Source organism: Bufo gargarizans, chromosome 6 (genome assembly GCF_014858855.1).
Source record: "Bufo gargarizans isolate SCDJY-AF-19 chromosome 6, ASM1485885v1, whole genome shotgun sequence".
NCBI lineage: Eukaryota > Metazoa > Chordata > Amphibia > Anura > Bufonidae > Bufo > Bufo gargarizans.
In genome coordinates, this window is record NC_058085.1 from 70220702 (window position 1) to 70292790 (window position 72089).

The 72089-nt window shown below is 46.4% G+C and overlaps 2 protein-coding genes across 4 annotated transcripts; one reads left to right on the plus strand and one right to left on the minus strand.

The window, feature by feature from the left end:
- Window positions 1-1490: 1490 nt before the first annotated feature.
- Window positions 1491-43715, plus strand: SRC (SRC proto-oncogene, non-receptor tyrosine kinase). Of its 2 annotated transcripts, XM_044297131.1 has the most exons (12): window positions 1491-1787; window positions 21236-21473; window positions 25837-25936; window positions 27606-27704; window positions 30586-30689; window positions 34147-34296; window positions 39486-39641; window positions 40043-40222; window positions 40311-40387; window positions 40498-40651; window positions 41580-41711; window positions 41788-43715. In XM_044297131.1, exons 2-12 carry the CDS (start codon window positions 21236-21238, stop codon window positions 41994-41996), a joined length of 1599 nt encoding a protein of 532 aa, XP_044153066.1. In that variant the 5' UTR covers window positions 1491-1787; the 3' UTR covers window positions 41997-43715. The 2 variants fall into 2 exon arrangements, with proteins under 2 accessions (XP_044153066.1, XP_044153067.1); XM_044297132.1 differs by lacking the exons at window positions 1491-1787; window positions 21236-21473; window positions 25837-25936 and adding an exon at window positions 27459-27502.
- A 10334-nt stretch (window positions 43716-54049) lies between these two features.
- On the minus strand, window positions 54050-58733 carry LOC122940588 (BLCAP apoptosis inducing factor). Of its 2 annotated transcripts, none has more exons than XM_044297225.1 (2): window positions 58624-58733; window positions 54050-54993 (listed from the first exon to the last, which is right to left on the minus strand). In XM_044297225.1, exon 2 carries the CDS (start codon window positions 54964-54966, stop codon window positions 54703-54705), a length of 264 nt encoding a protein of 87 aa, XP_044153160.1. In that variant the 5' UTR covers window positions 54967-54993; window positions 58624-58733; the 3' UTR covers window positions 54050-54702. The 2 variants fall into 2 exon arrangements, with proteins under 2 accessions (XP_044153160.1, XP_044153161.1); XM_044297226.1 differs by lacking the exon at window positions 58624-58733 and adding an exon at window positions 56867-57148.
- Between the last annotated feature and the right edge of the window lie 13356 nt (window positions 58734-72089).

Sequence of the window (72089 nt, forward strand, 5' to 3'; positions counted from 1 at the left end):
AGCCCCGCACCGGACAGCAGAACCACGGAGCAGTAAGGCTACTTTCACACTAGAGTTCGATCGGATCCGTTCTGAACGGATCCGATCATAATAATGCAGACGGAGGCTCCGTTCAGAACGGATCCGTCTGCATTATTTTAGCATATAAAAGCTAAGTGTGAAAATAGCCTTGGACGGATCCGTCCAGACTTTCAATGTAAAGTCAATGGGGGACGGATCCGCTTGAAGATTGAGCCATATTGTGGCATCTTCAAACGGATCCGTCCCCATTGACTTACATTGTAAGTCTGGACGGATCCGCACGCCTCCGCACGGCCAGGCGGACACCCGAACGCTGCAAGCAGCGTTCAGCTGTCCGCCTGTCCGTGCAGAGGCGAGCGGAGCGGAGGCTGAACGCCGCCAGACTGATGCAGTCTGAGCGGATCCGCATCCATTCAGACTGCATCAGGGATGGACGGCTGCGTTCGGGTCCGCTCGTGAGCCCCTTCAAACGGAGCTCACGAGCGGACAGCCGAACGCTAGTGTGAAAGTAGCCTAACATGACTGATAATGCTCTGTGCCTCTCTGTGACCTTTTTACTACAAAATCACAGTGACAATTTTATCATTTTGTAGTAAAAAGATCACAGAGAGGCACGGAGCATTATCAGTCATGTTACATGACAGACAGCGTGTGTATATATATTATATAGGAAAAGGATGGCGTGGCAGCCTGGTCTGGTCTAGATCGTCACTAGCCAAAGGAGTGGGGTTTACACAGGAGGAAGGGGGGGGGGGGCATACAAAAATGTGCTGTGGGGCCCAGTCACTTCTAGCTACGCCCCTGCGTTCTGTAATAACGTTCTACACACTGAGGCCATAGGCGTAGCACCTGCTATGGGGCCTGGAGGTTCGAGGGGCAGTCAGGTGTAAGAACATTGTACATTTTTTGCAGGGAATAACAACATGGCGGCGTTCTGCTGTAATGTGGGTTTTGTGTTATATGGCGTTATTGCTATTTATGCCACTAGGTGGTGGGGGCCCGGTTATATTTTGCTATGGGGCCCTATGACTTCTAGTTCGGCTCCTGATCCAGGATATTTGTGACATATTGTTAAATTAACACCAGTATCTACCAAGGCGGCGCCCCCCTGTGCCTGACACCACTGCCCCCACGGCCTCCTGAGGTGGCACCGGCTCATCCACATGACCTCACTTCCTTCTCCTAGAAGCCATGTGTCAGCCATACATGTATCTGTATGAATGCTCCATGCCTGGCGGATGTGTCACACTCCTATTCACTAGGAAAGAATGAGGGAAGCAGGAAAAAGGGGCTCGGGCTGGGGAGGAGGAGGGAGATAAGGCAAGTGCAGGAATGGAGGAGGAGGAGGAGCGGCGCCACATAAAGGAAGACACAGAATACAAGGAAAGGGATGCGCCGAGAAGGGACGGGCAGGGCCAGCTGGGAGAAGCCGCCCGTAGGGTGTAGCGCACAGACACAACCGCTAGGGGGAGCACGAGAGACTGACTCATACAGACACATGGAGGGAAGGACTGGCTCATCTCCGCCTCCCGGGGGTGGGCTGCACGCAGTCGGTCTGGAGGAGGGAGCCGCTGCCGGCCGGGCGTGAACCTCAATCCAAGGAGAGGCGCAAACTTCTCGGCCCGGAGCATCAGGGGATCAATGGGAAAGTGATAGGCGCGCAGGCTGAGGCTGACCCCGCGGGAGCGCGCCTTGCCCCCCTCTAACTGAGGGGGGTCCCCGGAGACCGGTACACCCACCGACACCCCCCTGTGGGTCACAACAAGGTGAGCATTGGGTCGGGGGCGGCAGGAGTAGTCTCCCCCTCTAAGCCTCCTTGTGTCTGTATTGTGGTCCAGTCCATGAGGGGCAGCTCTAGGGCAGGGGGGATGCATATTACTGTGAGCACCTCACTGGGGGCTTGTGTGTCACCGTGTATCACACCTATGTCACCGTGTATCACACCCCTGTCACCGTGTGTCACACATGTATGTGCCGTTCACTTGTCTGTGTCCCTGTAAATCACACGTAGTCCCCTGACCTATGTATATATGTGCTGCTCGCGTGTCTGTCCAGTCCGTGTCACCGTATATCACACATGTCACGTATGTGCCGCTCGCATGTCTGTCCAGTCTGTGTCACCGTATATCACACATGTCACGTATGTGCCGCTCGCGTGTCTGTCCAGTCTGTGTCACCGTATATCACACATGTCACGTATGTGCCGCTCGCATGTCTGTCCAGTCTGTGTCACCGTATATCACACATGTCACGTATGTGCCGCTCGCATGTCTGTCCAGTCTGTGTCACCGTATATCACACATGTCACGTATGTGCCGCTCGCATGTCTGTCCAGTCTGTGTCACCGTATATCACACATGTCACGTATGTGCCGCTCGCATGTCTGTCCAGTCTGTGTCACCGTATATCACACATGTCACGTATGTGCCGCTCGCATGTCTGTCCAGTCTGTGTCACCGTATATCACACATGTCACGTATGTGCCGCTCGCATGTCTGTCCAGTCCGTGTCATTGTATATCACACATGTCACGTATGTGCCGCTCGCGTGTCTGTCCATGTCATTGTATATCACACATGTCACGTATGTGTCGCTCGCGTGTCTGTCCAGTCTGTGATCCTGTCAATCGCACGTCGTCCCCTGACCTATGTGTATATAGGTGCCGCTCACGTGTCCAGTCTGTGTCACTGTATATCAGACATGTATGTCCCGCTCACGTGTCTGTCCGTGTCACTGTATATCACATGTCACCGTATATCACACATGTATGTGCCGCTCACGTGTCTGTCCAGTTTGTGTCCCTGTATATCGCACGTTGTCCCCTGACCTATGTATATAGGTGCCGCTCACGTGTCCAGTCCGTGTCACTGTATATCACACATGTATGTGCTGCTCATGTGTCTGTCCAGTCTGTGTCACCACAGACTACACATATAGTCCTTATGTATATATGTGCTACTCTCCGCTCAGTCCGTGATACGTAGTTACGAGCGTCAGATGTGAAAACTTTATAATGTACGAAATCTCAGGCCGGACATGCTGAGGTGCCGCATGAGTATGTTGATGAACGAGGGGCGTGCAAACGTGCAGAACGCCTACATACATCTTGTACTTACCTTTTGTAAAGCGCCCCTTTAAGGCTATCTGGCCTATTGTAGTCGTGTGACATAAGGTCACCTATCCTGCTACGACAATTGTACCCAGTGATGGCGAGTTCACAAATCGCCAATTACTGTGACATGACATTCGCTGTCATTAGGGGCGACACTTGCGATCTTAATGTTGTGCCGTTAGGAGTCACTGTATAGACCGAGCCTCAGGGGCCCTTCTCTTCAGTGTGCCATCTGTAGTTCTTGTGGGTAGCTCACTGACTCATTTCTACAGGGCCACATCTGCAGCTTTTGTGGCTGTTCCGAAAATATTAGAGCATGTCCTCCGGTCTGTTTTGCGGCCGAGAATAATAATTTCATTGAAGAGATCTGTGGTTTGCCAACAGAAACGTGGACGCGGTTGTGTGCACGAGGTTGTGTGCACCCTTTTGTGGTGCAGCCACTTGCCTGGCTAACGGTTGTAAGATTCGGGTCAACTATTCCCTCAACAAAACCACCTGGCCTTCTTCAGGTGGATGTCGTCCTAAGGGTAAAGTTAAAGGGGTTGTGCCACCTCACATGTTGGTGGCATGGATACTGCTCCTTTCACTTCAGTGGGACTGCTGGGAATAGCTGAGCCAGAACTTGGCTATTTTTTATTTTATTTTTGGAACTCCCATAGAAATGAATGGAGGGTGGCTGCGCATGCGCGGTGCTTGCTCCTTCACTTCGGAAAGAAGTGTGACCAGCACCTATCTGACATTGGTAGTGAATCCTAGCAGAAGACTGTGTCTGAGGTGAGACGGCATCATTTGACTGGGAGCCTTTTCCGGTGCATGTGTAAAAGGTAGTACTCCGGCGCAGCGTGCGCAGGGCTGAAGTGTTGCACGTGAAGCCGTTGTCCACCAGTTTCGTGATTGTCGCACTGTGTGTGACTGCGTTCTGTGTAGTCCCAGCCTCGGAATCTGATTACCCTGTGACTTGGGTCATACCACTATAGCTTCCATCCCCGAAGCTTGGTCCAAGACATCGCCCTTGGCTGAGCCAGAACCCTACTCCGTGCTTATGAGGGTCAAACGCCCCAAAACAGGTGTCTGCGGGTGGATGTTTGGCTTGACTATTTCCCCTTATGATCTCATTCTTTAAAAAAACAAACAAAAAAAAAAACGTCATAGACTCAGGGAGCCACGTCCAGAAGGTGGTGCTAGTGGGATGATGGTTCTCTTTCTCTAGGAAAGTTGTTGTGAAACTACAATTCCCAGCATGCTCCATTAACTTCTATGAGACTTCTGAGAAGAGCAGATCAAGGAGATACTCTGCATATTTTCCCATACAGCATAGCCAATAAGTCTCCATACGGGGCTGGTCTCCTTAAGGAGAGCCGTGACCTCTGATGGCACCAAAATTGCAATTAGCAGCTTTGGCGCAAGTGTCTGTCACGTCGCGTGCGCAGTGCAAAAGAGATGGCACTGCATCACATTCACCAGGGCGCCAGGGCTTCAAGTTCGCTGTGTGAGCGACTGAGCGCCATATTGGTCGAGGCATGGCCCGGCTCTATGTAGTGGAGTGATTGATTGTGCCAGGAAATCACTGGTTAATCTGTTGTCGGCATTTTCTCTTCAGAGCTTGTTCGCAATCACTTCCCATCTCGGTAGAAGAGCTGACTATCAGTTTGTAGTATATTTTCCTCTGCTTCCCCGTCCTAACCCCCTGTTCATCTTTCTGGCTTTTTTTTTTTTTTTTTTTTTTTTTTACTGTTTAGGTCTGTGGGTATTATCTAGGCCAAAATATTCAGCGTTCCACCTCCTCCTCACCGACGTGTTACTGGCAGGTTGCGGCTTGTCTCCTCTCTGGAAGAATTGCACATACCTCTCCTCCCAGCTGCAGGCCCCGAGGTGGGGGTTCTGTAAGGCTACCCGGAAATCTCTGAGATATGTGTGCGCTGTCCATACGGACAAGTGATGTGCAGCAAAGTATATGACGCGTACATCTCTGGAGTACATACTAACTAGAGTCCGGCTTCACGTGCAGTGCTAACGTGTAATGTCCGCCACGCTGCTATAGGAGAAGCAGAATAAGAAGTCCTTTGTCTTACTTTTAGTAGCTCTTTTTTAAAAGTTTTTATTACTACATGTTCCATTTATTATTATTGTGATTTATTATACTCCAGGGTATACAAAAAGACAATGGGGGGGGGGGGGGGGGCGGGGCTTGGAATTTACTTACAATTATGCCTGTTTCCAGATGCACGGCTGTTGTAGAAGCGCATAATTTATGATAAAGTGCAATCCTTGTCATAAATTAGCTGAATCTTAGGGAGGCACAGGGGGGAATCTAAGGGCTGTATTAGACCTGCAGATCAGCATTTCGATTCTTGGGAAGGAAGCCTTCCTTCTCAACGGTCACCTGCTTGTCAATGAAGGAGACCTCTGCTATTACATGCAGCGATCTCCTCCACAGTATGGGGAGGAGTGATTGCTAATGCCAATCGCTAATGTAATCTGCTGCACTTTTACACTAACAGATTGCTGCTGGCCATCCCTCTGCAGGTCTAATACAGCCCTAGGACGGGCGTAAAAAGCTTTGCTTAGTAAATGACCCCGTTTGGTACGGACAATTGAGTCCACCTTTGTTTACATTTTTCATCTCCATTCAGCCAGCTAATGGAACAGGAAAAACCTCTCTGCAGGTGTCTAGGCCATTCCCCAGTTCAATAAAATTTAGCAGACAGCATGGAACATACCGCATCATAGGCACAAACCGGATACATATTTGTGGCCACGATGAACAGGCCCGTGGTCATAGTCTGGCGGTGGGATGCCAGGGAGGGGAGATATACAGATCTCCCCACAGAAACCACATAACGGTACCAGGTTAGGACTCTACTTGTAGCCGGAACCCAGGTGGGTCCGTTGGTCCCAGAACCATCTCCCTGTGATCTTCTGGTCTGGAGCTATGAACCCTAAATGGTTTTGTGGGTCATTTGCTGCCAGACCAGGAGAGGGGGAGTGGACCCTTTCCGGAGGCGGGAAGAGGAGAGGCCGGCTACAGTTTAAAAGGCTTGTGCCAACAAGCGGGCGTGTCTTTTCTTTGAAGGAGGGTCACATCGTGCCATGTGTTTAGAGGGACATGCAACCTGCTGACATCACTGCCCTCCATGTGACTACAGCAAATGACTCCTCACAACCCAAAAGGACTCATTCATCTGGTAAACTGACTTTTGCTCTATTTAATCCTGTTTGTACCATACCACCTGTATTTGTAACCTCAGACCATTGTATATATCCTTGTGTGTATAGTGTATTGTCTAGTGAGCCCCTAAGGGGATTAAATATTTTAATCTTGTGCTGTCTTGTATCTTGATCATGAATTCCCACGTCCATGTTTCGGCATAGTTATACTCTACCGCGAGTTGGTTTCTTAACCTATATAATCCCGTTAGCGGGCCAGTCTTATATCAAACAAGAAACTGGTGACAGTCTTCCCGGGCTGAGAACGTGCTGTTTCACTGGGGCAGTGAAAAGGCTCTCTTAGCTTGTTGCCTCTCTATGCCTATGTGAACAGGAGAAGTCTGTGAAAACTGTACCAAGGCTGACCAGTGACCAAACAGTATCTCGTGAGCTCAACGTAGTTGACGTCAAGTGGGCACGAGGGCTGGAATCCCTCATATTGGTGGCAGCAAAGTGGGATCGAGATACTAGTGTGTGTGTGTGTGTGTGTGACACCCATACTCTCAGACACTAAAGACTATCAGCAGTAGCTTTTGCCGCTGGATAGTCTGAGTGCAAATACAATAAGGTGTGTGTGTGTGTGTCATCAGGTTGCAGTCTGTCAGTGATCATCTGTGGCAATGATGGCCAGTATCGCAAGGAGCAAAGCTAAGGAGATGGCCGATGCTATGAATGGTGGCGGGGAGGACGCAGTTCAGATGAGGGGCCCAGAGGAGGTGGAAGGCAACTTTATTCAAGGTGAGAGGGAGCACAGCCAAAGCTCCCCAAGGAGCCAGTTGCCAGCGGTGGGCCGCACTCCACCTGCCCATTCCCCCCCCCCTTCCTCAGGCAGGCAGGCTCTGCTTCTCTCCTAAAAGTTGTCGTGGAGGCCGGAGACCAGGCGGCTTATGAGATCCTCATGGCAGCTGCTGAACATCGCAAACGAACAGAGGCTGCAGAACGAGAACGTCGCGAGCAAGCACAGGTCGAGCGCGAGCATCACCTGCGAGTGCTCAAACTCCAGCAGCCTTAGCCTGATGTGAGTCTCCAGAGATCCGGATTCCTAAACTGCAGGCGGAGGACGTCTCCCTGCTGGACAAAGATGGGGACTCGGACGCTTTCTTGTTGGCGTTTGAGATGGCCTGCCATCGGTACCAGCTGCTGGAGGAGCAGTGGGTCCAGCAGTACAACTTAACCCCTGAGTTGTACCAGAAAAAGCTCTGACGTTTGCAGCGGGGTCCTACCCAGAGCTGGGCCGATCACATGCAGGACTTGCGGAGAGCGGTCGACCAATGGACCACGGGATTGGAGCTTACCACTGTCCAGCAGCTGAAGGAGCTCATTGCCACAGAGCAATTCTTGTGGAACAGCCAGGAGGACCTCCAGCAGTACCTCCATGATTAGAAGCCAAAGGGGGCCTTGGCAACAGCAGCCCTGGCCGACGAGTACACCAACAACCGGACTTCAGAGCCCCGGAAACCTGTCGGCTGGAGAAGGGGGTAAGGCACACTACCCCTGTCCCTAGGCCCAGGTGGGCACCGGCCCTGGCTTCACTTTCCACATCTATGGGGGAACACAGACTTTGCCACCTCTGGAAACAGCCAGGACACTTCAAGGCAATGTGTCCCCAGCGCCCAAGGGACCCGTCCCAGTCATCGACCCAGAAACCGTCCACTGTGGTGTGTGTGTGAGTGTATGAGGAGGCCCCTTGACAATTTTCAACTGGTCACCGTGTGGCAGGCCATGGGACTTAGAGACAGCGGCGCTGCGATGACTTTGGTACGGGCTGAACTAGTGGCACCCGATGATTTATTGCCTGGAAGATCCCTTACTGTCTCTGGGATTGGAGGAGTAGAACCGTCGCTGCCCGTCGCCAAGGTCTATTTGGACTGAGGCGTAAGGGAGGTATCCTCAAATATCCCTGCCAGTGTTTTGCTGGGGACAGACCCGGGGAGGCTTGTGTCGAAGTACGGGGCTGCTGACACAAGGGGGGCGGGGGGATGTAATGTGTGCCTCTCCCCTCAGTGGGGAGAGGGTCATTCACGCCATCTGTGCTGAGGCCCCAGGGAGTGGCTAGCAAGCCTGCTGGAATCTGTTGTCCTCAGGTGTGGCAACTAAGGGGACAAGTAGGGGTCAGACAGCTGCGGGGGAGGAGGATGCAAATGAGGTCAGGGCTGTCCCAGAAGAAGTAGGCCTCTTAGGTAAAACATCAGTGCAGGGTTCCTCCCCAACCGGGATGTTGGAGGGCCAGGTTAGTCCGTCTGGAATGGTGACTTGGTCGGAAGCTGAGGGGAAGCAGGCACTACCAGCTGTGGCAGCGGCTATAGCTGCTGTCGCGCGCAGTGGGAGTGCTGGGGCCCCTCAGTGGTCTGATTGCTTTCCCCCTTCCAACCAAGTGGCTGCCAATTCAGATGGAGGCCAGAAGACGGGTTCCAGGGACCTGTCGTGACATGGGAGTCTCGTCTATTTTGTCCACGTCCAGTCAGGAGTTTCAGGCAGCGTTAGTGGCTGACGCCAGCCTGACCGCTCTCAAAGAGCAGGCGGCGCAGCCCACCTCTGATTTGGACCTCGGGCTGATTGTCTGAGACCAAGGACTGCTATACCGGGTCAAAGTCCAGCAGGGCTCACCGGAGGAGTGGCCTAGGGATTGACAGCTAGTGGTACCCTATCAGTTCAGAACGAAGGAGTTGTGGGTTGCTCATGAAATTTCCATGGCTGGACACCTAGGGGTCGCTAAGACAAAAGCCAGATTAGCCCAGCATTTCTACTGGCCAAAGATGGGGGACGATGTGGTTGCCTACTGCCGTTCATGTGACCCACAGCCACCCGCTGGCAGGTGTCGGGTATCTAATTGGACCACTGTCCATTCCCAGCAGCGCCAGGAAACGCTTCATATTGATGGTAGTAGATTATGGTATCCGGAAGCGGTAGCCTTGTCCTCCATTCGGGCTGACAAGGTGGCTACTGCCTTGCTGTAGACTTTCTCCAGAGTGGGCTTTCCCCAGGAAATGCTCACTGGCTGGAGGACCCAGTTCATGTCGTAATTCATGGAGTTTCTCTGTAGGCAAATACAGGTGCAACATCTGGTGATCAGCCCATACCACCCACAGACCAACGGCCTATGCGAACGGTTTAATGGCACCTTAAAGCAGATGCTTAAGATGTTGGTTGATTCCCACAGGTGTGACTGGGAGCGGTACCTCCCACATCTGCAGTTTGCCTACCAAAAGGTCCCATAGGCCTCCCACGGGGTTCTCCTCCTCTGAGCTCCTATACTGGCAACGTGTGCAGGGGCTCGGGCTGTGGTGAAAGAGACCTTGGAGGGAGTTGTAGCCACCCCTGGAGTGTTGGTCATCGAGTGTGTCATGCGCTTCCAAAGCAAGATGCAGGCCTTGTCGCAGCTGGTGCACGATAATATTGAGCGGGCCCAGGCCGACCAGAAGCGATGGTACGACCAGAACAATTGTGAGAGGGCCTACTAGGTGGGTCAAAAGGTATGGGTACTGGTCCCCGTGCCTCAGGACAAGCTTCAGGCGGCCTGAGAAGGCCTGTACCTCGTGCATCAGCGCCTCAACGCCGTGCTGTACCTGGTCACCCTGGACCACGCCCGGGGAAGGCGGAAGGCCTATCGGTAGAGGGAGGCATATGCCCTCCCTGTCTGCAACCTCCCAGAAGAGGGGGAGGAGGAAACCCTCCTAGACCTGCTTGCCCAGGCTCTTGAAGGACCTTCCAGGAGTTGTTCAGCAACATGGACACCAGGGATCACCCCCCCCCCCCCCCCCTGGAAATCCGACGTTCAGCATATCGTGTTTCCTTGGAGGTACAGCAGCACATGCGCCAGGAGGTTGATGAGATTCTGAAGCTGGTGGTCATCCAGGCATCCAACAGCGCTTGGCATCACCTGTGGTCCCAAAGAAGGACCAGACCACCCGGTTCTGTGTGGATTACAGGGGACTCAACTCTGTCACCGATGTGTACCCAATACCACGCATCAATGACCTACTTGCTCAGTTTGCTGGGGCATAGTACCTGACCATCATGGATCTGAGCTGGGGGTATTGGCATATTCCCCTGACCCGTGAGGCACGGGAACGCTGTGTCTTTATTACCCCCTTTGGATTGTACGAGTCCACTGTGATGCCATCCAGCATGAAGAATGCCCCTGCCACTTTTCAGTGTATGGTCAACACAATGCTTAAGGGACTTAGAGTACGCAGCCGCGTACCTGGATGACATTGCCATCTTCAGTCCCACATGGGAGGATCACCTAGAGCACTTGATGCAGGTGCTCGGGCGGATCCGCCAGGCAGGCTTGACCATAAACCTAAAAGTGACAGCTGGGCATGAGCGAGGTCCACTACCTGGGGCACTGGGTAGACTGGGGGGCCTTAAAACCAGAGTCTGGAAAACTGGATGCCATCACATCCTGGCCCACCCCCAGGACCAAGAAACAGGTGATGTCCTTCCTGGGCACTATAGGAGGTATGTCCCCCACTATAGTAGCGCCCTCTTGAGCTTCCTTGTACTACAAGCAGCCGATTTCACGTGGCCGTTTATAGTACAGACCGACGCCAGGGATTTTGGCCTTTGTGCCGTACTCAGCCAGGTCGACACTACAGGCCAGGAACACCCCATTTGTACCTGAGCTGGAAGCTTCTGCCGAGGGAGGTGGCGTACTCCACAATGGAGGAGTACCTGGCCATGGTCTTGGCACTGTAACGGTTTCAGCCATACTTATACGGGCACCGCTTCACTGTGGAGACAGACCACAACCCCCTCAGCTGGTTAAACACCGTCTCAGGGATGAATAGAAGGCTGCTACACTGGAGCCTCGCGCTCCAGCAGTATCACTTGACCATTTGCCACAAGAAGGGCCGTGACCTTGGGAATGCCAACAGGCTATCCCGGCAAGGATGTGGGGACAGGGGAACACAGGAAAGTGCTGCCCCCTGGCACCCTCTAAAAGGAGGAGGTGTGAGGAATATGGATTATTATTATTTATGGCCAGCCATGTTCCCAGATCAACCATCTACTGAAAGGTAGCAGAGGTAGTGAGCTCCACAGGGGGGGCCCTGCCTCACAGCACAGCCTTATGGCAGAGAGCATCTAGCAGTCCAACTTTGTTTATATTTCTCGCCTCCATTCAGCCAGCCAGGAACCCAGCTAATGGAACAGGAAAAAACTCTCTGCAGGGGTCTAGGCCATTCCACAGTTCAATCAAATTTAGTAGTCAGCATGGAACCGGCGGTTCGTAAGGAATTGTGAATCGCCCGGCCATCACAGGCACAAACCGGATACATATTTGTGTCCCTGTGGCCACGATGAACAGGCCCGTGGTCATAGTCTGGCGGTGGGATGCAGGGAGGGGAGATATACATATCTTCCCACAGAAACCACATAATGGTACCAAGTTTGGACTCTACTTGTAGCCGTAACCCAGGCGGATATGTTGGTCCCAGAACCATCTCCCTGTGACATTCTGTTCTGGAGCTATGAACCCTAAAGCGTTTTGTGGGTCATTTGCTGTCAGCCCAGAAGAGGGGGGGGTGGACCCTTCCCAGAGGAGGGGCCGGCTACAGTTTAAAAGGCTTGTGCCAGCAAGTGGGTGTGTCTTTTTGCTGAAGGAGGGTCACTTCGTGCCATGTGTTTAGAGGGACCTGCAACCTGCTGACATCACTGCCCTCCATGTGACTACAGCAAAGGACTCATCCCAACCCAAAAGGACTTGTCCATCTGGTAAATTGACTTTTGCTCTATTTAATCCTGTTTGTACCATACCACCTGTATTTGTAACCTCAGACCACTGTATATATCCTTGTGTGTATTGTCTAGTGAGCCCTTAAGGCGATTAAATATTTAATTTAATCTTGTGCTGTTTTGTATCTTGATCACGAATCCCCACGTCTGTGTTTCGGCATAGTTATAAGCTACCGCGGGTTGGTTTCTTAACCTATATAACCCTGTTAGCAGACCGGGCTTATATCAAACAAAAAACTGGTGGCAGTCTTCCCGGGCTCAGCTTGATGCCTCTCTGTGCCCGTGTGGACAGGAGGAGTCTGTGAAAACTGTACCAAAACTGACCTTACCCGCTCCTCCAGGAGGGCATAACGTCATCCCTTGGTGACCATACCGTATCTCATGAGCTCGACTTAGTTGACGTCAAGTGGGCATGAGGGGTGGTATCCCTCACACCAGTCTATAAATCCATCCTGTCTTATCATCTTCTTACCTCATTGACTTCAATCTGGAAAAGGACAAACCAGGAAAACCACAAAATGTAGTTATGAAGTGTTTTATTTAATTGTTTTTTTTTATGCTTAGTTTTTTTGGGACTGCTACAGTGTATGTGGCACAGTTTAGGATCATTGGGTTTATTTGGCTTCTTGGCTGGACAATCCCTTTAAGACTATGTCCACAGGTGACTGATAAGCTGCAGCAGGTCCGCAGCATTGTAAAGTACCAGCAAAGTGGGTGAGATTGTGACAGGTGCTGCGTATAAAAACCTCAGTGTAAATTCACCAGGGGTGCGGGTTTGACGTCTGCAGCTCGTCAGTATATGCTGCAAATCTCCCCAGCAGATTTTACCCTTTGCAGTGGCGAGGGTGACGCCTGATGCAAAACATGTGGGTTTTACTGCTGAGCTGCGGTAAAAACTGCTGTGGACATTTCCGCTGTATTTTCCAGCAGTCTGAACATAGACTAAAGGTAGGCACAAAAGTGGTGGGAACGCTGCAAATGTTCAACATGGAAAATTCACAGCATGTTACAGTACCAGCAAAGTGGATGGGATTTTAGCAAATAGGTGAGAAATGTCTGATCCCTGAGAGTCCCAGCACTGGACTCATCTTTGACGAGCACAGAGGTAATGTGAATGGAAAGGTGGCCACACACGTGCGCCGTTTTATGATTCAGTGTCTATGGGGCTGATGGACAGCGGCAGATTTTTTGCAGAAGTTTCTGTAACCTTCCAATTCATCTGAATGGGGGGTTCTAGAAAAACCGTGCGCTTACCACCAAAACAGCCATTCTCAAATATGGGACTGTATCCTTGGCGGAGGTTCTGGTGTCGCAGATTTTTGGTTATAATTCTGGACTGAATCTACAGCCATTTATACATGAGTAGTGAAAACCCCCATCCACGTGTAGCTGAAAAATCCTGCATGTGCAGCAGGTATGGCCGTTCTATTATATCCTGTGGATGTAGCCGCAGAAAAATCTGTGACGGAAAAGGGGAGATCTTTCAAAACTGGTGCAACCAATCAGACTGACCCTTCCGTTTTTCTAAAGGAGCTCTGAAAAATATAAGGTGGAATCTGGTTGCTACCAAGCCAGTTTTCCTTTGCTTCAGTTTTGATTAATCTCCCCCAAAGTATTTATCAAATGAAGAAAAAAAAAAAATATATTCCCCCCCCCCCCCCTCCTTCTTGCACTCACTGCAAACAAGGCCAGGCTCTTTAGTTAATGGGTCGTCCTGCTTTGGAGGCGACAACCCCTGGGGTCCTCCTGGATGTTAAAAAACCCCCACTCGCCTGTCCGCATTCCCAGCTGCTTCCGCTGCCGGGACCAAGTCGAAAGCAGCCGAGAACAGAGCCGCAGCGGGAATGTGGACAGGTGAGTGGGGCTATTCACACTTTTTGTGGGTCAGATGCTGACCCAGTCACTTCTATGGGGCCATAAAAGATGCAGACAGCACACCGTGTGCTGTCTTCACCCGTATGTCCCTTCTGTGGCATCCGCAAAAAAATAGAACATGTCCTATTCTTGTCTGTTTTGTGGATAAGGATATGACTATTCAACAGAGGGCGGGACGTTCCTTTCGACAAATTGCGCAACGCAGACAGTATGTGTTTTGCGGACTGCGAAAATGGCTACGGCCGTGTGCATGAGCCATAAGACTGTGTGTTTTTGCATAGTATTGGTGTTTCTTGTGTAAACCTCCTAACCCTAAGTTCAGACCTGAGCGTTTTACAGCGCATTCCTACGCGCTGTAAAACGCTCAACACTGAGAAACCAATGATTCCCTATGGGAATGGTTCTCAGCTGGGCGTTTTACAGCGCGTACGACCGCGCTGTAAAACGCCCGACGCTAAAACAAGTTCTTTAGCTTTTTTTGGGGCGTTTGTTGCGCGTTCCCGCACATAGATATTCGGGAACGCGCGACAATGTGTGCACGCCTGTCTCTGTACGGGCGTTTACAATCGCGCATACAATCGCGCATACAGAGTGCTCGTTTCAGAACGCTCAGGTCTGAACTACCTGTAAAGGTTTTGTATGTGGCCTGTTCACCTCCTGTTTGACCCTGTGCTCCGGAAAACACCTGGTGAATACTGAACATATCCAAAGGCCTATGGACCCAGTGTATCGCAAGAGCGTGTCAGCATATCTTTTTTTGTGGTTTGGTATAGCATAGTAGACTACATTATTCCATACACCGCTATAAAGGGAAAAAAACATTGGGCGGTATACATTGTTACTGACATAGTATATGCCTGTGCAGCTTTCTGTTGACATTATCTCTCGAACAAGGGCTCAAAGAGCTCAGTGGGGTCCGTTTATAGACGGATGCAGCATAAACGTTTCACGTCCTGCACAGGCGTTCTGCTGAGCCACCGCCATACCAATATTCCCTAGACCTGTCGTGAATAACGTAAACCATTGCCCTGCTCTGATTTAGAAGCGGGATTACAGGCCATAGCCACTCTCCATGGGCCACAGTGGAAGCGGTCATCTGAAACCACCTCCAAAAACTGTGCTGAGGCCTACTTCTAGGGTGTGGCCACATGGGGTGGAATCTCCGCTATGGATTTGGAGTGGAAATTGCCCTGTGAATTTTATTGTCAAGCAGCGTATTTAAAATCCAATCCCTATGTCGTTTTCCGCAAAGATTATGGATGAGTTTTTTTTTTTTTTTTATAATCTCATCCACTTTGCTGCTGTAGTAATACACGGCTTATTTTGCGCCTTCAAATGGCACAACTCCTTTTATGCTAAGTTCTGAAATGACCACCTATCCACAGTGCAGTGCTTGGCTACCTACAGCGCTCCCATAGAGGTGAATACAGCAGCCGCCATACACAACCTGCTGTTCCATTCATTCAGTGGAACTGGACCCCGGTTCTCGTGATCGTGTGTGTGTGGGGGGTCCCATTAGTCTGACCCCCACCGATCAGATGGCTGCCAGTCTTACCTACCTGATCCTAGTTTTTCTTTAGAACTAAGCAGCACACAAAGCATCTGGCAGCCGCTCATCCCCTGACTTTATTCTGGCTACGGATACAACCGTATCCGTTTTGCGGCCCGCAAATCGTGAATCCACAAAATGCAGACGCCATCCACATGTTTGCGGATCTGTTGTTTTCAGTGGGTCTGTGGTCTGCATTTTGAGGACATTTTCTATCTTTCTGTGGAATAGATATAAGGATGTGAAAAGCACATGGATGATCCGCGTGCTTTTCAGTCAGTTTATCAAAAAGCTAGACTATGTCCTATACTTTTCCCCTAGATGTGGACCACGGACGGGCTGTCTAGTCTCTAGTCCATCTTTTTGTGCAGAGCAAATCGCAGCATGCACCATTCTGCTCCGAGCGATTGGGTCTGGTAGAAGAACGGGCCACAAGGACGCCATCTGTGCACGGTCCTTTCAAAAACTCATCCATGTTCACTGTCCGAAACTCAGATGAGTTTCCTGTCGTCCGTATAAAAGGGGCCTAAAGGGTTAAAAAATGGAGACCTACCTCTGACTGTAGAGGGTGTGATGCTTTGATAGTTCCTCTATCGGTGCTAAATAAAGCGTGAATTCTTCGTAGAATAAATTGTGGTGTTTTGGAGCTTATGGAGAGTGGAGTCCGGAAGGCATTGACAATGTGCTGATGAGTATTGATCCATCATATGTAAGTGGTCAGGTGATTGCAGCTTCCTCATATGATCGGACAGAAGATCTCAGGAAGCTCTAAAATCACCATTTGTAACTCATGACGATGATTCCATACAAGAGCCCAAAGAGAGAAGGGACCTCAAGGCTTGACGGCATTTGGTCTGCTGGGCAGAATTCTAATCCACGATGGGAACCTGGTCCGAGACCATGAAGAAGGGAAAAAAAAATAACGGAGAATCTCATCACAAATGTGAACAGAGCTTTTTAGAAGAGCATGGAGATGTTGCCATGCACAACTTTTTGTTTAGAAATCCCATATTACTTGACGTGTGAACACTTTCTAATCTGTGTTCGATATAATTGTAAAGAACTGCCATACAGTTTGTACCAAAGTGTATGGTGGCAGTTTTGGCTGTACAGGTCCCAATGTTCTTCCCCTGTTGGCAATGATGACTGTATTTTAAGGAGAAGATACAATGAAACTATTGGAAACATAAGCTCCAAACGCTTGTACCTTGTGGAACTTAAAGTTTGGGTGTCCACATACAGTGCCAAATTTAGTAATTATTTTTGATATGGTTGTGTGCATGATGCCAAACTGCACCAAAAATATCTACTGGCCTGCCCCAATGTCTCAGAAATTGGCATGCATTTTTTTGGGGTAGCCCTTAGGCCTCATGCGGCCGTTGAGTGCATTGGGGGCCGCAACTTGCGGTCTCCAATGCACGGGCAACGTCTGTGCGGCGGCTGGGATGGATCAAGATTCATTCAACTTGAATGGGTCCGTGATCCATCTGCACTGCAAAAAATTATTTTTTATTTTTTGCGGTGCGGAGGCACGGACAGAAATGCCACGGAAGCACTCTGTAGTGCCTCTGTGGGGTTCTGTGCCTCTGTTCCACACTGCAGCTCCGGATTGCAACAGCCGTGTGCATGAGGCTGGAGGCAGAGATGGACAGAGGAGACGTTTGCAGGTAGCCAGTGTTGCTGGAGGTGCATATGTTTTTGGGTGGTTTTTCGTTGTCTATGGAAGTTCTTATTGGTAATGATGTACACATGCTGTATACAGCCTGTGATTAACTTGATGGACTTCATCTAGGGCAGTGATGGCGAACTTTTTAGAGACAGAGTACCCTAATAAAAAAATAATAAAAAAATAAATAAAATTGGAAGGGAGAAGGCAGCAGCGCTTCTGTAGCGCCGCCGCCCTATCACTGTTTACTGCAGGCCCAGTGACATCACGACTAGTATCACTGACCTGGGATGATCTGGCGGATTTTCTGGAATGAAGCGGACGCTCCCAATCACGGTCAGATCATCAGTGGAGATGAGGGCTGCATTTACAAGCAGCAATCGCCTGCCACATCAGTGTTCGGTCAGTGATTTCCATCAGTGATTTTGAGCCAAAACCAGGTGCAGCTCTAAACACAGAACAGGTGCAGATCTTTCCCTTATACCTTGTGTCTATGTAGCTCTACTCCTGGTTTGGAAATCGCCGAGGTGTGAATGAGGCATAACGTGTAGATTTTGGGAGTGGACCGCAAAGGGCAAGAAAATGACAGAATTGACTGCTGCGGGTTAGAAAATCCTGCATGCAAGGGTCCGAGTTCTCAAATGTAATTTGTTTTATATATTTTTTTCCTGCCACATGTGGTTGAAAATTGCTGAAAGCTCTTTCACTTTGCTGGTATTGTACAACGCTGCAGATTTGCAGCTCCTGATCAGTCACTTGTGAACCCAAGGCAGATGTGAACGCTCACTTAAAAAAAATCCTTGTGGCTCTTTTTTTTTTTTTTTTTTTTTTTAATCAGATAACTTTTTATTATCAATTTTTCTTTTTCATCATCAAATGACAGTCAAATCAAATATCCAATCATCAAAAAGACATCAGGTACAAAGGGTAAAAGTACAAAATATTACACATGCACATTGTACATAATATACATCCTATGACCGTAAGACATCGTAGGAATTTACACAATAGATCTAGACCTTTTATTTATCTATTTGTTTTCTCCCTCAACAAACATCCCTATAAACAGCCCCCCCCCCCCCCTCCCCTCCCAAACTTTCCAAGAGCAGGACATCATTGCAATAAGAGCATAACTACCTCCAAATTCCTTTTCTCCTCATCATATCGGCACCTGTCCTTGTGGCTCTTTTTAATAGATTAAGGGTGCTGGGTCACTGGTTCCGCCTGTATTTTTTCATCATATTGCAAGGAGTGAAATCCACTGCAGCAATCTGTGCCGACCATCCCATTTGAATAGGGCATTTCAGACACCATAACGCTGGGTTCACACCTAGGCGTTTCTCAAACGCGCGTTTCTATGCGCGTTTTTTTTTAATAGTGAACGCGCGTTTGGGTGATTGACAGCAGTGTTGTCCAAAGAGTCTATGGCCCAAACGCGCGTCAAACGCGCCAAAAAAAGCTCCTGTACTTGTTTGAGCGTCGGGCGTTTTACAGCGCGATCGTACGCGCTGTAAAACGCCCAGGTGTGAACCCTTCCCATAGGGAATCATTGGTTCTTGCCTGTTGTGCATTTTACAGCGCGTAGGAACGCGCTGTAAAACACTCAGGTGTGAACCCAGCGTAAGGGTACATTCACACGACCGTATAAATTTATCCGCATTTTGCGGAATAGATGCAAATTATTCGTTTCTATGGGTGAATAAAATGTGCGGACAATATGTTGTCCGCCTCTGTGTTTCCGCATTTCTAGTCCGCAAAGATATGAAGCTTGTACTACTATTGTCCGCACAGATCGGTCCGCAGCCCCATCAAAGTCAATGGATCTGCAAATTGCTGGTTTCCATATGTCATATTGTTCCATATTGACATACGGAACACAAACGGAAGTTTGGAACACAAACTTTTGTCTGGAAAATGTGGACACATGGTTCCGTTATTTGCGGACCGCAGAACGGAAAGAATTACACACGGTCGTGTTAATGTACCCTAATTCTGCGCCCTAGTATGGAATCCATTGACCAAAGCTTTCCTGCCATCTCTCACAGCAGAGGTCTCAGCATTAGGGCTCATTCAGATGGTCGTATGCTAGCCGCAAAAATGCGGATCCGTTTTTTTTGCGGATTAGATGCTGACCTATTCACTTCTATGGGGCCCTTTTCTATTCCAAGGTTCCGCAAAATAAATGAAACATGTCCTATACTTGTCCGTGAAAATCAGGACATGGCCCTATTGAAGTCTATGGGTCAGCAAAAATAATGAATGCTATCCGTTTTTTTTGCGGATCCGCAAAAAAACAGATAGCATTCAGTATTTTTGCGGACAGCATACGGCTGTCTGAATGAGCCCTTAAAGTGCCAGTGTGCTAATTCTTGGACGGGGACGTCTGCTTCCTCACTGCAGTTATCACACGTGCCAGGCTTTCCGATTGCTTCCAAATTTAGCAGGACGGCTCTTGAACCAGCGGCATATTGAAAGTCAGCCATACTGGTATCGATGGCGTTTTAGATTGACTACCTCTTTTCGTGACTGGTGGTAACCTCCACACAATAACCTGTACATATGTGTAGGTGTTCTCTGCACCCCACAGCGTTTCCTGGAGTCACAGATGCAGCAGCGAGACTGTACCTGTCTGGAATGTTGTTCATGTTCCCTATGAACAGGATGTGTAATTCCTAGGAACCATATACTGTACCGTGTGTACAGATGTCCATGCATCTTGTACACAGCAGCCTATACCGTCATATCGTTCCCAGACGTCTGTCTCCGATAGCTTCTGTTAATGGTCAACTTCTCCATTTCTGTGGCTTTTGTGGTAATCTTTTGTGAGCGACTTGTAAGATGTGATAAATAAATAAACTCGACTCTGCTGGGTCTTGTAGTTCTGCAGCATAAGGGTAGGTCCACACACTGCAAATTTTTCCATGCCCCTTCCCCCTCCAAACGGTATAACATGCAGATTTTGCTGCGGACTCTCACTGCCACATTGATGGCGTGTCGTAAATGCTGCAGCGTGTCTGCAGCGGAATCTTTGTGCAGAAAATCTGCAGCACTTACAGTGCAATAAAAGTGGATGAGATTTCAACGCTCATTCACGCTCTTCAGGTTTTCTGTTTTTCAGCATGTCCATTTATGCTGCGGGTTTTACTTGCAATGTAAAAGTAACTGCAGCAGAGGAACCGCTGCAGTCCCGAACGAGCCCGTTTTGGAAAGCTTTTTTTCAGCAGAGGTTTTCCTCCCGGTCAGCTGCGGAAAATCTACAGCAGGCTTGCCATGTGTGAACCCTTCTTGATCCGCAGTGAAAATCTGCAGCAGAAATGGGCACGCTGCGGATTTTTAAAAATCTGCTCAGCAGGTAAAATTACCTGCGGAAATGTGCAGCGATTTTGTTAGGATTTTACCTGCGCAGATCTGCGGTGGTGCAGATGGCGTGGTTGATGGGTGGTACAGTTGTCACATTAGACGTTTAGTGTCTGGGAGAAGTGAGACTGTACGCTCCGCGGGGACAGGAACTGATGCGAATGAATAAATCAATTCTCTCATGCTGTATAGTGGATTTCTTTATGTCCTCAGCGCTGTTCCCCTTGATCCCTCGCGGACGTCTTCTCCTTTCCCCCTTGCGTTCACCACGGATCAATAACTCACTGTTCATCTCCATTCTGCTCGCTAATCACGTCTATTTTACCACCTGTTGTTCCTTCATTCCTCCTCTCGCCCTTCTCCTTCCCATGCCAACCTCCCCCCTTTTCTTTCTCTTTCTTCCTCTGCTTTTGCCGTCACAGCACATTCCAAGACTTTCAATTAACTCTTCCCCCCCCACCTCCACATTTCTCCTTTTATGAGGGGTGGGAGGGAGTGGATCCCATTTAGCATGTCCACCAGGCGGGTCATGACCTCATTTAGGGGATCCAGAGACGCCCCCACTACTTTAAGTCACATTAGTTAAGTGTTTTTTTTTTTGTTTTTTTTTTCCAGACTGGTTGATGTTATCATTCGCAGTCATGTGATGCATTCTTCAGTAGGTTGTAGTACCTTGTCCTAATACTCACCCACTTCTTTGTCCCTTTCACAGATGGGCGTTACGAAAAGCAAGCCTCGAGAAGGTGGGCAACGGAGCCGCAGTCTGGATATCGCCGAAGGGTCGCACACACCTTTTCCTTCTCTCTCTGCTTCTCAGACTCCAAGCAAGAGCCTCGACTCCCACCGTCCTACTAACCAACCTTTCGGAGGCAACTGTGATCTTACGCCATTTGGAGGGGTCAATTTTTCTGACACTGTCACGTCACCCCAAAGAACCGGACCTTTATCAGGTGTGTACAAGGGACTGAGGATGGGCTAGTTTTCAGGAGCGGCTCCAGGAGGTCTAGTGTTTCTATACGTCACCCTTTTCCTCCTTTTAGGGTAGGGTCACACATGGTGTGTACCAGTAGCAGCAAGGTGAATGTAAATCTCATCCGGATGCTGTGGGCAAAGTGGGCGCCCGCGGGGAATTTGTGTTCTCCAGTCACCGTGGGCCTCCATCAGTAGCCGCAATCTGTGCTGTAAAAGCCCACCGACCACAGCTACTTCATGTGTTGGATATGCAACGTGTAGATCCAACATGGGTCTTCCTACAAGATTCTAGGCTTGCACTTGGATTTCTGTTGGAGGTATGCAGCAGATCCGCATGAGGTTTAGCCCCAGTGTTCCCGCTCAAAATAAGTGTCAAGCTTCTTATTTTTCTTCTCCACACTACTCCACCTGGTGTACGGGGCTGCAAAAAACTCATTTACATGCATTAGGTGCAGATTGTTTGCAATATTATCAGTACTCCTCCCTAGATCTGTACATACCTGTTTTACAGCCACATTGTAGAATCCGTGATGCTCCCTATTGGTGCAGTAAAAGTAATTTTGGTAGGGTCTGTCTATTACAGGAATCGGCAAACTCCGGCACTCCAGCTGTTCTGAAACTACAACTTCCAGCATGCTTCCTTCACTTCTATAGGAGTTAGAAGAGCAGCCGAGCTTGTTTGCATGCTGGTAGTTGTAGTTTCACAGCAGCTGGAGTGCCGAAGGTTGCTGATCCCTGGTCTATTAGATTACCACCTCATGTAGTGTACCCAACGCTAGCTTTATAGTTGGTCTTGGGAACATGGACAATACAGGATGGATGTGGAGGTGATGGGCTCGATAGGATGTGCATTGAAAGGTAGCGCTGTCAGTCACACTGTCTACTCTACAGCCCTGCACCGCACACCAGCGGAGGAGGGGGGAAAGAAACAGACAGCCGATTATGTTGATTTCTTTGCAAACGGGTACAAAGCACCTATTAATGATACGCTGCAATTCATTATGTCCTCAGATAATCCCTCCAAAACTCCCCTGGCCGCAGTACTGTGCTTTAGGATCATTCCCACTCCTAACAAGAGCGATTTTGTTAATAAGAATTTCAGTTCCCCAATATGTTATATAAAGAACCGCCATACAAGAGCCGCCCTCTGTGCTGTCATCATTTCTTACAGGACTACATGACATGGTTACTAAAATATGTGCACGGTCTCCCTCTTGCCCCTTATGTAACAGCAGCATGGGCGGACTGGCTATAGACCCTACAGGGAGATTTCCCGGTGGGTCCCGACCTTATTCATGGTCGCCGGCTGAGTACATGATAATCCGATGCTCCTCAGCGTTAATTAACGCTGAGGAGCATCAGGTACTTATGCACCTGGCCAGTGGCTGCAGACTCCTTCCTGACCTCAACAGTATCAGTCTTCAGGACGGTGCTACAGTTGAATACTGTGGTGAGGGCGGCAGTATTTTGTGCTGCATTACAGTATTGCAGGCAACATCTAGTTGTGTTGCCTTGCTTTGTCAGTTTTGACCCACCTACAACATGGGGCCACTTTAAGTTCCCAGTCCACCCATGGACACCGGTCCTTAAGAAGCTGAGATCTATGTTGCCGTTTGTAGGTTTCTTGCAGTAAAAAGCTGCATTGCCTATCTATGCCTGCAGCACTGACATTCATGAATGACTTTTCTAGTTCAAAATAGTGAAAAATGCACTTATTAAATTTATTATATTTTTTTAGCTACAGATCATCACTATTGGAACGCTGTCTTCTTTCCTACAGGTTGCTGCTGGATGCGCTGAGGTAGCTCATTTAGTAGGAAAACTGCAAATGGCAGCATAGATCTCTGCTTCCTGTAGTGTCCTGTTGGGAGATTAAGGAACACTAAATATAGAAAATGCTCAAAAAAATATCCCAGCTCTTCTTCCTCCCTTAATCTCTTCTTCCCCATGATCGTATTTTGTATCAAACTGCAATTAGTAACATAGTAACATAGTAACATAGTACATAAGGCCGAAAAAAGACATTTGTCCATCCAGTTCGGCCTGTTATCCCGCAAGTTGATCCAGAGGAAGACCCCTCTCTAGTAGCTATAGCCTGTAATATTATTAAGCTCCAGAAATACGTCCAGGCCCCTCTTGAATTCCTTTATTGTACTCGCCATCACCACCTCCTCAGGCAGAGAGTTCCATATTCTCACTGCTCTTACCGTAAAGAATCCTTTTCTATGTTTGTGTACAAACCTTCTTTCCTCCAGGCGCAGAGGATGTCCCCTCGTCACAGTCACAGTCCTGGGGATAAATAGCTGATGGGATAGATCTCTGTACTGACCCCTGATATATTTATACATATTAATTAGATCTCCCCTCAGTCGTCTTTTTTCTAAAGTGAATAACTCTAATTTTGATAATCTTTCAGGGTACTGTAGTTGCCCCATTCCAGTTATTACTTTAGTTGCCCTCCTCTGGACCTTCTCCAGCTCTGCTATGTCTGCCTTGTTTACAGGAGCCCAGAACTGTACACAGTACTCCATGTGTGGTCTGACTAGCGATTTGTAAAGTGGTAGGACTATGTTCTTATCACGGGAATCTATGCCCCTTCTGATGCAACCCATTATCTTGTTGGCCTTGGCAGCAGCTGCCTGACACTGGTTTTTGCAGCTTAGTTTGCTGTTTATTAAAATTCCTAGATCCTTTTCCATGTCAGTGTTACCGAGTGTTTTACCATTTAGTATGTACGGTTGACTTGCATTTTTCCTTCCCATGTGCATAACTTTACATTTATCAGTGTTAAACCCCATCTGCCACTTATCTGCCCGAGCCTCTAATCTATCCAGATCCCTCTGTAGTAGTATACTGTCCTCATCAGTGTAAATTACTTTACACAGTTTAGTGTCATCTGCGAAAATTGATACTTTACTATGCAAGCCTTCTACAAGATCATTAATAAATATATTGAAGAGAATAGGGCCCAATACTGACCCCTGAGGTACCCCACTAGTGACAGTGACCCAATCTGAGTGTGTACCGTTAATAACCACCCTCTGTTTTCTATCACTGAGCCAGTTACTTACCCACTTACAGATGTTTTCTCCCAGTCCGAGCATTCTCATTTTATATACTAACCTTTTATGTGGTACAGTGTCAAATGCTTTGGAGAAGTCCAGATATACGACATCCATTGATTCGCCGCTGTCAAGTCTAGAACTTACCTCCTCATAGAAACTGATTACATTAGTCTGACATGACCGATCCCTCACGAAGCCATGCTGATATGGCGTTATTTGCTTATTTCTGTTGAGATGCTCTAATATAGCATCTCTCAGAAAACCTTCAAACAGTTTACCCACAACAGATGTTAAACTTACCGGCCTATAGTTTCCAGGGTCTGTTTTTGGCCCCTTTTTGAATATTGGCACCACATATGCCATGCGCCAATCCTGTGGGACATTCCCTGTCAGTATAGAGTCTGCAAATATCAGAAATAAGGGTCTGGCTATGACATTACTTAATTCCTTTAGGATACGGGGGTGTATGTCATCAGGTCCTGGCGATTTGTCTATTTTAATCTTTTTAAGTCGCTGATGTACTTCTTCCTGGGTCAGACAGGACACTTTTAATGGGGAATTTATTTTTGCATTCTGCATGTCATCTGACAATTTATTTTCCTCAGTGAATACATTGGAGAAAAAAAATATTTAACAGCTTTGCTTTCTCCTCATCGCTCTCTGCGACTTCCCCCTCATTACTCTTTAAAGGGCCGACACCTTCAGCTTTATACTTTTTAACATTTATATAATTGAAGAACATTTTAGGGTTAGTTTTACTCTCTTTGGCAATTAAAACTGAGAAATGTGACGTTATATTGGCTGTCTGACCCAGGAGATCAGCCATGTCCTCCTCACTATCCTGAGTCTGGCTGCAGCAGACTCCATATCTGCAGTGGGACACAGCTAATGAAATCAGTGGGGGTCATTTATCAAAGACGTGGCACTGTGGTCAATCAGCTGCTCGGGGAGGCCATGGTTCTCTGCAATCCCTTCCATGCAGGGAATTACAGCTTCGTCTCACTCATTGAATGTTATGGGGACAAAACTGCTGTGAAACCTGAATTTCCAGGTTTTGAGTGGACTTGACAATAAAAGTTAATGATTTAAAAGGCAAAACTGCCTGCTCTGACCGTCTGCAAATGTGTTCCATCTGTTGTAACCGGTTTAGGCCTTGTTCTAAGGGTGTCTTGCAAAATGGACACGACATATTGGATAAGCCACATACTGGATTTACAGTGGGGTGGTCTGACATCAATCACCATGCCGTCCATTCACTCTCCTTTTATCTCTGTAGGGGGCGTCACCACCTTCGTAGCTCTTTATGATTACGAGTCTCGTACGGAAACGGACCTATCCTTCAAAAAGGGGGACAGGCTGCAGATCGTCAACAACACGTGAGTGGGACATGTATGACTTCATTATTACTGACACGTAGACGGACCGGCTGGTTAGGACGCAGAGTGGCAGCACCGACATTTCTGTGGCTACTTAGTGTTTGTCTAATCCTCTTTAGTCATGGCTTTCCATCCAGGTTCTCGGGGTCAACTCTAACCTCTCTTTACAGCAATTCCTCATCAGGGAGTCCTGCACTAATAATTGCTTGACCGGCAATTCCCCAATACAATATCATCGTGTTCATTACCAGTAGGCCCTCATATGTTATCAGACAAGAGCTCTTATGTGACCCTACAACCTATAGTGTAGGGGTCAGCAAACTCTGGCACTTCAGCTGCTGTGAAACTGCAATTTCCAGCATGCATGCTCCTGTACAAGTGAATGGAGCATGCTGGGAGTTGTAGTTTCACAACAGACGGATTGTTGAAAGTTATTGACCTCTGCTGTATCTTGAGAATGCCATACAAATTTTAGGCACTGGCAAAAATATGATGCCCCCTGCTGCATTATGTGAGTGCTGCCGCTAAAATATAGGGGAACTTCCTTACTGTATTCCTGTAAGTTCACCAACGGGCTTCCCACATTTTGAACTTGTGTAGGGCTGATGAATGGGTACACAGGGCTCACAATGAAATGTCAGCTCGCCTTATCCTTTGTACCTACAACCTATTCCCCATCTCTGTTAGAAATTACTCGGCCGAGCTCAGCCTATATTAGACCCCCTTTAAACCTGCACACTCAGCCGAGCTCCACCTACATTAGACAGTCAGTGGAGGTCCTGCCCCTGAGGTTCCAACTAATCCGCAGAATGAAGGGACAGTGAGAATTGCTGGATGGCCACAGCCCCTTAACTGCGGTAGGACAACCCCCTTTAAGAGACGTGACTGGTCTGAGGTTCCTGGTTTAGTGCTCTGCAGTCTGCCTGATGCTGCTTATCTCAGATTATGAGCTCCAGAGACACTGTAGATTCTTCTATATTAGTATCTGATATGAGAGAAGCTCCTTTAAAGGCTGTGTTCACCTCTAAGCCTTCCATCACAAGCACTTTTTATGCTCTGAATATTCTTAAATGAAAAATTGGCAATTAGTCTTCATCAAAAAATCTCCTGCTGCTCCTATGCAGAGCTATGTATCTCCATGGTTACAGACTACAGATGCTCTCTATGTAGTCTGATCCTGCAGTCGTACTCTCTTCCATATATCCCTGTTTTATGTAATCTCCCAAACATAGGTCAGTAGGGAAACAACTGGGATGTTCAGTGAAGACTGTCTGCGGACCTGCTTCACTAAATAAATGGTTGCAAGGTGAACATGGCCTTCAGGATTGACATGAGGAATATTCCACATTTTTTTTTGAACTTTCATGTGTAATGATGGTGTTTTTTGCACATATTCCAGTCTTGTCTTTTGCTGTTGGTTTTCCTTTATAATCAGTTGTCCTGTTTTTGGCTCACGTGCTGGGCGCTGTCTCTTTTTCACAAATCTTGCACCGCTTCTCTCTGTCACCATGCATGATCCCGCATCTCTTTCTCTCACATGCTGCACCACAGGAGGCCAGACATCAGGTATGCCAATAGATGGGTTTTTGGCCGTCCAGTCTGTCCATTTGTGTGTCCCTCGTTCCATTTTTGCAATTGTGTATCAGAATAACGTTTTTATGTCCTGCAGGGAAGGCGACTGGTGGCTGGCCCGCTCCCTCAGCTCCGGGCAGACTGGGTATATTCCCAGCAATTATGTGGCTCCTTCTGACTCCATCCAGGCTGAAGAGTAAGTGGTTTAAGAAATGCACCCCCTCCGCACATATATACTAAAACCTATTTAAGGCTACTTTCACATCTGCGTTTTTCTTTGCGCTATTGAGATCAGTCATAGGATCTCAATAGCGGGGGGAAAACGCTTCCACTTTGTCCCAATTCATTGTCAATGGGGACAAAACTGAGTGCATTCCGTTCCTTTTGGTTGTGTCCCCATCGCGGACAGAATAATGCTGCAAGCAGCGTTTTTCTGTCCGCAATGTGTTGCGACGCAAGACTGATCCGTCATGACTCACAATGTAAGTCAATGGGGGTGGGTCAGTTTTCTCGGACACAATAGAAAACTGATCCATCCCCCATTGACTTTCACTGGTGTTCATGACTGATCCGTCTTGGCTATTTTAAAGATGGTACAACAGGATCCTCCGTTCATAACGGATTCAGACGGTTGTATTATCATGACGGATCCAGCAAAAACGCTGGTGTGAAAGTAGCCTAACCCTTTTTTCAAGTGAAGCTCCAGCTTTGCAGCCATTTAAATACTGGAATATTGCACAAATTGCAATTCCTAATGCACACTTATTGAAGACATTTGGTTCCTCGCTGGCAGGCATCTGATAATAGCCCTCCATGTCTACAGGGAGCATTAAATTCCCTTTAGTTGTCTTGGTGAAACTTCTGCAGATACAGACTATTTTATTACAATGGCTCAGCAGGGCAAGCAGAGGGAATGCAGTATTATTTATGGCTCTGCAGGTTGTTAAAATTGCTAAGGGGTTTTTCTATAATCTTCCATTAGGAATTGCTATTTAAACCTTTTACAAGAGCACTCCGAGCAGAACTGATACACCTAACACATGTCCTGAGGGGCACGTTACATGACACTGGGATTCTCTCTTTGCTGTGGGATTTCCAAAAATAGGCAAGCGCTGGCTGGCTCCTCCATTTACTGTGGGGCCCGTTCTTCAGATAGGAGCAGGTCACAGGGTTGACATTTATGGTATATCCTACCAGTATGCCATAAATTTCCAGATAGGACAACCCCCTTTAAGAGACGTGACAGATCTGAGGTTCCTGGTTAGTACTGTCTGATGCTGCTCATCTCCGGTTATTATGAGCTCCGGAGACACCTTAGATTCTTCCATATTAGTATCTGATATGAGAGAAGCTCCTTTTAAAGGCTGTGTTCACCTCTACGCATTTCCTCACAAACAATTTTTGCTGTGGTTATTCTTAAAGGGGTTATCCAACCCCTAAAATGCCTCCTACTTCCTGGGCACCTCACACTCATTCCACCTACCTGGCTCCTGCGTTGCTTCTTATACTGGCAAGGCCAAAAACATCCGGTGACAGGGGGAACGGCCAATAGCAGGCCGCGACAGGAACGAGCCTCCCTAGCATCACCTGCAATATATACAGCTCCTATGCAGACTTATGTATCGCCATGGTTACGGACTACAAACTTTCAGTCATACACTCTTCCATATGTCCCTGTTTTTGTAATCCATGTACATAAAGTTTTAAATCATACAGATGTGTCAAAAATACTAGACTTGGTAATTTATTTATTGAGGAAAATGATCCAATATCACATGTATGTGAACCTTTGCTCTCAGTATCTGGTGTGACCTCATTGTGCAGCAATAACTGCAATTAAGTTTCCAGGAATTGTTGATTAGTCCTGCACATCAGCGTGGAGGAAATTCATCTCATTCCTCCATACAAAACAGCTTCAGCTCTGTTATGTTTTGGGGTTTCCTCCAATAAACTGCTAATTCAGGTCCTTCCAAAATGTTTTTTTTTTTTCGATTAGGGTCAAGACTTTGACTTGGCCATTCCAAAACTTTTTTACTTTATTTAACTGTCTTTATTTTGTGTGCTTGGGGTCATTGTGTTGCTGTATGACCCACCTTCTCTTGAGATTGACCTCAGATGTCCTAAAATTTTCCTTTTAGAATTTGCTGGCATTGTTCTGTCATCGATTGCAAACTTTCCTGGTCCAAATGCAGCAAAACAGGCCGAAACCATGAAACTACCACCGCCGTGTTTCAGATAGGATGAAGTTTTTTATGCAAGATTGCAGAACACTTCTTATTTAAATAACACTTGTTATTTAAGCCAAAAAATTAATTTGTCCAGGTGATCTTTAACAAACGGCAGACAAGCAACAATGTTCTTGTTTTAAAGAGCAGCGACTTTCTCCTTGCAATCCTGCCATGCATGCCATTGCTGTTCAGTGTCCTCCTGACGGTGGACAAAAACTTTGAAGGGGTTGTCCGATGTTGCCACTACTAAAGCAAGATGGGACTAAGGGAAACGGGAGTGAATGGGGCTACAGAGTAGCACAATAAGCCTTGCCGAGTGCTTTGGGATTGCTTTGGATTCCTTTGTGACTTCAGACTGTTGCACCCTTATGGCGTGACCACTCTTGGGGAGTGTAATTATTTTGAATTACCTCCATTGTAAGCAGTCTGACTATGGACTGCTGGGGTCCACACTCTAGAGATGGCTTTGTAACCTTTTCCAGACAGGTGAGCATCAACAACTCCTCTTTTGAGGTCCTCAAATCTCCTCTGTTTGTGCCATGATACACTTCCACAAATGTTTGTTGTGAAGATCAGACTTTGATAGATCAGTGTGTGTGTGGTTTTTTTTTATTTTATTTTTTAGATTATATTCTCTCTATCTATATATCTCTATTAAATAAATAAATATATATTAAATATATATACGGGTTGCCCACTTTCCTCAAATAAATGACCAAGTCTAATAATTTTGACTTCTTTGTTTGCTTAGGTTATTATTATCTACTTTTAGGACTTGTGTGAAAATCGATGTTTTTTAAGGTCAACTTTTATGCAGACATTTTCATGTTGACTCTACCCAATTTTCAGGTGGTACTTAGGCAAGATCACGCGGAGAGAGTCGGAGCGTCTGCTGCTGAACCAAGAGAATCCACGAGGAACATTCCTTGTACGAGAGAGTGAGACCACCAAAGGTGAGGAGCATAAGTGTACATACACATGTACTTTTCTTTTAAAATTAGCCATTAGTATTTCCGAGAGTCCATAGATTTGCTAGACAGCGTCACACAGCTATTTACTAATGGAGGATGTGGACAATGGGTGACAACGGCTGATCTGTAAATTAGATGAGGGGATATACTCCCTGTATGTTTCAAGGGAGAGTAAAATGGTGTCAGAATGCCAGCGCTACGTCTTGTATTGTAAAAGGCCTGAGATGGAGCAGAATGTCTTAGCTGAATGCGGACAGAGCAGGTTGTGTGTGAGATGCAGGGGGTAAAAGGGGGCGGCTGTGGTAAATGTGCAGAGATTCATAGCGGACAAGGGGAGATGTGTAGTCTCTCGTTCCTCTTTCTCTCCTTCTCGGTTTCTCTTTCTCCGCCACCCTTCTGTCAGACCTGCCTCTGGCAGAGAGGGGAGGGGGCGCATACGGCAGGGAGGGGGAGCTGCATTAAGTGGGTCAGAGAAATGAATATCCATGTTACCCGTAGCAACTCGAAGCGATGTGTTTGCTTGCGGCCTCAGGGCTCCACTTTCTCTTTTCCCTCTTGTGCGTGGAGCTAGGGGGAGATGCCGGGTAGTCTCAGCCCTAATATATTTCTTTTCATGCTGCAGTAATGGGAGGCTCGGGCTGATGTGAAGCCACCGGCTATTCCCTCACACCCTTACACCACTCTATTTCGTTCCTCTGATTCTTCCATAGTCTCGGGCCGTTACCTTATTTTACTTTTGATGTCTCTTCTTAGAAGGAGAGTGGATCTGACAGATACCCCGGCATCTCCATTCCTCCGATGTTCCTGTTTGTGGGGCCGGTCTCCACCACGTACCATTTTTCTGCATCTGTCACAACACATTTCGATTCTCCTTTTCACGCACACTAAATCTTTCTGACTCTCATTCTCTTTCATCGTGTGGGAAAATCGCAATAACAATTAAATAACCGGTGTAATTGGCCAAAAAATGGGAACAGATTTTTGTGTTTTGGAATTTGTTCTCGATGACTCCAATTGTGGATTAGATTTATTGAGCTGCCAGGATTTTTTTATTTTTTTATTTTTTTTGTATTTTCTTAGCTGACATTAATATTGTTCAGTCGTATCCATCATCCTGCCAGGTATATCTGTGTGATGCTGAATCAGAAGAGATGACGTGCTACATGTGATCTCTGTCTAGGACTTAGAACAAGATGGCTGCTTTCTTCCAAAAACAGCACCACGCCTGTCCGCAGGTTGTGTGTGACCTTTACAGCTCAACCCCATTCACTTCAGCAGAGTTGGGCTGCAATACCGAGCACAACCCAGGTGTGGAGCTGTGTTGTGTTTTTTTTTTTTGGTAGGAAGAAAGCGGCCATGTTTTTCTAATACCGGACAACCCCTTTAATTATTCAAAGGAAACTTCAAGGGCGCTGCAGTCAAATGACGCAGCAACTGTGATATCTGAAAAGATGACATTTTGATGTGGGGAACAGATGCTGGAACAGAGCATTTAAAAAAAATAAATAAAAAAAAATCGGTCACAATGTATAAATGACGATTCAAAATTCTTTATTTTTACATACCTTTAACATATTTTTTGCAGTTTTTATTTACTGTGACGCATTCTATTTTTTTTTCTCCTGGCGTCAGTCTTCATCACTCCATCATGATCTTTGATTTTGTCATATTGTAGCCAATAAGTGACATTGAAAATAAAAATATTCTCACATGCGCACTCTATATATGATTTTATAGTGGTATATGTCGGAAATATTGGTACACATCTGTCAGCAGGTTTGTACCTATGACACTAGCTGACCTGTTACATGTGCACTTGGCAGCTGAAGGCATCTGTGTTGGTCCCATGTTCATATGTGTCCTCATTGCTGAGAAAAAAAATGATGGTTTAATATATGCAAATGAGCCTCTAGGAGCAACAGGGGCGTTGCCATTACACCTAGAGGCTCTGCTCTCTCTGCAACTGCTGCGGCCTCCTGCACTTTGACAGAGCCAGACAGTGAAAACGTCATCACAGCTGGTCCTGTCAATCCAAGTGCAGAGGGCGGGGCAGTTGCAGAGAGAGCAGTGTCTCTAGGTGTAATGGCCACGCCCCCGTTGCTCCTAGAGGCTCATTTGTATATATTAAACATTTTTTTTCTTAGCAATGCGGACACACATGAACATGGGGCAAACACAGATGCCTTTAGCTGCCAAGCGCACATGTAACAGGTCAGCCGGTTTTATAGGTACAAACCTGCTGACAGATGCCCTTTATGTGCAGAAAGTAAAGTCTAAGAATACTGACTCACAAACCTTTGGCCTTAATGTCCAAATGGGTTTGCTAGTTAACGGGTTGAATAGTAGCTTAAAACTGAATTACAAACTCCCTCTATGTAGAACTATACGATATACTTGTATAACCTTGTGGCACCGCCTAACGCAGGGATGCTCAACCTGCGGCCCTCCAGCTGTTGCAAAACTACAACTCCCAGCATGCTCTAATAGCTCTAGGCCAGTGATGGTGAACCTTTTAGAGACAGAGTGCCCAAACTGCAACCTAAAACCCACTTATTTATCGCAAAGTGCCAACGCGGCAATGTAACCTGAATACTACAGTATAATGTAGTATATCTTCCATGTACTTTATCATTTAGCTATAATAGCCTGCCTACATTCAGTGCGCTGCCTGTGCCGTTCATAGTGCGCCCTGTGCTGATGATGGCAGGAAAACTCTAAGGCATATTGGTACACAATAGACTTTTTCCAGGGTGCGGGTGCCCACAGAGATGGCTCTGAGTGCCGCCTCTGGCACCCGTGCCATAGGTTCGCCATCACTGCTCTAGGCTGTCCAGGCATGTTGGAAATTGTAGTTTTGGCAACAGCTGGAGGGCTGCAGGTTGGGAATCCCTGGCCTAACGTGTTCTACGATCAGGTTCTCTTACTCACATATAGAATAACTGGGACCTCTGCCAGACATATGCTCTTCCTCTCCTTGGAGCAAGATAGGTCAGCAGCAGAGATTCTGATTGAAAGTCATAAAACAAGCGTCTAGGTGGTTTTCTAGTGCTGCGGCGTGAAGACGGCAGTGCTGAAGGCTATATGAATGCCCCATCACATGGGTATATAGCATGGAAGATGGTCATGTGTCACATTCTCTGGTGCAGATGTCTTGGGCCGGGTTCACACCAGTGCTAGCATTTTCTGTTGTCCTGGTCCATTAGAGGAGCAGAGCAACAAAAATAACAGAAGTGCTGGATTTGGCAGATAACTGTACCATGACAACAACCCACTGACTATAATGGGGTTAGTTTCTGAAGATTTTTTTTTTTTGTCCACTCTGTTTACCAGAGTCTGTGATGGAGGCCCTGAATGGAGCCTCCAATGTAGATGTGGAGAAGCCCTTATGTGATGACCTGTCTGATGTCCAGACCTAAGCCTGTTGTTCTTGTTTCTGCAGGTGCCTATTGCCTCTCTGTCTCAGACTATGATCCCAACCGTGGTCTAAACGTGAAACATTACAAGATCCGAAAATTGGACAGCGGTGGCTTCTATATTACGTCTCGAACTCAGTTCAGCAACCTCCAGCAGCTGGTGGCTTATTACAGCAGTAAGACCAACATGGGGCACATGGGTGGTATAACTATGTCTGTCTGAATATGTGTATGAGTGAGGCCTCCTTTAGACAACCATAATGCTGACACAACCCTCCCGCGGTTTTCTGGTCATCTTAAAGTGGCCTTATGTGTCGTGCATACGACTGTATGTATTTTGCAGTCTGCAAAATACGGATACTATCCGTGTTGCATCCGCATATTTTGCGGCCCCATTGACCTTGGTGGGTTGGTGATTTACGGCCAGATATAGGACATGTTCTATCCTATTGCGGAATGGACATATGGATGTGGAAAGCACACATATCATCCGTGATCCATATGTCTCTTCTGCCGAAAGATGGAATAGGTGTGCAAAATGTGGACCATGGACTCATTGAAGTCAATGAGTCCACCAAAAAAAAAAAAAAAAAAACGGTCGGCGTACAGACTACATCCGTATTTTGCGGACTTGTGGTATGCATGAGGCCCTAATAAAACATATTGGGGGTAATTTATTCTGCCCCCCTTGTGCCAACCCGTCATATATTATAAGGGTTGTCCGGGATTTTAATATTGATGGCCTATCCTCCAGGATAAATCGTCAATATGAGATTGGCGGGGTCTGACACCCAGCACCCCCACGATCAGCGGTTTGAAGAGAAGATCGCGCTGTGTGTGAGCGCAGCCTTCCCTTCATTGTTTACCTGCTAGCCGTCGACATCGCAGATGTAATTACAAGCCGTCCTATTCACTTCTATGGGATGGCGGGTAGGTAAACAAACAAGGGAAGGCTGCGTTCGCATGGAGCGCAGCCTTCTCTTCAAACAGCTGTTTGGTGGTGGTCCCAGGAGTCAGACCCCCGCCAATCTAATATTGATGACGTATCCTGTGGATAGGTCATCAATAGTGTTGAGTGAAGCAAACTTCCGATGCTTCATCCGAAGTCGCTCCGTTAAAAACTTTGGAGTAATACTGTACAGTATTAGAATGTATGGGCAGTATTATTCTGAAGTTTTGAACGAAGCGTCTTCGGATGTTACATCTGAAGCTCGCTTCGCTCAACACTAGTCATCAATATTAAAATCCCGGAAAACCCCTTTTAAGCACATCCTTCAGTGGTGCAAGAGGATGTCAAAACCCCCCATAGATAGACTGTGGATGTGGCTGCTACCACTGCAAACAGTTCGAGGATTTTTTTTTATTGTTACCACCCCTCAGTGATAACTGAATATAAAAGTGCTTTATAATAACGCCCGATCAACTGGGAATTGGCCATTTTTTAGTATATGTCAGATTATTGTCCTAAAAGCCAGCACGACAAGTAAGATTTTCAGTACATTGTCACACAGTAATTGGTCTCTTGACTGAAAGAACATGACCAGTGTCGGGCAATTCAGTCTAAATTGTCTCTGGCCAACGTTAGAGAAGATTATATTGCATATTTCACATTCATTCGTCTTCTGTGCAAAGACATTTCTGAACACACTGGAAAATCTTAGTGGGGATATTGTCTGGTAGAGGGGCTACCCCACCCCTAGACATAGTTCATTTGATATCACACTGTATATGGCAGGTTATAAGTACATGTCATTAAGGTGGATCCTTTAGAAGTCCTGGCATGTCTGTTTTTAATAAATACTGATATTTCACGTAAAATGACAATTGTGGATCATCCTATCTTCCTCTGTTGTTCCTCCTGCAAATTGGTGAATATATTTATAACTGGGTGTTACCTCTCACCTTGTCAGAGGGACGGCAGTGATTGGAGAGAGTCAATATATAAGGAACCCCAGCCCCCTCCCCATAACTGGTAACACCCAGTTGTCAATTTACTCTTGAATTTCTAGACGGAATAACAGAGCAACAGGACAATGTAGGGTAAATGTTATTTTACAGGGAATGCAAGCATTTACTAAAACGGACATGTCGGGTAAGCTGACGGGTCCAGCCGCATAGTAGAGGCATGCTCATGAATGAAGCAGTAGATTGTGTCCAGTCCGCTGCCATTGAGATGTTGAGGCCCTGATTGGTTGTCACAGATCAGCAGTTTAGTCTTCCATTGTTTTGCAGGGTTGTCAGACAATAATGACCACCCATAAAAACCCAAGTCCTTCAGAGTTCCTCTTGGTCTCATGTTACCTTTTGAAGGGGCGTAAAGTAGTTGTTGTTCTTCCCCCTCCATCGCTCTGTCCTGACACAATAGAAGTGAATGCTGTGGGGAGGTGATGGTTTCACGCTATGATCTCTTGGTGTTTGATTTCTCACCACCATCACCAGCGGGTCCTTTTTATATTCTAGATTGTTTGTTTGGATAAGCCAGTGTGAACTGCTCCTAAACACCGCCAGGACCTGTCGCCTTTTGAAACTTAAATCTCTGCCCCTCCCTCACTCGCCACTTTGCTGAGTCTTACGGCGCTATTTTTTACCTCTGTGGCCCCTCTCTTCCTGTTACTGAAATATCTGTGCAGTCACCGGCACTCGGTTCTCCAGGAGGAGTTCAAAGGAATCTCCCCCCTTTCCCCTTTCCTGATTTTGGACTATTATCTACAGTAATACATTAGGAATCCGAATCGCTATTACTTACCTACTGCCCACCATTCTCCAGCTGTTAACGCACAGAGCTGCGTTAAAATGCATTGTCAGGACTGCCATGCAGGCATCATCTCCATTATGTGAGAACAGCAGAGCAGTCCGGACTGTGGGTGACTGATTCCCTTTTAAATTAAATAAATTCCCTGCTGTCCTCTCTGCCCATACAGTATCAGAGCGATGGGGGTCACTGCCCCTTGAGCTCTGAGGGCTGGTGAACCCTTCCTTAGCACAGTCGCATTTTCATAATTGGCATCAGAACTAATGCCCCCAATATTTAAGGACGGTTCTTGAGGCTAGAGAGGAAAAATTTCCTCCAGAACACTCAGTTTTTCTCACAGGTAATGGGGAGGGGATAACCCCAGATAACACACAGAAGGAAAAGACTGGAGTCTAGGCCTCAAAGCTAAGGGAGAGGTATGATGATCTCCTAGAAATCCCTAGACCTCTCCCTGACTCCTGCCAGTATGAGTAGACCCTGAAGGTGGAAATACTCATACACCGGAAATGGAGACCCTGGAAGGCCCTAGGAGTGGTGGCATGGAATGAGACTACTGGTTCCTCCCCAGATGAAGGAACCAGCGTCTCCCTAAGGCCTACACAACACACAAACGAACAACAAAATGCACTTGGCTTAAAGAAGAATGGAGGAGCAGGTGATCCAAATGAACAACACGCCAGCTCAACCAACTCCCAGCAGGAAATATTAACCGCATGGTAAGCAGTGTGAGTCAGAACTAAATAAAGCCTCAGTAATGACCACAAGCTGGCAATGACACGAAGTGTGGTCATTACCAAACGCTGCAAGATGAAAACAATGAGACTGTCAGATACCCTCACGTGCCCCCAGTCTCTCAGATCTTCTCACCTTTGTCATGGGAGGGACCGTGACCGTTTTAATAAGTGTCAGCAGGTGACAGGTCGTCTTTATGGCCCATTTACCCGAGCGAATGATTGGGCAAACTTACAAACGCTCTTTCCCAATCATTGCCCTGTGTAAGCATGTCCGGCTGATCGCATACTTCGCGGTATGTCAGCAGCCCATCACAAAGTGTGAACAGGGATGTGCTGGAGACATTAATGAGACTGTACGTGACTGAGCAGTGTCCAGAACAATTGGTCACGTCTAGTGGCGCTGATTGCTGCATGGAGTTTAAAGACGTTATCTCATTAATAATGTAAAAAACTAAAATCGGACATTGTATAGTGCATGACAATCTCTAACAAAAAAACAGCCCTGTACCTCGCATGGATCCAGAGATCTCCCCAGTCATTGCTCTGCTAGATTTATATCAAGCTGACAGCTCAGGGGAGTGTCTTTTCTGATACAGCTCAAGGGGCGTGTCTCAGCTCTCCCCATCACAGCTCAGGGGGCGTGTCTCAGCTCTCCCTATCACAGCTCAGGAGACAGCTGACGGCTGAAACTGAGCATGTGCGGCCATCTCAGTGAGCAGGACAAAGAAATAAGAAAAAACAAACGGCAGGTGGCGCTATACAGATAGATTATATTGAATAATTCAGTAGCTATACAAAATGTTTCTATTACATGCAATTACAAAAGTATTCAGATCCAGGTGCTGGTTTGAAAACGATAGAATATTTTTCGTGAGACAAACCCTTTAACGAGCGCTGATCCAGTTGCTATATTGTTAATTAACACTCATTACTGGTCCAAAGTGTTAGCTATGCTATGTTTTCTATGACTTGAGGTGGCATAGACAGAAAAACCATGGTCGCAATTGGACGAATATTTAAAGGGTTTGTCATCAGAAAAATCGTTGTGTATCTGACTGACATTAGCGATGTGCTAATGTCAGCAGAACAGAACTGTATGATTTTTAACTCCCTGCTGCCGTTCCCTCAAAATAAAGACTTTTAGAATATGCTAATGAGCCTCTAGGTGCTACTGAGGCCTTTCTGCAGCACCTAGAGGCATCCGTCTTCTCACCCTTTGGCACGCCCATGTTCAGTTGATTGACGTCCTAGTTCTCCTCAGTGCCCCCAAAATCCTGCGCGTGCGGCATCCCATTTAGTATTCGCACAGGCGCAGTGTGTGAAGGACGCTCTCCTGCTGCCGGCTTCACTCACTGCGCCGAGTACTAAAGGGGACGGCGCTGGATTTTGCAGGCACAGAGGAGAACTAGGACGTCAATTAACTGGACATGGGGGTGCCAAAGGGTGAGGGGACGGAGCCTCTAGGTGCTGCAACAACGCCCTAGTAGCACGTAGAGACTCATTAGCATATTATAAAAGTCTTCATTTTGAGGGAATGGCGGCAGGCAGGGAGTTAAAAATCATAGTTATGTTCTGCTGACATTAACACATCGCTAATGTCAGCCAGATACATAACTATTTTTCTGATGACAGAAGGTTTGTACCTGAAGGCATCTGTGTTGGTCCCATGTTCACATTTGGCTGCATTTCTGAGAAAAATGAGGTTTTAATATATGAAAATGAGCAACGGGGGCGTCTCTGTTATTCCTAGAGGCTCAGCTCTCTCTGCATGTGCTGCGCCCTCTGCACTTTGACTTTCGGAGACTTTGACGTTTACACTGCCTGGCCCTGTCAATTCAAGTGCAGAATTGTTGATATTTTCTTCCTTGTCTTTCTTTAGAACATGCAGATGGTTTGTGTCACCGACTGACCAATGTGTGTCCCACGTCGAAGCCCCAGACTCAGGGTCTGGCTAAGGATGCATGGGAAATTCCAAGGGATTCCTTACGTCTGGAGCTCAAACTGGGGCAGGGTTGCTTTGGAGAAGTATGGATGGGTAAGTGCTGGCTTTTGTACATGCATATACAATATGTAATAAGTGACCCCTAGGAACCCCACACCACTAGAATGAAGGGGCACAGTGCTAGGTGAAGCATAGCTGCCCCTTCTAATATTTTCCTCTGCATACCACCCCTCTTGACCAGGTTCTCTGCGCAGTGCTTGGTTAGGAGCCTCGCTATGTAGGAAAAAACCTGAAGAAGGACCTTTGCCAGTAGATACTAGTGATTGCTTGGGGTCCAACCTCTGGGACCCCTGCAATCAATGCAGTAAGTGATGTTGTATCCACCCCCTGTGCCATGTCGTATACAACTTGCATCCTCTGCACACTTCTGCTGTGGTTGAGGTTGATCAAGTCTTGCTGTAGTATTTTAACCACTATATTTGTCTTGCCATCAGGTACATGGAATGGGACCACAAGGGTAGCCATTAAGACTCTCAAACCTGGTACTATGTCTCCGGAAGCGTTCCTCCAGGAGGCCCAAGTTATGAAGAAACTACGACATGAGAAGCTGGTACAACTATATGCTGTAGTATCAGAAGAGCCCATCTACATTGTCACGGAGTACATGAGTAAAGGTGTGTGTATAGGCCGAATACATAGATTGTATTCCATGATGTTCTGCAGAGACCCGTGTCTTACTCTGTTCCATGTCTGTGCTTTCAGGCAGCCTCTTGGACTTTCTGAAGTGTGAGATGGGCAGCTACCTCAGGCTTCCACAGCTTGTAGACATGTCTGCACAGGTAAGTCTGGTTGCTTCACATTAGCCACTTGATGTCTTTTTGTTGCCTCGACCATATATAATTAAAAAAACAAAAAACAAACAAAAAAAATGTAATCCCCTTTCTGACAGATTGCATCTGGCATGGCCTATGTAGAGCGGATGAACTATGTGCACCGTGACCTCCGAGCTGCCAACATCCTAGTAGGAGAAAACCTTGGGTGTAAAGTTGCTGACTTTGGGCTGGCACGGCTGATTGAAGATAATGAATACACAGCGCGGCAAGGTATCACCACAGACCCTGAATCGGCATGTATTGCCGTCTGCTGATAATTATATACACACTCCCTGTAATTATGGAGCGGCTTGTTTATGTGCAGGGACTGGTGACTCCTATTCTATTGTACCCGCTGTTTTCTGTGTAAACATGCCAAGCAAGTGTAAGATGGCATTGTACGGTATGGGTGCACATTGCATAGGCCTCTCTGCGCCGTCGTCTAGAATTTTTTTTATTTTTTTGTTTGGGGATCCGTGCACGATAATGAGTCTTACAACGGAACTGATTCATCTTAGTGACGAGAAGAATATAATTTAGCATTAACTAACTAATTGGAGGAGTTTGGACTGCTGGGACCCCCATGAGCCCAAGAACAAGGGTCCTGTTCCTGACTCTCTTAAAGGCTGTGGGGTCATGGCGGGAGTTGTAGTGTCACTGGTTGGAAATCGTGGCGCTATTTCTAGAACAGAATGATCAGACACAAGGCACATGCTCAACCTGCTGCTCCAGTCATTTTCTATGGGATTGTCGGAAAGAACAGATTAACACTTTCAGGTGCAAATAATGTGTGTAACTCTGGTACAATAAAATAATTCCAGTCCCCCCCCCCCCTCCTCCTTCTTAACAATTTGTCATTTCCGTAGTAAATGACTCACCTCAGTCACAAGTCAGTAATATGTTCCTCCTTTATACTTTCCAGATGTATGCTCATGTAAGTTGCGTGCATCTGGGAATAGAGGAACAGACACAAGTGGCTAAAGATCTGACTTTATTGGGCAGCTAATAATATACATGGTACAGGGCTTAGTAGGTCTACTGTACATAGTAGGATTGGTGGTCCATGTGCTGTCTTCATTGTAGGGCCTCTAATGTGACAAGTAGATGAATGTGATCTTGTATTTTGGCATAAATGCTTATATATCATTCTGTCTCCTAGGTGCCAAATTTCCCATTAAATGGACAGCCCCAGAAGCGGCATTATATGGACGATTCACCATTAAATCTGATGTCTGGTCCTTTGGGATCCTCCTGACAGAACTAACCACAAAAGGACGGGTTCCATATCCTGGTGAGTAGAAGACATGTAGGTTGTTTAGATCCTTAGCAGTCTCCCTCATCTAATCTCCTGCTTCTGATCTTCTCAGGAATGGTGAATCGAGAGGTACTGGATCAAGTAGAGCGGGGGTATCGAATGCCATGCCCTCCAGACTGCCCAGAGTCCCTCCATGATCTGATGTTGCAGTGCTGGAGGAAAGACCCAGAGGAGCGTCCAACATTTGAATACTTGCAGGCCTTCTTGGAAGACTATTTTACTGCCACCGAGCCCCAGTACCAACCAGGGGACAACCTTTAGGAGAAATGGAGAATGATCTCGACTACAGGATGAGCCCTATCTTAACATGGCAGACAAACCTCTCTAAGATGCAGGTGCAATACTACCCAGATCCGACATACATTTTGTAGTTGAGGATCTGATGACACTAAGCAGAAGGTACAGAACCATTTTTTATTTTATTTTTTACACCTGGACAGAAGGACCGCTCCGACTCTGTTGATGTTCCATGTCCATCTTGTATCTTTTGCATTCTGGTCAAGTATAGAAGATTTGGCTGCTCCTGATACATCGCCTACTGATACATGTTCATCTGTTCCTTCCATAGAAGACAAAGGAACTTGAGCAGGACTTGGGGAACCCTCCCAATGTTACTCTGCTCGCTGGGGTCTTCAGACATTGTAAATAATCACTCAGGAGGGCTCATCACTCTCCTGTCAACTACTCTTTTGAAACTGCAAGACCCTTGAGCTCCGTGACTACGGTTTTTGTATACTCAGTCGTGGGAGGGTTATGGGGTCTTCCAGAATATAAAAAATTGCTCTCGAGGACCAAAGTCCCACTTCTGTCTTCCACCCCCACTCACTTTCTCCAGATAGGGAGACAGACTGCTGTGCTACGTTTTTGATAATGAAGTGACTACACAACCTCCCAAATTCACCCTGAATGGGGTCGAGCTTGTAACCTCTCCTGACTACTTACTCCCTTACAATTTCTAAAAACACAATTGCGGCCATTTTTTTATTTTAACCCCGTAGGTGGGTTTCTAGTTCTTGAATAACCCAGCAGGCCTTTTTCATGTAACTGTTACACTTGTACATCAGCTGTTCCTCAGTTACTGCTTTCTCCCCCCCCCCCCCATGATTATAGTCCCTTTAAGCTGGTATCCCTCTGTTATGCCTAATGGCACGGAGGTCTTCATGGTTGTCCATGTCGGGCACTGCCCCAGTCAACCCTGTACAAGGCCTACATGTGTTTTTCTTCACGTCATTGGGACCAGAACTAAACTCTACACCCATCTAGTTTTATTTACGACCGGGTTTATGACTTCAAGCATCTAAATCTCTGTTCATCCCACTATGTAATAATCTGAACAGGACTTTTGATAACGGTACGAATGCATTTCGTTGCGGTTGTATGGGAGCCTTGCGACTGGCCCTGTGTTATATCACTGGCAAAACTGTGGACTCTGCCAGGATGGTATGGGTTAGTCTTCCAATTTCTCAGGGATGGGAAAGGTGTTGGATTTTTATTGCCAATCATGGAGGTGGGGATACATGTACCTGCTCCGGCTTTTCCATAATCTAGCATTGAGCGGCCGGCTCAGGTCAGAGGATGGTTCCCTCTCCTAAGGTGCCAATCTAGTTACATCTGCCTGCATTACTGATAAATGTGTGTGTATATACATGTTTTTTAATGGTTCTATACCACTCGAGTGCAAGGGGAGAGCATTGTGAATACTATCCCGGATACACTGTATGTAGACTTGTGTTACAGATCTGTACGTAGTACTGGAGCGATCTTTTTTTTTTTTTTTTTTTGTGTCATTTGATAATATGGAGCAGGGACGGGTTAATCTATATGGGGACCAGGCTTTCCCTTTCATTCAGAGCATGGTTACACCTAGTTAAGGGTCCATTCACACGTCCGTTGTTTCTTTCCTGATCTGTTCCGTTTTTTGCTGAACAGATCTGGACCCATTCATTTTCAATGGGTCCTGAAAAAAAATCTGACATTGTGCTGTCCATTTTTTTTCAGGACCCATTGAAAATGAATGGGTCCAGATCTGTTCAGCAAAAAACTGAACAGATCAGGAAAGAAACAACGGACGTGTGAATAGACCCTAAAGGAGGCCACAGGATCGCTCTAATTGCTATCCGTTAAAGGGGACGTCCGCCGGGAGCTTTCACACATGCTGCAGCTGTACCGGACAGGCATGGCTTTGGCGGGGACAGACACCGGGTCAGTTTACGTTATTAACACTTTAAACACTGGCACTACTGCTTTTATGTCCATAGCAATAATTGTAAAGAATGGTGTGGTCAATAAAGATGAAAGGCGGACTCGTGGCTCTTGGTTTTTATTTCTAGTAATGCAGATTCGGGTCTCATTATGGAATTCTACTACATAAGTGGAGGGTAGAATAGAAGATTATCGATTACTACTGCGTATGCAGGCGACGGCTGTAAGTCACTGAAAAGTGTGGTCTGTCACCACCTATTGGCAGAAGGTAAAACTGCACAGGTGCTTTTTCTATTTTTGTGCGGTGTACGGTGTACGGTGTCCATGTGCCATCCGCCTTCTTTTTTTTTTTTGTGTGGACCCTTTGGCTTCAGTGGGTCCATGGTCTAAATTTTGTGGACATATTCTATCTTTGTGGAATGGCCCATAGGTCAACTTTCTGCATCTCTGTCCTTTCAGGAGAAAGATAGAGCATGTCCTGTACCGTCCACAAAATGCGGCCCATGGACCTATTAAAGTCAATGGGTCAGCAGAAAATGCATATGCAACACAGACTGTATCTGTAATTTGTGGACCACAACATACATATTGTCCATGTCCATAAGGCCTTTACACGGCAAATTTCTGAATATAGTATGTTTGTTCGGCACTTGTTTAATGACCTTCACACGGGCAGGAAGTTGCCCGAATGAATGGTTACATAAGTGATTGCATCGTTCATGCCGCCGGTTGTTTCTGTTGTCTACAGCATGTCCCGTGTTCATTATTTCATTATTATTTGTTTTGCGGAGAAGGATAGGATATTTCTACAGAAGTAAAATAAAAATGGTGGCTTCCACTCGGCCGTGATCCGTGTTTTGCGGATCCACTATTTGCGGACGGCAGAACACTTAGTCTTGTGCATGAGGCCTTAGGCTGTAAATACCCTGCACAATCGATACTATGGAGACTGCATACAGGTAAGGTTGCTGAGAGTGGGATCCCCAGAGATCTGATAATAATGACCTATTTTGAGGCTGATCCATCAGTATTGTGGAATATCCCTTTGTGTTGTATCATGCAATAACTATCCTAGCACAGGGTTAATTTACTCAATTGTGCACTCACCTTTCACTGAGTAGTCATGTACATGAATGTATTTTTATTTATTTTTTTGCCCGCATCCGATCTGCATTTTCTGGGGGTCAGAGGCGGACTCGTTCAGTTCGGTTGGGCTGCAAAAGATGCGGACAGGACTCAAAAAGATAGAACGGACAAGGATAGGACTGTTCTATTATGGTCTGGACTTTCCATTCTGCAAAATGCGGACTGCACAAGGCCAGTATCCGTATTTTGCAGTTCAGCAGTTTGCGGACCACAAAAACTCAACAGCCCGGAGGCTGCAAATTGTACCTAAATAACACCCCCAGTCCATGCACCCCAGATACACGCTGCCAGTGCCTACTACATTCTAGGCCAATAGGTACCCCGACACACACGCACTCCCTGCTCTCTAGCAGTCAGACGGCACGACAAGCTTTACAAGGCAATGGATCCGTAGGGCAGACTGGCACCAACGTTAAGGGCTCATGCACATGTTTGTGCACTGCGTGACAGATGTGGACCCGTTCACTTGAATGGGTCTGCAATCTAAAAGGAACAGAGGCACAGAACCCCATGGAAGCACTACAGAGTCTGTGCCTCCGCACTGCAAAAAAGTTGTGCAGGCAAGTGAATGGGTCCTGCGGCGGCCCCAAGGCAATTTGCGGTCTGCAGCATGGGCCCGGCTGGCACACGTTCGTGTGCATGGGCCCTTAGGCAAACACTTTAATCCAAAAGGTTTTAGTGCCTACAAAAAGAGACATAAACAAAAGGAAATACGTTAGTCATTCTGATGCCTTGGGGGTAGAAGGAAATTAAGGGCACACACTCGGATCTTGGCTGACCCCTGCATGTGTGCTCATATGGTCAACCTTGTGTTTTACACTTTTGGCCCGTGGTTTCAGGCCAGCCCTTCTGGATCATTACTCGGATCCATGACTGGGCAGCAGATTAATAAGGGAGAAGGTCCCAAGAATATTAATTTGTGACTGGTTGGGTGGGGGTGGGGTGGTGTGCTCACATAGGGTAGACACATTTCCATTTACCCATTCTTTGTAGTTGTACAAGCCAGACCCGAGTGTGAAAAGTCGCACACTCCCTTTTCCATGCACTCTGGCTCACATCCTGCAATAAGAATTCTCTGGAGCAGTTCAAAGGGATTTAACAAAATTGCATTTATCACATATAGACACAAATATACACTGTTCTGGGCCTTTTATCACACACTGTCTATTTCTTGGCAAAAACTTGGACCAATTGAAAGGAGAGAGAAAAAACGATGCTGATAGCTGGGGATGCCATTTAAAAGGGCTTGGCCGAGAGTGGAATGTAAAGTCCATGGCGCCAGGCAGTGTATAATTACATGACATGTGACTGCTGCGGCTTAGCGGTGGCCTGCTGTTCCTGCGCAGTGGTGACTAGACAGCTCACTGCCGGTCCAGCAGAGACAGGAGCACTATCTACTGTATTTTATATATTTTAAAAAAAATTATTATTCTACACTGTGCCTGGCCCAATAGACATTACATTCCACTTTTGGACGAGCCCTTAAACACATGATTGTAGCATGATGTAACAAATGGTGTTTTCAGGAACTATGAGATGGATGACTTCATAAGTCATCAATGCATCATACACTTTACCATACAGTACAAGGTGCTGGGCCAAACTGAATGTTAAAAAGGAAAAGCTCATTAAAGAGAATCTGTCAGCAGGATCACCTCTAGTATACTAGGCATACGGCCTGGTAGGATTCATCATGTACAAACTACCGTAACTAAATGATGTGGTCTTAAACAGCAGGAAAAAAAATATGCTCAAAACCCTGAATGCAGTTGGGCATTTCTAGCAGGGGAGCAAATGCCGCACGTGATCCGTTGCCAACTGTAATTCCCAATAAAATGCATACAATGGAGGATGCCAGCAACTGACCCTATATACACACACCAGAATCACTACTCCGAGTTCTGCAACTCAAAAACCGGCTCCATACACATACATGGGGTTTCACCCTGTCCATTTAAAGGGAGTCTGTCACCACCAGCGGCAACTGTTGTGTTTTTTTTTTTTTTTTTTTTTTTTTAAAACCCTCCGCATTGCAGCTGTGCTCGCCTATGGGGATTTCCATATATAGCTTTATGTCTTTTGACCCCTTGTTCAGCTGAATTGCGCATGCACCAGTAGTCTGTGCAGTTCACTTGACCTTGGAACTGGCCATCTTCCTGGCATGCGCAGCTCAGTTGAACAAGCCGAGGTCCACAGAAGTTCGCAGACACATATGGGAGATGTGCGCCTGCACGAGATTTGAAGGAACAACATGATGACGTTAAGGGGGCAAGGCTAGGAGGTGCAGAGCTGCTTTAGGAATAGCAGAATTATAAAAAACCCATTTATGGTATCTCACATTTTTGTACATATTTTATTCCATCTTTTCATGGGACAACACTGAAGATCTGACACTTTGATACAATGTAAAGTAGTCAGTGTACGGCTTGTATAACAGTGTAAGTTTGGTGTGTGCTCAAAATAACTCAACACACAGCCAGTAATGTCTAAACTGCTGGCAACAAGTGAGTACACCCCTAAATGAAAATGGCCAAATTGTGCCCATTTAGCCATTTTCCCTCCCCGGTGTCATGTGACTCATTAGTGTTACAAGGCCTTAGGTGTAAATGGCAAGCAGGTGTGGTAAATTTGGTGTTATCGCTCTAAGATCCCATTCACACGTTCGCAATTTTGTTCTGCAAGGAATTGCGGACCCATTCAGTTCTATAGGGCCGCATGATGTGCGGCCCAGCTCCGGAAATGCGGACCTGCACTTCCGGGTCCGCATTTCCGTTCCCCCAAAAAATAGAACATGCCCTATTCTTGTCCGCAATTGCGGACAAGAGTAGGCATATTCTATTAGTGCTGGCGATGTGCGGTCTGCAAAATGCACATTGCCATGTCCGTGTTTTGCGGATCACTGGAAGTTCAACATGGCAAAGAACTCTCTGAGGATCTGAAAAAAAAGAATTGTTGTTCTACATAAAGAGGGCCTAAGCCAGTGTTCAGCAACCTTTGGCACTCCAGCTGTTGTGAAACTACAATTCCCAGCATGCTCCATTCATTTCTATGTGTATGCATGCTGGGAGTTGCCTACTCACGGCCTAGGCTATAAGAAGATTGCCAACACCCTGAAACTGAGCTGCAGCATGGTGGGAAAAGCCATATAGCGGTTTAACAAGACAGGTTCCACTAAGAACAAGCCTCGGCATGGTCGATCAAAGAAGTTGAGTGCACGTGCTCAGTGTTACATCCATAGGTTGTCTTTTCAAAATAAATGAGTGCTGCCAGCATTGCTGCAGAGGTTACAGGGGTGGGGTCAACATGTCAGTGCTCAGACCACACACTACATCAGATTGGTCTACATGGCTGTCGTCCCAGAAGGAAGCCTCTTCTAAAGATGATGCACAAGAAAGCCAACAAACTGTATACTGAAGACAAGCAAACTAAGGAGATAGATTACTGGAACCATGTCCTGTGGTCCGAGGAGACCAAGATAAACTTATTTGGTTCAGATGGTGTCAAGCATGGGTGGAGGCAACCGGGTGAGGAGTACAAAGACAGGTGTGTCTTACATACAGTAAAGCATGGTCATGGGAGTGTCATGGTTTAGGGTTTCACGAGTGCTGTGGGGAGCATGAACGCCAACATGTACTGTGACATACTGAAGAAGAGCATGACCCCCTCCCTTCAGAAATAGGGGCCGCAGGGCAGCATCCCAACACGATAATGACCCCAAACACACCTCCAAGATGACCACTGCCTTGCTAAAGAAACTGAGGGTAAAGGTGCTGGACTGGCCAAGCATTTCTCCAGACCTAAACGCTATTGAGCATCCTCAAAAGGAAGGTGGAGGAGCGCAAGGCCTCTAACATCCACCAGCTCTATGATGTCATCATGGAAGAGGATTCCAGTGGCAACCTGTGGAGCTCTAGTGAACTCCATGCCCAAGAGAGTTAAGGCAATGCTGGAAAATAATGGTGACCACACAAAATATTGACACTTTGGGCACAATTTGGCCATTTTCACTTGCCAGTGGTTTAGACATTACTGGCTTTGTGTTGAGTTATTTTGAGAGCACACCAAATTTACACTGTTATACAGTACACTGACTACTTTACATGGTATCAATGTGTCAGATCTTCAGCATTGTCCCATAAAAAGATATTTTATTATATATACAAAAATGTGAGGGGTGGACTGACTTATGTGAGATACTGTACAAGATATATTTGAAAATTACAATAGAAGAGCTACACTTTGATGCAAAGGGTTAAAAACTGGTGACAGACTCCCTGCGGTGTGACTACCTTTCTACACATCTGAGTCAGAGGATGGGAGCGGCTTGTAAACTCCATGCAGTTCTGACACAAGGTGATTGTCCTCATGGACTTTACCTTCAGATAAGATCCCACTAAATGAAAGCGGAGGCCGAGCTTATCAAATACCTGCCAAGTAGCAGCAGCAGCTAAAGGGACACTCCGCTTTGTGTGGTCACATAGTGAATATCACGAGTGTCTGCTGTTAGAGACCCAACTGAAAGGGCCGGGGGAGCAGTGTGCGCCTGTCCAAAGTCCTGGAAAAAAAACATCCACCGCCACAACTGAAGCCACGGGGAAAATATGGGCGCAGTTTTTTTAAAAATATATTTTTACGTCAGCATTTTTGTACTGTTTTGCATGGGAGGACCAGACATGAATACACGCCTCAGGCTCTTTCACATGAATCAGCTTTCCATCCAGATGCAATACGTGATGTGAACACAGCATCCGGACTCAATCCTGACCATGCATCTCGATAAGTCTGTGCACGTTTTTCACGCATCATCTCTTCGTTCAGGAAAAATCGCTGCATGTTCTACATTGTACATTTTTCGCACAGCTCTGGCTCCATAGAAGTGAATGGGGCTTGTGTGAAAAACGGAAGGCGTCCGGACGCAATGTGTTTTTTACTGATGGTTACCGGAAATGTAGATTGTTATTCTTCAGTTTTTTTTCCACGCGTGTAAAAAATAAATCCATGCAATCCAGACAGAAAAAAAATTATTCAACTTGCGTACAAAATCATCAGTTTCTCCCTGACACAATCCATATCGCTCATGTGAACGAGGCCTGTCACAGCTTCTAACTGGTGGCAGTTGATGGAACTGAGCATGTGCGACCACATCAGCAAGGTGGAAGGAGAATTAGGCTAGAGCTACATTGCAACAGAAAAGGGTACGGTTACATGTATCGCACATTTGATATGTTATTTAAATGGTGTCGCAATGAGACATTCACAGGAAAATGTGAGTTATGGATTTTTGCGCCTGTCACATGTCACCTTGCGACACCATTGAAATGTCGCCGTGTAGCTGGACCCATAAGGAAAAGAACAAACAGCAGTTGGCGCTGTACAGATGAATTTTATTGAATACTTCAGGGGCTGTAGAAATTTTTTAATTGTAATTAAACAAGTATTCAGATCTAGATGCTGGTTTGAGAAACATAAAGGATTTGTCCCAGAAAAATTTTCTAACATTCACACTGTATGGATTTACCGAGGCAAAAGTGCTGTGGATTTTTAAGAAAACTCAGACTGGACCTATTGTAATTCAGTGGCGCTAAGCAGCGGCTTTTCAAGGTTCAATCTGTGGCAATAATGAATACCATGTAAAAAAAATAAGACGCGCTTTTTTTCCTCCAAAAGTGTGTGCGTCTTATAGAGTAAGTACTAATGAGCGCTTTCATTACGGAAGCGCTCATTAGTATAGTAGGACCGGGGAGCGGCGAGTGTAGTGCTGCTAAAGCTGGCTTTACTCACCGCTCCCTGGTCTTCTGCTGGCACTGTGTCCTGACTGTATACAGCATCAGGACGCTGGCGCTGTGCAAAATCAGGTCACATTGCATCGCTGCAGGATCTCCAATAGAGGGAAGTAATTTATTTATTTTTGTCTGATCTGAGGTCCTCTAAAACCTAGGTGCGTCTTATGTCTAAGTGTGTGTTATAGGGCGAAAAATAGGCTGTTAATTTTAAAATACCCCAATGTTAGCCAAGGGCAAACTCCTGAGTGTGTAAAGGACCACAACTGAATGAGACCTTTACCGCAACGATTGGGACGTTGCCACCCTGCAGCCATACAAGTCACAGCTGGATCACGCATCAACTGATTATTTGGTGTTCATTGTTAATGGATGTGTGGTAACCTGCAATAAAGGCTGAATGTGCAATCTGGTTGTAATTAGTGTTAAGCAAACTTGTGTTTAAAGTTCGGCGTCTAAAGTTCGGGTTAACGAAGAATCCCGTTACGGATTCCGCTACCACGGACCATAACGGAATTTAGAATCCATAACGGGATTCTTCGATAACCTAACGCTGAACTTAAAACACAAGTTCGCTGAACACTAGAAATCTGTTAATATGACACCACCCGCGCAGCTTGTACGAATGTGTCCCAAACATGCCATATGGTCACACCCTTAGGCCACAGACAAGCGGGTTCAATGTGAGAAACTCGCTGTGTGTAGCGGTGTGATTTCCCGTTCTGACCTCTGCAGGAGCCCTGAGAATCGACTGAATTACACCAACAGCATTATAAGTTTTTATAATGCTGTGCAATCCTGTCATAGGAGCAAAGGTCAGAACTCACTGCTGCACGCATAGGGTTTCTCGCAGTGAACTCGCTCCTCTGTGTCTGGCTTTAGGCTATGCCCTTGTGGGCAAAATCTGCCACTGATTCAGCAGCAGAAAACAGGTGAAGGGGGGGAAGAGTGGGAAGAGTCTGGATTTTATTTTGACATGGAATAGTGGGGGGGGGGGAAAAAATAAAAAATTCTAAAACAATACAATTCAAATAATAGGTAATTTTATTTTCAAAATCCCAAGACGTACCAAAATTCTGGATTAGTATATCTGCCCCATTGTATTAGACACCCATAACAAGTCTTTTAACAGCAGCCTGTTGGGAATTCCCATGCAGCAGTTTTCTTCATCAAATACTATATATCTTCAATACTGTTTTTCACGGGCTGCATTGCGGATACAGCATGTACATGGAGCAATCACCGGCTCTGTACGCGACAGAACGCCCGCACAGGAGGACATGCATTGGTACAGCATGTGAATGCAACACATTACAGATGTATGTTGATACTAAAGCAGGCATTGTTCAACCTGCGGACCTCCAGCTTTTGCAAAACTACAACTCCCATTCACCGACAGCCTACAGCTATCATCCTACAGAAGGGCATCATGGGAGTTGTAGTTTTACGACAGCTGGAGGGCTGCAGGTTAAGCATCCCTGTACTAAAGGAATGGTCAAGACAAACCCAGGTGACAAAGAGGTATTCCACAATATCCTCTAAACACAGGATAGCGGGATAACACCGTACCCTGGGGGAACCCCGAAATGAATGGACCGGCAGGTTGAGGATTCATACTGTTGCTCTATTCATTTCTATGGGATTGCTGGAAATAGTGCTTGTACTAGGCTCTCTCTAGCAGTGCCATAGTTATCCCGTACTCTGTGGATAAAGGATAGCATGAGATAACCAATTACCCAGCCCTTTAAGGTACCTGTACCTGTACATGGGGCAGAAAATCTCATTACACTCCGCACTGTGAAACCCACGCGGTGCAGATTATCCACCCTCGGCAATGCATAAGGTGTACCAAGTGTTGAGCGAACTTGTGTTTTAAGTTCGGCGTCTAAAGTTCGGGTTATCGAAGTATCCCGTTATCGTCCGTGGTAGCGGAATCCATAACGGGATTCTTCGATAACCCGAACCTGAACTTTAGACACCGAATTTAAAACACAAGTTCGCTCAACACTACATTTAACTCAAACCGAAGCTGATTTTTCTGTTGCTTTTTACGTCCCATGTGGATGTAGGTTAGGGCTCATGCACGCAAACGGATTTTGTTTCTGTGTCAGTTCCTTTTTTTGCCGAACCATTCATTTTAATAGGTCTGCAAAAAATTAAAAATAAAAACATGTCCTATTATTGTCTGCATTACAGACGAGGATAGGACTGTTCTATTCCGCAAAATATAGAAAGCACACGGACGTCAGTATTTTTTTGTGGATCCATGTTTTGCGGACCACAAAATACATACAGTCGTGTGCATGAGCCCGTAAAAGGTTTTTAGGGCACATTTACAAAGACAGGCTAATACTGTAGCCGCGCAAGGAGAAATGCCAAATTTAAGATGAGCTGTGCACCTCGCAGGGATGGACTGGGAACTTAGTGGCTCTGGGGGGGAAAAAAAAAAAACACACACTAAAAAGTGACCCCATGTTATAGGCATGTCCAAATTGGCAGAAGGTGGGTCAACACAAGTAGACAGGGCCAGCAATATCACAGTGCAGAACCAAATACCACCCCTGCAGAACTAAATACCACAGTGCAGCACAAAATCCTGTCACCCTCACGACAGCATTCAACTGTATGACTGTCTTGAGGACGGCTATACAGTTGAATTCGGGAGGCCACCTGCGGCTGTTGGCCGATGCATAAGTATCTGATGGCTCCTACGCTAATTAATGCTTAGAGTATCAGATCGTTATGTACACAGCTGTCGGCCATGAGGGCACAGACGGCCCACCAGGAAATTTCCCTGTAGGGTCTATCGTCAGTCCGCCCGTAGCGCCTCGTAATAAATTTGGCTAATTCTCTGGCAGGCTGGAGTAGTTATTAGCCAACATGTACGCTTGTTTCCGGGCATACATGTTAGTAATTTGCTGGGGCAGGAGTCCTGGCCCTGCCCCCGCCCAAATGTCAAACTTTTCAGGATTGGCTGAGGAAGTTAATATTGTCGCATGACCAATGGAAAAGGGGACTATTTTTACGTCTAAAATAGCAGAGGTTATTTAGCGACTTTGACATGTCAGAAGTTGTGTTCGATGGGGAGAACCACAGATATGAATAAGTAGGACTTATCCCCTCAGGTATGTCCTCCTCAAGAACAGCATCAGAGCTAGAATCGACTGACGTACATGTGTCACTAGAATGATTTATAAAGCTTTATTAAGGTTCGTTTTGCTCCAACACACAAGGATAAAATCTCATGGTCCATACACATCCGCAGGACTACCGCAAATAGCGGGCAGCCTTGCCCTGAAACCATACACACCGTCTCTGGGGGTACAGGAGCAACTTCACGTGTACATGTCTCCTGCTTACAGGAGGCAGTGATCTGTGGACTGAACAGATATCACAAGTGCAAATCTATCAATTCACTACAAAATGTGCAACATCACCGATGCCTGAGCCCACAAAATGCCACCTGAACATGTACACTCATCTTATTAGATGGCATGAGCAGGGCACTCACACTGTACTGAAGGGCAGTATCAGAAAACGACTGTCAGAAAAACGGACAGAAGAGAAGTAAACATGACCAACAGCTAGCAGAGCCCCCAAAATACTTGTAATTAAAAGTCCCCCTAGAAGGATAATACCAAGGGGTGGGTAATGCAAATATCTTTGCCCACCTCCAGGTGCATGGTAACAGGGGAAAAGGGGATCCATTGCACAAAAACCTGTTTCATTTATCTTGGTGCCCCTGTAGTCCCAGTATAGTCCTCAAGACACAATGGTGCAAGCTGTGTCATGTCACTGGCAAAAAGCAGCAATCCGTTGGCAAAGGAACTGTGTCCTCTTTAGGTGCCCACCACCGCGGGGTCATGGGCCAATTCTGGCAGCTGGCTGCCGCTGCAATGATACAAGAAGCAATTGCCCCAACAACTGTAGCAGATAAGGATGAGGGCTCCCAGGAAGACCAAGGCGCAGATGGTGCACGGCTTCCTCTCCAGCAAGAAGCTCAGGAGGTAGAAGCCCATGAACATCGAGTGGTTGAACCAAAGGGCTGGATTTAGAGGCTTGGGGATGAGGAGAACCGGGAGCAGCCATTGTAGGCAGTACATGATGGCAGCGGAGGTCCGATTCCCGACCTGCGGAGACAAAGGAGAAAATCATGTCATAGTCTGCAGCTACCGGGGGCTCTAGACTGACAAATGAGGACGAACCGCGCTCACACAGTACAGCCCCTTTAGAGGAAAGGGCGCGCTCACACAGTACAGCCCCTTTAGAGGAAAGGGCGCGCTCACACAGTACAGCCCCTTTAGAGGAAAGGGCGCGCTCACACAGTACAGCCCCTTTAGAGGAAAGGGCGCGCTCACACAGTACAGCCCCTTTAGAGGAAAGGGCGCGCTCACACAGTACAGCCCCTTTAGAGGAAAGGGCGCGCTCACACAGTACAGCCCCTTTAGAGGAAAGGGCGCGCTCACACAGTACAGCCCCTTTAGAGGAAAGGGCGCGCTCACACAGTACAGCCCCTTTAGAGGAAAGGGCGCGCTCACACAGTACAGCCCCTTTACAGGAAAGGGCGCGCTCACACAGTACAGCCCCTTTAGAGGAAAGGGCGCGCTCACACAGTACAGCCCCTTTAGAGGAAAGGGCGCGCTCACACAGTACAGCCCCTTTAGAGGAAAGGGCGCGCTCACACAGTACAGCCCCTTTAGAGGAAAGGGCGCGCTCACACAGTACAGCCCCTTTAGAGGAAAGGGCGCGCTCACACAGTACAGCCCCTTTAGAGGAAAGGCCGCGCTCACACAGTACAGCCCCTTTAGAGGAAAGGGCGCGCTCACAATACAGCCCCTTTAGAGGAAAGGCCACGCTCACACAGTACAGCCCCTTTAGAGGAAAAGCCACGCTCACACAGTACAGCCCCTTTAGAGGAAAAGCCACGCTCACACAGTACAGCCCCTTTAGAGGAAAGGCCGCGCTCACACAGTACAGCCCCTTTAGAGGAAAGGGCGCGCTCACACAGTACAGCCCCTTTAGAGGAAAGGCCGCGCTCACACAGTACAGCCCCTTTAGAGGAAAGGCCGCGCTCACACAGTACAGCCCCTTTAGAGGAAAGGCCGCGCTCACACAGTACAGCCCCTTTAGAGGAAAAGCCACGCTCACACAGTACAGCCCCTTTAGAGGAAAGGGCGCGCTCACACAGTACAGCCCCTTTAGAGGAAAGGGCGCGCTCACACAGTACAGCCCCTTTAGAGGGAAGGGCGCGCTCACAATACAGCCCCTTTAGAGGGAAGGGCGCGCTCACAATACAGCCCCTTTAGAGGAAAGGGCGCGCTCACAATACAGCCCCTTTAGAGGAAAGGGCGCGCTCACAATACAGCCCCTTTAGAGGAAAGGGCGCGCTCACAATACAGCCCCTTTAGAGGAAAGGGCGCGCTCACTATTCAGCGCCTTTAGAGGAAAGGGCGCGCTCACAATACAGCCCCTTTAGAGGAAAGGGCGCTTACAATACAGCCCCTTTAGAGGAAAGGGCGCGCTCACACAGTACAGCCCCTTTAGAGGAAAGGGCGCGCTCACACAGTACAGCCCCTTTAGAGGAAAGGCCGCGCTCACACAGTACAGCCCCTTTAGAGGAAAGGCCGCGCTCACACAGTACAGCCCCTTTAGAGGAAAGGCCGCGCTCACACAGTACAGCCCCTTTAGAGGAAAGGCCGCGCTCACACAGTACAGCCCCTTTACAGGAAAGGCCGCGCTCACACAGTACAGCCCCTTTAGAGGAAAGGCCGCGCTCACACAGTACAGCCCCTTTAGAGGAAAAGCCACGCTCACACAGTACAGCCCCTTTAGAGGAGAGGCCGCGCTCACACAGTACAGCCCCTTTACAGGAAAGGCCGCGCTCACATAGTACAGCCCCTTTACAGGAAAGGCCGCGCTCACACAGTACAGCCCCTTTACAGGAAAGGCCGCGCTCACACAGTACAGACCCTTTACAGGACGGACGGCGCTCACAATACAGACCCTTTATAGGTCGGCCCATTGCCATGTCTACATCTGAGGCATGGCTAGGCTTGTAAGGATCTGCCCTGTCCACACATCAGTCACACTGCCCCTCAGGCCGGTGTTCTGCTGATTCCCCTGGTCTCTGTACTGTACATCTGATGTCAGCAGAGATACTGCGTCTTCGGACATAGTTTTTCTTCAAGCAGGCTTGGATCAGTGACGTTCAATCTGGGACTGGAAGGAGAGGCAGAGATCTGATACTACAGACACTCCCCGTGAGTCTCGTGCTGGGATATAAGCACAGGGTGCGGGTCACAGATCAGAGGAGTCAAAATGCACTTACATCATCATCAGACTTGCACAATGCAGTAAGGTTGAATTATGCTGACAGTACAGACCCCTCATAGGATGGACCTCACCCACAATACAGACCCCGTCCACAGCACAGGCCCCTCATAGGAAGGACTGCGCCCACAGCACAGGCCCCTCATAGGAAGGACTGCGCCCACAGCACAGGCCCCTCATAGGAAGGACTGCGCCCACAGCACAGGCCCCTCATAGGAAGGACTGCGCCCACAGCACAGGCCCCTCATAGGAAGGACTGCGCCCACAGCACAGGCCCCTCATAGGAAGGACTGCGCCCACAGCACAGGCCCCTCATAGGAAGGACTGCGCCCACAGCACAGGCCCCTCATAGGAAGGACTGCGCCCACAGCACAGGCCCCTCATAGGAAGGACTGCGCCCACAGCACAGGCCCCTCATAGGAAGGACTGCGCCCACAGCACAGGCCCCTCATAGGAAGGACTGCGCCCACAGCACAGGCCCCTCATAGGAAGGACTGCGCCCACAGCACAGACCCCTCATAGGAAGGACTGCGCCCACAGCACAGACCCCTCATAGGAAGGACTGCGCCCACAGCACAGGCCCCTCATAGGAAGGACTGCGCCCACAGCACAGGCCCCTCATAGGAAGGACTGCGCCCACAGCACAGGCCCCTCATAGGAAGGACTGCGCCCACAGCACAGGCCCCTCATAGGAAGGACTGCGCCCACAGCACAGACCCCTCATAGGAAGGACTGCGCCCACAGCACAGACCCCTCATAGGAAGGACTGCGCCCACAGCACAGGCCCCTCATAGGAAGGACTGCGCCCACAGCACAGGCCCCTCATAGGAAGGACTGCGCCCACAGCACAGACCCCTCATAGGAAGGACGGCGCCCACAGCACAGACCCCTCATAGGAAGGACTGCGCCCACAGCACAGACCCCTCATAGGAAGGACTGCGCCCACAGCACAGACCCATAATGGGACATGTTCTTTACCAACTTCCAGTCCCTTCTTGAAACTATAGTTCCTCTCTAACAATTTCTGACAACCGCCCCCTCATCAGCCCTGTCCCTAAAACATGATTTCCCCCTCCCCCTACAGCAGTCACAACTTCTGCCCCTCCAATAGTAAAGTCAGCAGCTCCTCCTGTCACTCCTACTGACCCGCGCACTCAGCCTCTGCTGCCCATGACTCCAGGCTACTACTACTACCAGCCCCAGCTCTCGCTGACTCGCTGCTTTAACCCTAACACTAAACCGAAGACTGCTGGTGTCCAATTTCACCCCCGAGTACAACTTCCTCCATTATCCGCTTTCTCTTGCGCCGGCTCCTCCGTCCGGTGTGCCGCGACCCCCCGCCTCAGATCCTGCCAAGTGTCCCGCACCCTACTATCGGCGTTCCCACGATAGCCCCACATTAACCCTATAAATACCGCGGCAGCACTCACTCTGCTCCAGGCCGCGGCTCCCACTCGCAGCTAATGGAACGCTCCGAGTCCACGTCATGCGTCTTCCTGCGTGAGGACGTCACAGCGCACGCCGCCGCTTACAGTGGACGACGGCTCCCCCTAGCGCTCAGACGTAAGAACTTGCAATAAGTCACTGAAGTTTATGGACATTTTCACATTCGGCCACAATGAGGCGCTCTTCTAATATCAGACTGTATAGCGCTGGTCCTCAGCCTGCTACATTTCTGTTGTATAGATAAAAAAAATCTCAATCATATTCTGACTGGCCACAGTGACATCACACAAAATGCTAAAATACGTTTGTGTGATGGCAGCTGTCCAAGAAAGGGTTTATTAAGACATCTGCACAATATAAAATGCAACATTTTAACCCATGTAGGTGTTTTTCTTAAAGGGTTTTTCTTGTTTTGTTATACTGATGGCCTCTCTTGAGGATAGATCATCAATAAAAGCCTACAACCCTTTAAAGCAAAAGTACAATGAGCAAGAAGGTGACATCATAACCTGAATGACATCATAGCCTCAGTATGACTATGTGACATAATAACTGGGCTGACATCATGTGATATGTAGCATCATAGCGTGAATGACATCATAACATGAATATGACTAGGTGAAATCATAACCAGATGATGACATCACTAGGAAAGGATCATACACATACACTGTGACATACATTTAAAGGGGATGTCCAGCTGGAAACAAAAGTTATTTTAATCTGCTTCAAGTGAAAATAGACATTAAGAAAAGTTCTCTGATGTCAAGATGTCAGTGCCAGTCCCGGGTCCCAGCACCTCTACTTCCACATAGATTCCTCCTCCTTGTCCATGTCGGTCATACACCGTTGTCTGGGTTGTCCAGTAAAGGCCATCAATATGTGATTGTCAGGGGTCTGACACCCCCCACCTAAGCCAATCAGCTGCTAGGAAGTAGCTCCACCCATTGTGTAGTGGATGGAGCTGGCTACTGTGGATTGGGGGGGGGGGGGGGGGGGTAGTGATCGGTGCTGTTAACCATAGTCTCTAATGGGTTTGGTAGGTGTACTGTCTCCTCTATCAGCCCCCCGCAATGTGATCACTAGGTAGCGATAGATTATAATAGCAGTCCAGGGCTTAACAATGGAGACTGGGTCTGCATCTACAGAAGCCTATTATGCCCTGCCAGAGGCAAGGTGTAATAGTCGTATTATAATACTGAAATGGTATTATACACTGCAATGCAGAAGTGTTACAGTGTATTATACCAACGATCAGCGTGATGAATGTGGAATTAAATAAAAGCATAAAACAATATAAGAATGAGAAAGCCATTTAAAAATATTATTTTCTCCATTAAAAATGCTTTATAGCTGTAAAGAAAAATACAATAAAAATTACATATAATAGGTATCAGTGTGTGCCTAACAACGCAAGCGATACAATGCTCATGTTATGTAACCTGCACGTTGGATGCTGTAAAAACAATTTACCACAATTACTTCTTTTGTTCACTCCGCCAACCGTAAAATGGAATAAAAAAAACTAACAAAAAGTCCACACCCCTACTTACAGTGGACAACAGCACCCCCTGGCGACATAGGAACTTTAAAGTGTACGGCGCAAGGTCCGCGGGGCTCTGGGGAACGATCGGGGTGAATCGCGGCACCATGGCTGCTCTTCCCGGGAGGCACCACCCCCCTGCAGTTCCAAGCTCTGTGATTGGCTGATCAATGAGACCGGCACATCGCAGCGCAGGAAGCGGTCAGAGGCATTCACGGGGTACAGTCCACTTGTACTCTACTGTCATTTTTTCTTTATAGGGGCTTTTGACTACTTATTTTTCCTCCTTCTTTTCCATTCACCTATTATCCATATTGGTTTAGTGTTACTTTGTTATATCTATTTACTGTTCCTTTCTCAGTATTATTTTACTCCAAATGTATGGTTTACAGCACGGCTATACAATACCATTGGTCATAATCCATGTTATACTTGAGATCCTATTTCTCGTACTACACTACTATTTCTGGTTTCTGGCCTGGCTCCTCTTCTTTCTAGTTATAATAGGTTCTATTCATTCTTATCTCTTCCTTATACTGAATTCTTGTTACTATGATCTCTCTCAGAGAAATGAGGCGAAGGTGAATCCCTCATTTAGTCCTGCAGGGGCTAGACTTTTCAAACGATAAATCCAGCGGGTTTCCTCTTGCTGTAGTCTCCTGTCTAAATTTCCCATTCTGGGGCCCAATTTAAGTTTTTGTATGCCCAAGACTTTCAGATTCTGGGTATTTCCATTATGCATTTGATGCATATGTCTTGCTACAGGTGTATCACCACTAGTATTTATTACGCTCAGGAGTTTGGATATACGTCTTCTAAGCTCTTGAGTGGTTTTACCCACATAGATTTTTGGACATTCACATTGTATGGCATACACTACTCCCATTGACTTACAATTGATGTATTCCTTAATTTGATATTTCTTATTATCCCCAGGGTTCACAAATTCCCTTTTCGGTGGCATCATTTTGCAGAAACTGCAGTCCCCACACGGAAACGATCCGCTTGTACTGAGCCAGGTGGGTTTATTTAGTTTTTTGTTCTGAACAAAGTGACTATGCACTATTTTCTCTTTTATGTTCTGCCCCCTTCTGTATGTGATTGCTGGTCTCGGGGTGATGATTTCTTTAAGCTCATCATCTGAGAGTAGTATATGCCAATACCGTGTTAGGATCTTCCGTATCTTCTCATGTTGTCCGTCGTAATTTCCAATACAGAGTATTGTTTTATCATTTTGGGTTCTGGATTGCCCGGTGCTCATTAATAAATTCATCCTGCTACTTTTTCTGGCTCGATTGTATGCGGGATGTAAAGTTTTCTTCGGGTATCCTCTCACTGAGAATTTTTCATACAGGAGCCTGCATTCAGCTTCGAAGCCTTCAGTTGTTGAGCAATTCCGTTTCGCTCGAAGATATTGCCCTATCGGGATTCCTTTTTTGAGGCTAGTTGGATGATGGCTTTTCCAATGTAAGAGGCTGTTTGTTGAAGTAGGCTTCCTATAGATGGTAGTTTGTATGCTGCCATCACTCTCAAGGGAAATGGTGAGGTCCAAAAAATTAATAGTTTTCTGATCTAATTCAGCTGTAAATTTAAGGCCTAGTTGATTGTTATTTAGTTCTTTAACAAAATCAAAAAATTGAGTGCTGGTGCTGTCCCATAAAATTAAAATGTCATCTATAAAACGACCCCAGTACAGTAGGGGATCAGTGTAACGTTGGTTGGCTTCTGTGAATACTACCTGTTCCTCCCACCACCCTAAAAATAAATTCGCAAAGCTGGGCGCACAAATTGTCCCCATAGCTGTCCCGGTGACCTGCAAATAAAACTTACCATTGAATGTAAAATAGTTGTGTGTCAACAAAAACTCAAGTAGTGATAAAACAAATTACTTGTGCTCTAAAAATTGAATACCTTTTTTGTTCAAATAATATCTAATAGCTTCTAGGCCAAGATGGTGTTTGATACTAGTGTAGAGAGCCTCTACATCTAGACTCGCTATTTGTATGGACTCATTCACCTGGATTCCCTGGAGTTTCATCAGCGTATCCTTGGTGTCTTTGAGGTAGGAGGATAAGCTAGATACAAATGGGGTAATGGCTTGGTCCACATATCTGCTAATTCCTTCACAGAGACTTTGATTGCCTGATACTATCGGCCTACCTGGGATGGGATCCCGTTTTTTGTGTACCTTAGGGATGGCGTAAAAGGTAGCTACAGTTGGATACGGGTTATATAGGACCTTTAGCTCTTCTTTAGTAATGAGGTCTCTCTCTTTTGCTACATTTAAAGAGGACCTTTCATCAGAATTAAACTTCTAAAGTAACTATACAGGCATGTAGAGCGGCGCCCAGGGACCCCCCTGCACTTACTGTTATACCTGGGCGCCGCTCCGTTCTCCCGGTATAGCCTCCGGTATCTTTACAGTTAGGCTCCACCCAGGGGAACCTGCCGGCGCCTCCTTCTCCCATGCTGCAGCGCTGGCCAATCACAGCGCTCAGCTCTCTCTCAGGCTATGAGCTTAGTGGGATCCTTTTCTAGATTTTTATATTCTTTATACAGGGCCAATTTCCGTGCGAATAGATTCCCATCTTTGACCCTGCTAAAGCAGTCAAAGTAGGGTTATGGTGTGAATGATACCCGAAGAAAACTTTACATCACGCATACAATCGAGCCAGAAAAAGTAGCAGGATGAATTTATTAATGAGCACCGGGCAATCCAGAACCCAAAATGATAAAACAATACGCTGTATTGGAAATTACGACGGACAACATGAGAAGATACGGAAGATTCTAACACGGTATTGGCATATACTACTCTCAGATGATGAGCTTAAAGAAATCATCACCCCGAGACCAGCAATCACATACAGAAGGGGGCAGAACATAAAAGAGAAAATAGTGCATAGTCACTTTGTTCAGAACAAAAAACAAAATAAACCCACCTGGCTCAGTACAAGCGGATCGTTTCCGTGTGGGGACTGCAGTTTCTGCAAAATGATGCCACCGAAAAGGGAATTTGTGAACCCTGGGGATAATAAGAAATATCAAATTAAGGAATACATCAATTGTAAGTCAATGGGAGTAGTGTATGCCATACAATGTGAATGTCCAAAAATCTATGTGGGTAAAACCACGCAAGAGCTTAGAAGACTTATATCCAAACACCTGAGCGTAATAAATACTAGTGGTGATACACCTGTAGCAAGACATATGCATCAAATGCATAATGGAAATACCCAGAATCTGAAAGTCTGGGGCATACAAAAACTTAAATTGGGCCCCAGAATGGGAAATTTAGACAGGAGACTACAGCAAGAGGAAACCCGCTGGATTTATCGTTTGAAAAGTCTAGCCCCTGCAGGACTAAATGAGGGATTCACCTTCGCCTCATTTCTCTGAGAGAGATCATAGTAACAAGAATTCAGTATAAGGAAGAGATAAGAATGAATAGAACCTATTAGAACTAGAAAGAAGAGGAGCCAGGCCAGAAACCAGAAATAGTAGTGTAGTACGAGAAATAGGATCTCAAGTATAACATGGATTATGACCAATGGTATTGTATAGCCGTGCTGTAAACCATACATTTGGAGTAAAATAATACTGAGAAAGTAACAGTAAACAGATATAACAAAGTAACACTAAACCAATATGGATAATAGGTGAATGGAAAAGAAGGAGGAAAAATAACTGTGAACTGTGTATAACTAATCTCACCATAATATCCTGGTCTACATATGAACTTTCTACAACTGAATTTACTGAAATACCTATATATGGGACTTTTGTGAAAACACGGAACATATGTGGAGTGACTCTGTGGTTCACATACCCTACCATATTCGGGTACATCCATGCATGTTTTATGGTTCTATCTTTTTGTTTTTAATGTGTAATATTTTAGTTATACTTTAGCTGCACAATTCAGCTGTTTTATACATAGTTTTTGATACCATAATAAATCTACGTGTATCCATCTTAGTCACTAATGTTTGAGTGCCAGTCCATCCATTATTTAAGATGTGCTTTAACTGCAGACTGTCAGCTTTAATTTGAGGGTATTTACATCCAAATCAGGTAAACGGAGTAGGAATTACAACAGTTTGCATATGTGCCTCCCACTTGTTAAGGAACCAAAAGTAATAGGACAATTGGCTTCTCAGATGTTCCATGGCCAGGTGTGTGTTATTCCCTCATTATCCCAATTACAATGAGCAGATAAAAGGTCCAGAGTTCATTTCCAGTCTGCTATTTGCATTTGGAATCTGTTGCTGTCAACTCTCAAGATGAGATCCAAAGAGCTGTCACTATCAGTGAAGCAAGCCATCATTAGGCTGAAAAAACAAAACAAACCCATCAGAGAGATAGCAAAAACATTAGGCCTGGCCAAGACAACTGTTTGGAACATCCTTAAAAAGAAGGAACGTGTGAGCCGGTGAGCTCAGCAACACCAAAAGACTTGAAAGCCCACGGAAAACAACAGTGGTGGATGACTGAAGAATTATTTCCCTGGTGAAGAAAACACCCTTCATAACAGTTGGCCAGATCAAGAACACTCTCCAGGAGGTAGGTGTATGTGTGTCAAAGTCAACAATCAAGAGAAGACTTTACCAGAGTGAATACAGAGGGTTCACCATAAGATGTAAACCATTGGTGAGCCTCAAAAACAGGAAGGCCAGATTAGAGTTTGCCAAACGACATCTAAAAAAGCCTTCACAGTTCTGGAACAACATCCTATGGACAGATGAGACCAAGATCAACTTGTACCAGAGTGATGGGAAGAGAAGAGTATGGAAAAGGAAAGGAACTGCTCATGATCCTAAGCATACTACCTCATCAGTGAAGCATGGTGGTGGTAGTGTCATGGCGTGGGCATGTATGGCTGCCAATGGAACTGCTTCTCTTGTATTTATTGATGATGTGACTGCTGACAAAAGCAGCAGGATAATTTCTGAAGTGTTTTGGGCAATATTATCTGCTCATATTCAGCCAAATGCTTCAGAACTCATTGGACAGCGCTTTTACAGTGCAGATGGACAATGACCCAAAGCATACTGCAAAAGCAACCAAAGAGTTTTTTAAGGGAAAGAAGTGGAATGTTATGCAATGGCCAAGTCAATCACCTGACCTGAATCCGATTGGGCATGCATTTCACTTGCTGAAGGGAAAACTGAAGGGAAAATGCCCCAAGAACAAACAGGAACTGAAGACAGTTGCAGTAGAGGCCTGGCAGAGCATCACCAGGGATGAAACCCAGCGTCTGGTGATGTCTATGCGTTCCAGACTTCAGGCTGTAATTGACTGCAAAGGATTGGCAACCAAGTATTAAAAAGTGAAAGTTTGATTTATGATTATTATTCTGTCCCATTACTTTTGGTCCCTTAACAAGTGGAAGGCACATATGCAAACTGTTGTAATTCCTACACCGTTCACCTGATTTGGATGTAAATGCCCTCAAATTAAAGCTGACAGTCTGCAGTCAAAGCACATCTTGTTTGTTTCATTTCAAATCCATCGTGGTGGTGTATAGAGCCAAAAATGTTAGAATTGTGTTGATGTCCCAATATTTATGGACCTGACAGTATACAGTTGCAAGAAAAAGTATGTGAACCCTTTGGAATTATAGGGATTTCTGCACAAATTGGTCATAAAATGTGATCTGATCTTCATCTAAGTCACAACAATAGACAATCACAGTCTGCTTAAACTAATAACACACAAAGAATTAAATGTTACCATGTTTTTATTGAACACACCATGTAAACATTCAGTGCAGGTGGAAAAAGTATGTGAACCCTTGGATTTAATAACTGGTTGAACCTCCTTTGGCAGCAATAACTTCAACCAAACGTTTGCTGTAGTTGCAGATCAGACGTGCACAACGGTCAGGAGTAATTCTATCTTTACAGAACTGTTTCAGTTGAGCATTATTCTTGGGATGTCTGGTGTGAATCGCTTTCTTGAGGCCATGCCACAGCATCTCAATCGGGTTGAGGTCAGGACTATGAATGGGCCACTCCAGAAGGCATATTTTCTTCTGTTTAAGCCATTCTGTTGTTGATTTACTTCTATGCTTTGGGTCGTTGTCCTGTTGCAACACCCATCTTCTGTTGAGCTTCAGCTGGTGGACAGATGGCCTTAGGGTGCTTTCACACTTGCGGCAGGATGGATCCGACAGGCTGTTCACCCTGTCGGTTCCGCCCTTCCGCTGTTTCGCCGTTCCGCCGGACCACCGCTCCGTCCCCATTGACTATAAGTTCACGGTCAGAGGCCGTTGGACTAAAAAGTCGGACATGCAGGACTTTTAGTCCGGGGGCCTTTCGCCTTCCCCTGCGTACTGCGCCGGAGCGCCGCCCCTATTATAGTCAATAGGGACGGAGCGGCGGTCCGCCGGCATGGCGAAGCAGCGTAAGGACGGATCCGACAGGGTGAACAGCCTGTCGGATCCGTCCTGCCGCAAGTGTGAAAGTACCCTTAAGTTCTCCTACAAAATGTCTTGATAAACTTGGGAATTCTTTTTTCCTTCGATGATAGCAATCCGTCCAGGCCCTGATGCAGCAAAGCAGCCCCAAACCATGATGCCCCCCAGTGGCATAGCGTGAGTTGCCAGCACCCGGGGCAAGCCAAGTATTGCGCCCCCCCTAACCTATAGACATGCCCCTTTTTACAGATAATGCAGTAGATGCCACCTGCAGTCCTATGTAACACCACAGATAACACAGTAATAACTCTCTGAGTACAGATAATTTAGTAGATTGGTGTGAGGCCCCAAAATTCAGAACACACACAGTGTGACCTGAGGTCTGGGGCCAGGCTTCAGTAGTGTGGTCCAAATTCTATTTCTATATCCACCCCCCCGCCCGCCAAAAAAAATAATAAATAGGATATTTAAATGGACATAACATACATTGCTATGAAATATACAGGAGAATACGGCACCATACCTGTTACATCTATTGACCTCTCCTGTGATGTAGACTCTTTCCTCAGCGTCTTCATTCAGAGATGGGACTGCCATTAAACCTTCTTTTGGTTGTGTCTCGTCTCTGCAGAGTTTCAAATAATTATTTTTCAATTCCTCACTTTACTATCATCCTCAGATAACAGACCTCCCCTTCCCTGTAGTGCCTATAACTATAATGCCCTCTGTATAATTATAATATATACTGTCCCCTCTGTATTATTAATATTATAATGGCCACCTCTGTAGTATTATTATAATAATTATGGCCCCCTCTGTATTATAGTAATAATTATGGCCCCTTCAGCCCCTCCAGCATACAGTCCCATGTAAGACACATCACTTTCCTGCCTTCAGCCCCTCCAATATACAGTCCCATGTAAAATACAAAACTTCCCCTGCCTTCAGCCTCTCTAGCATACAGTCCCATGTAAAATACAAAACTTCCCCTGCCTTCAACCCCTCCAGCATACAGTCCCATGTAAGATACAGTACATCACCCCCCCTGCCTTTAGCCCTTCTTGTAAACAGTCCCATGTAAAATACTGTTGGGTGGTAATATTAAATTAAGAATTATTAATTATGGTCATAAAAATAATTAACCATAATTTTTATTTTTTTTTATAAAATTTGTCATTAATTCTTAAAATCATGACCTGGTGAATTGTAGACAAACTAATCGATACAATTCACATCTGAGTCTGACTATTTCCTCAGATAAATAAGTTATTTTTGACGTGAGATGACGTTAATGATAAACATGTAGTCCTACATTATACAATAATGCACAAGTTTATTGGTTACATTTAACCTTATAATTCTACCCCTCCCAAATTGATCAGTCTTAGAACACTTCAAAAAGATTTCAACAAGACCAACATTTAAAACAACCCCATCAACTTCTAAGCCAGTACACACTGAACAACTGGCGGAAACTAATTCGCCAAACCTTAACGCTGCAAAATAGGCCAGAACAAAACTCGTAGGAAAAAGCAACACTTCAAATGAATCCAAACAAAAAGAAGGCAAAATTTCATATAAACTCCTCAACAATTCAACAGATTATCAATACCCGAGAAGCTTTTACGATAGCCTTTTAGCATCTGTTTAATAGGAAAATAAGCTAACAGCAGGTTTTTTTGCCAAACAACTTCAGAAAAAACGAGATTCCCGCAACAGTCCTAGCAACTGAAGAAAAATAAAAATTTTTTAAACAGACTAGGAATAAATAACATACCACAACCAAGCTCATCAACTTCACTGGACAATGAATTAGAAAATAATATCCAATCCCGCCATGCAGCTGCATAAGCAGCCCATGTTTTTTGCGGAACTCACTGTTTGATAGACTCCAAAATCAATCCCATAACAGATCCCAAAGATGGCGAGGGCTCAGCGCTCCCTCCAACTTCCGCTTCTGGTGCTAGCTCCCGAAATTCGACAAACTGGAAACGAGATAGAGAATCCACTAAGATATTACATTTACCTTGAATATATTTAGCTTTAACCCAAATAATAAGTTTCATACAAAACATAAAACGAAATGTCTCAGTAATTTAACTGCTATCTCGCACTTAGACATGTTGACCAAAATCCTTCTATTCTTAAAATAACCTCCCCATAGAACAATTGAGACAAGAACAGGAAAAAATTCTAGAAGAACAATATTACGCGCTATCCCGTTATTAATCCATGAAGCTGGCCAAGCCTCTGCCGACCATTTACCATCCCAATATGCACCGTAACCACAACTCCCTGCTGCGTCTGTAACTACACCCAAGGCTTCAGCTTCCACAAACCCCTCTTGCCAACAACAAGCTCTATTATAATTTTCTAAAAATTCCAACCAGATAGCCATACAATCTTTTAAACTTCGACTTAACCTAATATGCGAACAAGGAGATTTATGGCCTCTAGTCGCAAAGTATAGATGCTGGGAAAAAACCCTTCCCATTGGAATAATCCTGCATGCGAAATTCAATGAACCTAAAAACTACTGCATCTCTTTCAACGTGCATTTTTTTTCCTTATTAAAGAAATCAACAAAAAATTAATCTTATCTAATGATAAATGAAATTCCATATTCAGGGTATCGATGACTATACCCAGAAATTCCAAACAAGTACAGGGGAAAACCGTCTTCTCTTCTGCTACTGGGATACCAAATAATACACAAACTTTCAAAAATGTAAACAATAACTCTGAACATAAACTAGAACTACAATGATCAATAAACAAATAATCGTCTAAGTAAAGTAATAAACCACCATCAGGAACTAATGACTGTAAAAACCAATGAATAAACGTTGAAAATGCCTCAAAAAGATAAAGAAAATCCCATCGGCATGCATTTATCAAAATAGTAACCCCATCAAACTGGAAACCTAAAGAGTTAAATCCAGACGGCCTCACTGGCAATAAGCGGAACGCTGACTTCACATCCGCCTTAGCCAACAAAGCCCCATTCTCAAAACGCCTCACCAAAGCCAATGCATCATCAAATAACGCATATTCCACACAGGACTTAGACTTATCCACCTCGTCATTAAGTGAGCTTTTTTCTGGAAACGACAGATGTTGTAAAAGTCTAAATTCCCCCGGTTCCTTTTTGGGAACTACTCCCAATGGCGAAATACGGAAATTAACAAAAGGAGCATTAACAAAAGGACCAGCAATTCTACCAAGTTCCAATTCTTTAACTAACTTACTTCTGACTACCTCTTTAAATAAAACAACAGATTTCATATTATCTACCCAGCAGCAACCTTCACCTAAAAATTCAGGTACTATGAAACCAAAATGAAAACCTTCAAAAATTAATTTAGCCATCGTTTGATCGGGGGACTGACTTAACCATGGGAGCATTTCTAAAAACTTTACTGGCGTCCAAGCTTTTAGAAACTTGTTCTTTGGTAGTAGGCTGCTGCTGGTTAGATTGGGAGTTCCTTTTAAAACACCTCAGCATAGGATGAGTGCCACCGCAAAAGGAACATTCGTGTTTGTAGCGGCAGTTAGATAACCACTTGCAAGTCACTTCATTGAAAGCAAAGCATACCCCTTTTCTCATACCAGGCTGAGGAGGATTATAAGGTTTAGATGGAAACGATTTCTGTGGCAACATTAAATTCACCCAGAGACCTATATATTTGAGATCCCCATTTAAGTGATGGGTGTAACGCCGGTTTCTGACGAAACACCTCATCATATTGATACCATGCCATGCCACTAAAATTGCGATAGGCTTCAAGGATAATATCCAAGTATTGGAAAAGACCACTATACAATGTTCAGGATGCTTTTCACCAAGAAACGCAGAATAGATACAGAAAGCATTAATCCCAAAAAATGGATTCAGAAATTATTAATCCAAATGACAGACGCTGTGTGGGGCACCTGCCTGCTAGCAACCTCTTCCAGCAGCTTGACCAGCCCAGACAACAGCGTGGACTCAGACACTGACGATACATGGAAACTCTCACCATCGATATGTCCCTCCTGGACCATTCCAGAGGCTGGCTTCATCCTTCCATAGGGGCTTGGAGCTGGCTCAACCTCGTGTAGGGGGAGCCCCTTAACAAGCTGCCCCAAAACCCCTTGACTGTTTGAAAGTCCTGCGCCGCTCCTTCCTCGTCTGGCACTTGAAGCAGGAGGATCGCATCGCTCTGTAGCTCCGCCCTGAAGCCATTGCTCATCTGTGACGTCCTCTCCCTGCGCTCCAGAAGGCTGGCCACTCTGTACCCTGGAATCCTCCCTCCTGGAGGACCGATGTCGCGTCTTTCTGCCTCCACTTGCCGGCGACGCGCTCACCAACCTGCTGCACTGGCGTCCCGCCTCAGGAGGAGGAGTATAGGCGCTCCTCGACTTCCGAGCTCTTTTGCAAGGAAGCGCCAACAGCTCCTCCTCCCCCTGCTAACAGGCAGCCGCATCTTCTGATGTCACGTCCGGCGCTGTTGGGCTCGCTTCCTTCGGCTCTTCTCCTCCCAGCCGCGATTGATCCAGGCAGCTCCTGAGCCATTCTTCCCTGCCGGTGGATTCCGCTCTCAGGATCAGCTGCCGCAGTAAATCTTCCATGGCGCAGGTCAGCTGCAGGTCCAGCGCAGATCAAGGTGCTTTTCAAAGTGGCCCCTCAGCACAGCCAACTGCCGCATTATAAAGGTGTCAGTTTCCCGCTGCCACATGCCACTACAAATCAAGATTCTGGATTTCTCCCCCAGCAACCGATGACAGCCAATCACGAGGGGCTGGACACTTCACCTAGGACCACTTCAATCCAGATCTGACCGGTCTTCTTTGCTCAGGTAAAATTCCTCCTGAGGTAGATTTTACCTGATAAAATACAAAAGGGAGAGGGGGAGAAGAGAGACACAAATACCCCCAAAAATATATCTAAACCCTATAGGTACATGTGCCCCCATGTACTGCGGGCCACAGAGGAACTTTCCTTCAGTTCCAAGACGTGGTTTTCAAGGCCCTAATTTTTCAAACCCAGGCCGGGGAGGGTCCTAGTGCTTCTGAAAGTCATGGTGCCCGTGTTGTACCAGGGCAACATTTTCCAGGTCAAGTCCCCCAGATAGCAAGGAAGGGAAGGACCCAAAAAAGATGCAGGGTGTGTTCCAAAAGGGAAAAAGGAAAGACACCATTTACCACTGCGAAACCTGCCCTGAAAAACCTGACCTGTGCATGCAGGAGTGTTTCAGACTCTACCACTCATTAATGGAGTATTGATTTAATTTCATTGTCAGAAATAAGGACCGCCTTATTCCTAATTATTATAATGTTTGCTGTGATAATATATGTTTTATGGTTATGTGTTGTGGTGTAATGTGTTCTGGTGTGATTCACATATATATACAGTGTGTATTTGTGTTGCCAGGCCAGCAGCTATTTATGAATTAGTTAAAGGCTGCATAGAGTGCCGAGCTGTCTGCCTCGTATCTGGGAAACAGCAA

What these genes read in the sequence shown, in the direction of transcription:
- SRC (XM_044297131.1), top strand. Translation starts at nt 21,236, where the DNA reads ATGGGCGTTACGAAAAGCAAGCCTCGAGAAGGTGGGCAACGGAGCCGC. An exon ending in CTGCAGATCGTCAACAACAC is followed by an intron (nt 25,937 to 27,605) that starts GTGAGTGGGACA and finishes TATGTCCTGCAG; the next exon opens with GGAAGGCGACTGGTGGCTGG. An exon ending in TGAATACACAGCGCGGCAAG is followed by an intron (nt 40,652 to 41,579) that starts GTATCACCACAG and finishes TCTGTCTCCTAG; the next exon opens with GTGCCAAATTTCCCATTAAA.
- LOC122940588 (XM_044297225.1), bottom strand. Translation starts at nt 54,966, where the DNA reads ATGTACTGCCTACAATGGCTGCTCCCGGTTCTCCTCATCCCCAAGCCT.